The 72,089-nt window shown below is 46.8% G+C and overlaps 1 long non-coding RNA gene across 1 annotated transcript; it reads left to right on the forward strand.

Moving 5' to 3' along the window:
- The first annotated feature begins 31,274 nt into the window (after nt 1-31,274).
- Nucleotides 31,275-57,026, forward strand: LOC144177924 (uncharacterized). The gene is made up of 3 exons (XR_013323882.1): nt 31,275-31,452; nt 37,727-37,913; nt 56,819-57,026. It is a non-coding gene; the product is annotated as an uncharacterized LOC144177924 (long non-coding RNA).
- The last annotated feature ends 15,063 nt before the right edge of the window (nt 57,027-72,089 follow it).

Genomic DNA, 72,089 nt, shown 5'->3' on the forward strand with positions numbered 1-72,089 from the left:
GTCAAAGAACGCAGTTTTGATCCCGCCTCCCTTCTGTGGCTTTGGGTGCCCTGCTCAACACCCGGTCTCTCCCCAAAACTGACCACGAAGGAGCATGGCCCGAACAGGGCCATTGAGCAGACTTCGCACGTTAATTACCTCGTGGAACCAATTGCACGAACTACAGATCATCGCCGCCGAGGGCGTGAAATTGTTCACGTGGATCGGTTGAAGCCCTACTACGACCCTGTAGTTTTATCGTGCCCTTGAGTAGCCAGGATGGCTCTTTTTGCACCAGGGGTAATTGTAACAAGAAGAGTTAACGCGGCACGACAATAGTAGATGCCGAAGTGCCATTCGCCCAATCGGGTATGCCCCGAGAATTATAGTGAAGACGACGAAGGTCCGACTCGAACGTTCATGCCCACGAGCTCGTGCCGGCTGGACCTGCGCTCGGCTCGTTGCCGTACGCTACGCCTTGAATAAACCTCCCCGGTCAACTACCATCTTGACTGCTATTCCCCTTTACAAGATATATATATATATATATATATATATATATATATATATATGTGTGTATATATATATATATATGTGTGTATATATATATATATATATATATATTTATATATATATATACCAACAGCCTATTTGGGTCCACTTCAGGGCGAAGGCCTCCCCATTGACCTCCACCCATTTCCCCATTTCTGTCCTGTGCTACCCGTGTCACATTCCTTGCCTCCGAATTTTCTTATTTCATCACTCCATCGAGTTACTGGCTTCTTCTTCTATTCCTGTCTCGCGGTGTCCAGTCTGTTGTCCTTTTGGTCCACCTGTTGTCTGTTCGTCGTACCACATGGCTAGCCCAAGCCTATTTCTTTTTCTTAGCTGGACTATGACAGCTACCCGAGTTTGTTTCCTAATTAAGGTAGCTTGTTTTCTGTCCCTAAGCGTTACTCTTACCATTATTCTCTGCATGGCACGTTGAGCGAACCTCAGCTTGCTTTCTAAATGTTTAGTAAGTCGCCAAGTTTTCGCTCCGTATGTCATCGCCGGCAGGACGCATCGGTTGAATTGCTTTCTTTTTAGGGGTAGAGGCTTCTTACTTTTCGTTATTTGCGAGTGCTTTACGAATCCTGATTTCTTTCTCGTTGTATTGTGTGTCCGCCCTGACCATTTGGCCAAGGTAGTTATTGTAGGGGCGGCGTGTGCCACCGATGAATGAATGACTAGATCACTTCAGTGCACATCGAACCAAAAGCCCTTTTATTCCAATTTGCGCATGCCTATATACCAAAACAACACTGGCGCCACCAGCGGCTAGGATCGCGGAACCGAAACCAAATGGACAAATATACAAAACATTCCCTTTCTTATAAAGACCACATGTATTAGTAATGTAGTACGTTAGTATGATAGTACACATGCAAAAATTTACACCATCTTCTCGCAAGGGGAACCATGGGTAGATGCGACGCATCGTGGGGTTTCCGTTGCGTTTCCGTTATGTTGTTTCCATCTAGCGTGTCAATTTGTTCTTGTTTCCATTATATTACGTACGGTTGCGCCGACCATCGCGATAGCAGGCCTGTTAGTCTCCATTAAAATTATTAGTGGTCATCGGATGTCATCGGAGCGGCGGAACGACTGAGAGGAGCGGCGCAGTTACCGCGTTTATATGTACCGCGCATTAACGGTGAGAGGAATGAGAGAGAGCAGGCGCATGCGCATGTGTTAGATGTTTAACAGAGCGCTAACGCGCGCTGACGCACAGCTGGCACTGCGACGGGAGCGAATGCTAACACGCAGATGGCGCTGCGTTGAGAGCGGCGTTAGCGCGCAGCTGGCCAGGCGAGGAGAATGGGGGAGGGATGCGGACTACGGACTACGGAACACGCCGGAGGGACAAGGCGAGTTAAAGAGGCCCGTCGCATCTAAAATACTATATAAATATACAAACTGAACAATGAACATAGCTATGTACTAATGCAAGTTCACATCATTTACAAAAGAAATCCATCACACTGAATCTGTCAGTTCCATTTGCTTTAGCACAACTTCCCGCGCTACACATTGTAGCCCTAGCGCTCTCGTGGTCGTGTCTTTCTTGGTGGTTGCACCCTGCGTTGCTGTGTGACTGGTCGGGGTGTCTTGGCCGACTCTGTAGCAGCAGGCGACCTGTGCGCCTGTACAACCGAAGGAGACGTTGTCGCCTGCGCAGCCGAAGGAGCGGCAGCTGAAGTCCTCGTAGTTGTCTCTGGGGTAGGGCCCTCACATGTAAGCAGAGATCCTCTTCCACAAGCTGCGCTGTTTCTTCCCCACCTGTAAAGGGTGGCAGAGGCTCGTGCAACCTTTGAGAACTTCGATGGATTCCACATTTTATCGTCATCTAGACGGAAAGAGGATGGTTCCTTTCTGCTGATCACTTCTCTTGGGGGGCTGAATTCCAGATCGCCTCAAAATCTCGTAGTGGGTTTCTTCACTCTGAAGAAGTCACGAACGTCAACTCTGCTTTCTCTTCCAGCCCTCCGGGCTTTCGCGTATCGTTTGCTGCTCTGTTGCTTTTGCTTCACCCATTGACGTAAATGCCGGAGTTCCAAGTGAGGATAATCAAAGAAGGTGACATCGGATGCCCGACGACAGCCAACCGGGTTCTTGGCAGCCGCCCGTGTAGCAGACAAGCTGGAGCCCTTGCCGTTGTAGCATGCGATGTGCATCGGTAAAAACCCAGGTATTCTGTTACCGCCTGGCGCAAGGGGCGCTGCTCAAGAACCGCCACTTGAATGAAGTTTTTTAATACTCTGGTAAAACGCTACACTTGGCCGTTTGCTTGTAGGTAGTACACTGACGAATGTTTCACCCGGATGCCACGACCATTCAGAAATGCCTCAAACTCCCGAGATGCAAACTGTAGACCGTTGTCGCAAATATCCTCGCCTGGGTAGCCTTCGCGCGGGAACACGGACACTAAGAAGCGTATTACTGTGCTGGTTGTTCTTTTGGTACAGAAGTGCAGTTTGCGACATTTGGAATATTAATCGACAATCGTGATTGCATACCTGCAATCGTAGGACGCCCTCTCAAATGGGCCCGCAATGTCAATGCCTAGTTTGAACCATGGCTGCTCTGGAAAGGGGACCGGTTGCAAGAGTGTAGCTCGAGCCTTGACTCTCTTGTCTGCTTCCCGGCATATGCTACACCTCTGGATAGCTAGCTCGACTTGGTGGTCCATGCCCGGCCACCAATACTTTTCTCGCAGCCACCCTTTTGTTCGCAGCAGTCCGGGAAGCGACTGATGTGCTGCGGCGATTACCTGCTGCGTGAGTGATGTGGGAACACAAGCCATTTGCCACGCAAGATCAGATTGTCTACCAGAGAAAGTTCGTCGCGTACTTTGAAAAACGGCTCAAGATCGGCCGATAAGGATTTTCGCGATGGTCACGACGATTGCACATAGATTTTGCTTTGTTGCAGTGTGCTATCTCGCAACTGGGACTGCTCAAACTGTTCTCTGGTAATGCAGGAAACAATTTCAAGGACTGATACCACCTTGTCATACAGCGTTTATTTTTCCTGAAAACATGACGAGGGCAAGCGTGAGAGGGCATCCACCACTTGATTTTGTGTCCACTTGTGGTACTCGGCGGTATAGTTGTATTGTTTTAGGCATTCTGCCCATGGCATCACCCGCAAGGGGCACCTTCCTGTTCCTTCACTTGAAACAAATGCCACCGATGCTTGGTGATCAGTGAGCAACGTGAAGTGGCGTCCCCACAAGTATACGTGCCACCGCTCGCACGACAAAACACAGGCAAACGCTTCCCGTTCTGCTACCAAACATTTCCTATCAGCTGGAGAAAGAACTCGAGACGCAAAAGCGACAGTCTGCAATTTATGTTCGTCCACCTGCTGTAGGACCACTCCAAGCTCGCACTCTGATGTGTCCGTCGACACTAAGACTGGAAGAGATGAATCGAACACCCTCGTTTTAGTGCTAGATGCCAGCGCGTCTCTGGTCTTCCTGAAATTAACGTCTGTCTCTTCAGACCAAACGAATCCCTGCCCTTTTCTTAGCAGAACACGCATTGTTTCAACAATGTCAGCGAAGTTGGGAGTAAACCTAGCATAATATTCGGCTAATCCCAGAAATGACCGAAGGCTGGCTAGATCAGTGGGCGCTGGAGTGTTTCGGATGGAAGCAGCCTTTTCCTTCAACTGCACAATACCGCTTGCGGTTATCTTGTGGCCCAAGAACGCAAGCTCCGGCTTATCGATGACGCATTTTGGGTTCATTTTGAGTCTTGCCTCTCTTATGGGCCTCAGCAATACCATAAGATTCGCCATGTGCTCCTCTCTTCCCTTCCCAAACACAATGATGTCATCGGTATAGAACAGGACGCTGCTGCAACCCTGCAGAATTTTCGTAATCATACTTTGAAAAGAAGATGGGGCTGAAGCGACCCAAAACAAACGCGTTTAAAACGAAAGAGGTCATGGTGTGTTACACAAGCCGTTAAATCGCGGCTCTCGGGGTGAAGCATGACCTCATGGTAAGCGGATGCGAAGTCCAGCTTGGAAAGTGGATTGCCCCCACTCGACTGTGCAGTAGCTCTTCTGCATGAGGGAGGGGAAAACTATCTGCTACCACGGTTTTGTTCACATGTCGAAGATCTACACATAGACGGATACTTCCATCCTTCTTTTCAACCACGACAATGGTTGATTGATTGATTGATTGTGTGGGTTTAATGCGCCGACGCAGCGCAGGCGATGAGGCGCGCCGTAGTGGAGGGCTCCGGATTAATTTTGACCACCTGGGGATCTTTAACGTGCGCTGAAATCTCGTACACACGGGCGTTTACCACGACAATGAGGGACACCCATTACGATGCTTCTACTCGCTCTATCACGTCCATTTTTTCTAAGCGGCGCAGTTCTTTCGAGACTCGTGACCGCCGTGAGAGCGGAAGGCGCCTGATCCTGGAAGCAACTGGTTGTACTGTCGATCGCGTTTTGACGCGGTGCAGAAAACCCTTCGGATTGCCATGCCAAGTCCTGGATGAAAAATTGTCCCAAACTGTTTAACTAGTTCTGCTGGTAGATGAATGGGCTGCTCCCCTTCTGCCTTGATGATGGAATGCCCCTTTAGAGCGCTACTACGCATCACCCGCCGCGGTGGCTCAGTGGCTAAGGCGTTGCGCTGCTGAGCACGAGGTCGCGGGTTCGATTCCCGGCCGCGGCGGCCGCTTTTCTGATGGAGGCGAAAAGCAAAAACGCCCGTGTGTACGAGATTTCGGCGCACGATAAAGATCCCCAGGTGGTCAAAATTAACCCGGAGCCCTCCACTACGGCGCGCCTCATCGCCTGCGTTGCGTCGGCGCGTTAAACCCCACAATCAATCAATCAAGCTACTACGCATCGCTGTAGTTTCAAAGCACTGTAGTGGTGACGCATCAATCTGCTGACCGAGCGCCTTCATTGCATCAATACCCAAAAGCGAGGCGCCTTTTTCAACGACATAAAGAAGAACTGTGCCGTTATTGTACGTGACATCTGCAAATAAGCAACCACACACTGGAATTCGTTTCTTGGAATAATCCAGTAGTCTAATTGAAAAAGCTGAAAGCGCATGTCCTTCAAAATGCTGCCTAAACAGGTCAGGCGTCAAAATCGAAACTAATGACCCTAAATTCACGAGGAAAGTTAACTTCGCTTGGCCGACTGCTACTGATATGTAAATTGCGGGACGAGTGGATGTCGTCACAGCCAGAATGCTCAGTACTTCTTCAGTTATCGACTTTTCTCCGTGTAGTTCACGAACCGAATACCGCACCCATGACACCGTTTGTTTTTGGCGGGGCAGCGGAACGAAGCAGCGTTGTGGCGAGGTGAACCGCATCGTTAACAATGTGCCTGTTGGCTGAGTGAACCCTTTGAGTAGCCGGCGGAAGAAGGTGCGGGCCGCGGATTTTTTTGTGAGCATTTATGCGCTGAACACCTGCAGTGGCAGATTGTTTGAGATCATTGGTTGCCTGCTCAAACTGCGTCGCTATAAGTACAGCTCGAATGAACAAAAGAGAAGACCCTTCAGGCAGCAACCGCTCGTGCAAGTTCCGAGATAATACGCCCGCAACGAACTGGTCACGCCGGGAATCTTTCTGAAAAGGAAAAGAGCACGGTGCAAAAAGCTCACGTAACGCGGTAACATACTCAGTGATTGCTTCACCGACTTGCTGCACGCGCCTACCGAAACGATGCCGTTCGACCAAAACATTGGCTATTTTCGTGAAGTGCGCATGCAGCGCTGCGACAGCGATATCATAGGCCGACGTTTTATGGTTTTTTGAGTAGTGTCCTGGCTTGCTCCCGATTCTGTATCAGTAGTTGATTTCTCAGCGGCCTTAGCGTTGGCTGAAGATGGAAGCGGCAGAGTGTAGAAAATGCGCTGGCCTTCGACACCGACGCTGTGGAGTAGGAGAGCCTTCCGACGGTCCAGCGCACAGACCGAGGCACCTGACGCGAGCAGAAAATTATCGAAGATACGGATCCACTGCGGCCAGGCAACAGCAGGGCGGCCAGGCATGGGCAGGAGCGGGGAGGTGGTGCCAGTCCGGAAACACTCATGGCGCGGGAAACCGTTGACGAAAATCACAAAAATCACACCCCCCTCTCGAACGATCATCCCCGTCGCCAATGTAGTGGCGGCGTGTTCTACCGATGATGGAATGACTACATCACATGAGTGCACATCGGAACAAAAGCCCCTTTACTCCAAGTTGCGCATGCATATATACCCAAACAACACGGGCGCCACCGTTGGCAGTGGTTGCGGAACCAAAACCAAAAATACAAATATACAACAGTTATATTCCTGTACTTGTTCTAGTGTTTCGTCTTCATGTCCTGAAAAATGCCCGTTGAGCATGTTTATTTATCATCACTTTAGTTTTATTTATGTTTATTCTTAGCCTACAGTGAAGCTTTGTGATTTTAGCTCCTCAATCATGTTTTCGAGTTGCTCTGCAGATTCACTGAGCAAGAATATGTCATCTGCAAACCTTACGTGGCTCAAGTATTCGCCGTTTATCCGTAAGCCTACGTTTTTCCAGTCAAGCCTCCTGAATACTCTCTCCAGACATGCTGTGAACAATTTTGGTTAGATGGTATCTCCTTGTCGCACTCCCCTTCGTATCGGGAATTTATCACTTTGCATGGGAAGTGCAATTCTGCCGGTGCATTCCTCATATATGTCGTCCAGCAGTCCCAGGTAGGTTTTCTCTATTCGTTTGTCCTTTAAAGCGTTCATCACTGCGGCGGTGCTTATGAACTCAACGGTTTTTCATAGCCTATAAATATCATATAAACTCGTTTATTATACTCTGCGGATTTTTGTATTACTTGGTTGATGACATGGATGTGATCCATTGTAGAGTGTCCTTTTCTGAACCCAGCCTGTTCGCTGGGTTGTTGGAAGTCTAGGCTGGCGGTTATGCGGCTAAGTATTATTTTGGTAAATAGTTTGAATACAAAAGAGAGAAAGATGATGGGTATGTAAGTACATACCCATCATCTTTGTTAGGATCTTTGTTATCTTCCTTCTTGTGAATTAAAACTATGTTGGCATCTTTCCAGGCTTTTGGCACTTCTAAAGTTCTTAAACATACTGAGAATAGTTCATCAAGCTTTTCTAGAAATATATTTCCACCCTCTTTTAGGAGGTATATGGTTATGCCGTCGTTGTTGTTCTTGGTAAACTTTATTGACACACACACACAAAAAAAGACCCCGAAGTCCGGGGTTCTGAAGGGGAAAATAATTATCTATACCGACGGGAGGACCTTCTGAATGTGAGCCACCAGAGCTCGCAACAAGGCCGCTCAGTCTGGTCCCTCTGGCGGCGCGAGCCAGTCTTGGAGAGAAGAGGGCAGAGGTGAAAAGGATTCAAGATGAGTTGAGAGTGATGGTTGCGAAGCAGAACAGTCCCAAAGAACATGCGGCGTGTTGGGAAAGCCAGAACACTTAGAGCACCGTGCAGGGCTGCAATGGCCTTCTAATCAATGTAGTATGTGTTGGGTTGGAAGGCTGCCGTTTGCCCTTGCGGATAAGACAATCATCTGCTCGGGGTAAGAGAGGAGATGGAGACGGTGGAGTCTGCCTATTCCTGACTAACTCGTGCACAGTTTAGCGTCGGTGCAGACGGGCTTGTCGCGCCTGCGTGGGTGGGTGGAAAGGGGTTGGCCAGGGCGTCTCCGAATCTCCCGGTTGGGACAGAGCACGAGAGAGCTGATGCGCCAGCTCGTTGCCCGGGACGCCTGCGTGACCAGGAACCCAGTCCAGCACGTAGCTAGTACCAGCGTGTTTGGCCAGATGAGAGTCAAGTGCACGCGCCATATTGATGGGAAGCATCTGTTCCTGAAACCAGCGGAGAGCATCCTGGCTGTCGCTGAGAATCACATGGTTACCGGGAGTGTCTAAGGATAAGCTGGCGTCAGTTATTACTTGAGCCTTAAGAGACAGGACGGAAGGAACGTCCGAGTATCTTTTCTGCAAGGGCGGGTGGGCAAGATGAACGACTACTGTGACCCCGCGTGCGTCTTTGATTGAGAAGGAGGCATCTGTGTACGCAACTGTTGTTAGATCACCGCAGCAGTAGCGAAGAGTGCATATTTGAGCTCGACGACGTCCTGGATGTGAGGTTGCGGATACTTTGATTGGAATGGTAGGAACTGTTATAAGAGGGAGGGTATACCAAGGGGGTATTACAGTGTAATGCCCGGTAAGGACGATACCTCGTAATGAAGTGAGAATAGCAGAAGACGGCCATGCCAAGTAAGCTGGAGACGAGTGTGTTGTGCCCCCAAATGAAGGTCAACCTGATCTGGCCGTGACGCGAATGGCTGAGCAGCCTCTGATTTAGCGAGGGGGGTGTATCTGGTATCCGAGTGTATCCGAGGGGAGCTGGTATCGCTGCAATGACGTTACTTTTACTTTAGGCAGGGCGTAAAAATGCGAGTATATATTAGAGAGTTCACAAGTCTCGTAATACCGTGTTCTCGTAGGCCTTGGCGACGTCGGGTCAGCCGGCCGATTATGTGAGTTGGGTGATTTGAACCTTACATCGATTGAGCCACTGAGAGGCCTTCCCATCATCCTGCAGGTCAAAGGCGAGGACGCGCAGCCAGGCCTTACGTGGGAGAGCGGTGGCATCAATCGTGAGTTCTACTTGAGAACGTTAGTCGCTAGATTTAGCCCGCAAATGCTCGTGAGTCGCCACGAAGTACTCATATTTCTGTGGAGACAGTGTGAGACCTACGCTTGAGCCGAAAGACTGGACAGCATCAATACCGGCATAAAGTGTATCAGACAGTTCAGCTGGGGTGCCTGTAGAACACCATATGGTTATATCGTCTGCCTACAGTCCAAAGGAGACAGTTGGAATGGAATGAAGCAGAGGAGGCAGGGGTCGAAGCGTCAAATTGAAAAGAGTAGGGGAAAAGACAGATCCCTGAGGAAGGCACCTGGTAGGAGTCCAGGGGGTTTGGCGGTAGTCCTCTAACACCAGAGAGTGAAGTCGTGTGGTCAGAAAATTGTGAATGTAGTTGTACAGTCGGCAACTAGGCGTAAGTATCCGGATTTTCTCAAGAATGGCGAATGAGAAACCGGTTCAAACGCCTTTTGGAAGTCTAGACTTATGATTGCTCTGGTTGGGCTGCACTCTGATATGCGTACACCTCTTGCTGGATTCGCCGCATTGTATCCTGTGTGGACCTGTGAGCGACGAACCCAATCATAGTCCAGTCAAGAATTGGCTATGTTCGAGAAGCCAAGTGAGACGATGCAGGACCATACGCTCCATCAGTTTTCCAACACAGGACTTAAGTGAAATTCTCAGCATAGACTGTTCAAAGCAAGTGATTTGCCTGGTTTGGGCATGGCGCTGATGTTAGCAGTCTTCCACTTAGGGGGGACAGAGCCTGTTCACCATGCTTGATTGATGAAATCTAGCAGAATTTCTAGAGCGGAGTCCGGAAGGTTCCTTAAGTGGAAGTATGTAATCATGTCCGGTCCTGGTGTTGTGTGTCGTTTGCAATCGGTAAGTGCGGCGCGCAGTTCAGCAAACGTTAATTCTGTCGCCTTGAGGTTTCCCTTTTTTATTCCCTTAAGTTCGATTTCTGCTTCGTCTTTCGTTACTGGTGAAACATCGAAAGCAACACTTGTAGGCTCGGTACTTTGCCTCGCTCCAGCATCGCTGACATATAGCCTGGTGTAGAAACGTTCTGGGATTTTTATTATCTCTTCCTTATTGTGCGTAACGTTGCCCTGTTCATCTCTAAGTGCGTATAGTCTGTCACTGCCAATAGTCAGCTTCCTCCTTGTTTCCTTCAAGCTTTCTGCAATGTTTTACGAATGTAATTTGTTTTACTTTGTTTTGTTTTTTATTGTCTCTTCCATATTGTGCGTAACTTTGCCCTGTTCATCTCTAAGTGCGTACAGTCTGTCTCTGCCAATAGCCAGCTTCCTCCTTGTTTCTTTCAAGCTTTCTCCTATTTCTAAAGTTTCCTCGACGGCCACCATGTTGTACGCACGAATGTAATTTGGTTTACTTTTTTTAATATATTGACAGCTCCGCCAGTTCAGTTTGATGCGTCGTACGCGATAAAATTATTTTTCTGGCGCTGCAAAATATGTCCCTTTCTTTGCCTAAGTTTTCCAGTTTGCTTCCTTAATGCTGCATCTCCAGTAGCCGCTACTGACTCCGTGATTGTTGTTAGGTTATTATTTAGAATGCCCATACTGTCCTCCTTCTGACCGTCTTGAAGTGCGAACCTGTTCTGAAGGGATATTTTAAACTAACGCGTCCTGTCTCTTGCTGACCTGATGTTGGGCTTCTTAATTCTTAGCCTGACGAAGGCAAGTCTCTCTTCTGAAACTTACGCCACAATGGTAGTCCCTACCTTGTTCGAAATTTTCTTTTTTTGTGTGTTTATACTATCTCGGAAGCTTTATTTCATCTGGATTTTACTATATATTGCCGCGAACCATACATTGGGTTTGTTTATTTGCGTTTTGCTTTTACCACCCGGCTGCGCTGGTCTGTGTTATCTCTGGTCTGTGTTATCTCTGTGTTATCTCTGTTCCATTCTTTCTTTCTGTGCCGCATGTGTTATCTGTTGTGATAGGGAGAGCATTCCGATCTAACGTGAACAGCTCAGAATAATCTTCTTGGATCTACTATGTTCTCTATGCGAATAGACGTTTCGAGAACCACGCGCGCTGAAAGATAAAAAGCCTGCAGTGCGGACGCCGGGGCATTCAATTCTGCGACGCTCGCCGACGCAAGTCACTTTGTTGTCCGCTGCTTCGCCGCCTCTGTATTCTTTTCAGTTGCTAGGGGAGCACAAGTTCGCTCCAATAAACTTGTTTCTCCTGCAAGACAACTGCGTCATCCTTGGCTTCGTGACATCTGGTGGAGGTGCGGGGTAGCACCCTTTATGCTCTCTACGACATCTGGAAGCCGCCAAGCCAGCCCAACCAGAGAAAGCCGCCGACTGCAAGGATTGCTACCCGAGTTCAGTCTCATGCCAGAAGGGCCCAAGAAAAGGAACGCTTCAACCAACACCATGGTGCAAGAAACAACGTCGCCAATCGTCCCACAGCAGCCCCGGGAACCGCCATCGTTCCGGGAAGGCCCCGCTGAAGACCCCGAAGAATGGTTGGAGAAGCTGGAGCGCGTCCGCATCTTCAACAGGTGGGACGACGAACAAACTTTCCGGCATGTCTTCTTTTACTTAGAAGATGCTTCTCGAACTTGGTTCGGGAACCATGAGAGTTCTTTGACCGATTGGACGCAATTCAAAAGGGAGTTCCTTAAGACCTTCACTACCGTTGTGAGAAAAGAGCTAGCTGCGCTTCTGCTTGAAACTCGAATGCACACCCCAACGAAGGTGTCGTGATCTTCGCTGAGGAGATGAAGCGACTTTTTCGCCGTGCGGACCCCGAAATGACCGAAGAAAAGAAGCTCAGGTTTCTAATGCGAGGAGTGAAGCTAGAGCTTTGTGCTTGTCTAGTCCGTTACCCTCCGAAGACGGTGGCTGAATTCGCGTCTGAGGCGGCCGCGATGGAGAAGACGCTGGAAGTTCGAACTAGGCAGTACGATCGCCCGGTCAACGTGCTGGTTTCCGAGACGATCGGTGCCGGGGCTACAAGCTCCGACACACTGCGTGAGACCATCCGAGCAGTGGACAGGGAGGAGCTTCGGAAGCTTTTTCCGACGACGCCGCAACCTCAAGTGGCTTCCCTGACTGACGTCATCCGCGAAGAGGTCCAACACGCTTTGGGCACTTCTATGCTATCCGAGGCACCCCGCGAGCCACAGGCGATGACCTACTCTGCGGCTGTTCGTCGACCCCGCCCTGCTCCAACCAGTCTACAAGAAGCTCCACCGTACCGCCATCCACTCTCGCCGCCGTCCCCACTATCGCCGCCGTCGACCCTACCGCCGTACACAGCCCAAACCCAGACGCCGAGGAAGACTGACGTTTGGCGAACGCCAGATCATCGTCCGCTGTGCTACCATTGCGGAGAGGCCGATCACATCTATCGTCGCTGCCCGTACAGGAGACTCGGGCTGCGTGGTTTCTCCGTCGAATCCCCACGCCCCGAACCCGGCCAGCGCCCTACCGAGATCGACGAATACCTGTCCAACACCAACCGAGGACCAGCCCACTCACACCGATCGCCGTCGCCCTACCCATACCAGTCGCCTAACCGCCGTAGCAATGCTGATTTCGCACGTGGAAGTTCCCCCAGCCCACGCGGGGGAAGCTAAAAGCAGCAACTTCTAGCGGTGAAGTTGCTCTACGGCGAAAAACTGGAAGCCCTCCAACGATACAAGGACGCGCTGAAGACAGTGACTCACGACATGCCCTCATCCCGACGACCCGACCTAACCCTGACGAGACTCCCGAACACGACGACAGCTACACGGCGCGACGCGTACCCGACCTGACCGAGACGTCCGTTGAGAAGACGACGAGAACGACGATGCACAGTGCCCGACCGTCAACACGTACAAGCAGAGATACGATGCCCTACGAACCCGGAACTCGAGGAAGACTGCATCTGACGTCAAGGTGTCCATCGACGGCTTTGACGTAGTCGCCCTCGTAGAAACGGGAGCTGACTATTCGGTAATGAGCGGACCATTTGCATTTAAAATGAAGAAAGTTATGACCAGATGGGACGGTCCGCACATACGCACAGCAGGAGGCCACCTCGTGACGCCAAGTGGAACGTGCACATCGCGCGTCACCATAGACGCCACAACGTACCCTGCGGCGTTCGTCGTTCTGCCTAACTGCTCCCGCGACGTAATTCTTGGAATGGACTTTTTGATGGACGACGGTGCAATAATCGATCTGCAGACTAAGTCACTAACTTTTTCCCCCCATCACTCCATGACGCCGGAACCGAACCCCGAACGACGGGCTGCTGTAAGGATTGCCGATGATCATGTCACCCTGCCACCCCGCACAAGCTTGATGGTCGCAGTCTACTGTGAAGATGCTGCTCCTGACGTCGACGCTATCGTAGACACTGATCAAAGGGTGCTTCTCGACCGTGGTGTGTCTGTCGCAAGAGGCATTGCGCGCTTCAAGAAACACCAATCCCACATTTTGGTTACTAATTTCACCGAGGAGTACCAGCATTTAAACAAGGGTGCGGCAATTGCATTCCTCGAAGAAACGCAAGAAGCAAGTGACGTGATCGCGGTCGCCGACTTTGAACGCACACCCGTAGAAACCTTCAAGCTCCCGCAGCCCTTCGACGTGAATCCGGCGCTACCACAAGAACAACGGAACGAATTATTGGCTTTGCTGCGTCGCTATAGCGAATGTTTTAAGTGTGAATACACTTTATAAGCGACCCCAAACCATCCACCGCCGGCGGCGGCGTCGGCGTCCGCAGTGCTCCTCTATAAAGAAACAGCATCCGGCGCCAGGTTTCGATCCGCGGACTTTGCGGCCGCAGCGCGACGCTCTACCGATCAAGCCACGGACGCGACGGTGATATCAGTGTTGACGCGCCTTATATCTTTAACGCATTCAAACTACGTCGTCAGCGGCGTGCGTTGGCGACTCAGCGGCGTTATAGCGGCTTGATAACTGCGTGGTGTACACGTGATACTACAAACCCGATGGAAGAGATGGAAGAGAAGACGGCGAGGCGGTGGGCTGCGGGGGCCGAGCGCAAGCGCCGCAAGCGGGTCGACAACCGTGCATTCGCACTTTCACATTCTCCCCCTCGGGGAAATACGGGGGAATTTTTTCGTCGAGCGCAAAACTACGTCAGACCCCTCTAGGGAAGCACCGAATAATAACCGAAGATGGTGCCCGACCTACCCGACAGTCACCGTAGCGCGTCTCTTCACACGAACGGGAAGCCATCCGGACTCAAGTCGACGACATGCTCAGCGACGACATTATACAGCCATCGAAAAGCCCCTGGGCTGCGCCCGTCGTACTCGTCAAGAAAAAAGATGGCACATTAAGGTTTTGCGGTGACTACCGGCGACTGAACAAAATCACGAAAAAGGACGTGTACCCCCTCCCCCGAATCGACGACGCCCTCGACCACCTCTGCCACGCGAAGTACTTCTCATCGATGGACCTGAAGACCGGCTACTGGCAAATTGAAGTGGACGAGAGAGACCGAGAGAAGACTGCATTTTTAATCCCAGACGGCCTATACGAGTTCAAGGTGATGTCGTTTGGGCTGTACACAGCACCAGCGACGTTTCAAAAAGTCATGGACACTGTGCTAGCTGGCCTTAAGTGGCACACCTGCCTCGTATACCTCGACGACGTAGTGGTATTTACCCGGACTTTCGACGAACACCTTGCAAGGTTGGAGTCTGTACTCGAGGCCATTCGTACGTCGGGGTTGACGCTGAAGCCTGAAAAGTGCCGTTTCGCATACGGGGAACTCAAGTTCTTGGGCCACGTCGTCAACGCCGCGGGAGTCCTACCTGACCCGGCAAAAACTTCAGCCATTCGGAACTTCCCAAGGCCGAAAGACAAGAAGGGGGTGCGACGATTTCTCGGGCTTTGCGCATACTACCGGCGCTTCGTCGCAAACTTCGCACGCATTGCAGAGCCACTCACGCGCTCGACGAAAGATAGCACCCCTTTCAGCTGGGAAAACGACCAAGAAAAAGCATTCTGCGAGCTGCAAAAACGCCTGCAAAGCCCGCCCGTGCTCGCTCATTTCGACTAAAATGCCGAAACACAAATGCACAAGGACGCCAGTGATATAGGGTTGGGTGCCGTCCTTGTCCAAAAGCAAAGCGGCTGCGAAAGGGTAATCTCCTATGCCAGCCGTGGTCTGTCGAAGGAGGAGAAAAACTATTCTGCCTCTGAGAAAGAGTGCCTAGCTATTATATGGGCGATTTCAAAATTTCGCCCATACGTTTATGGAAGGCCATTCAAGGTTGTAACAGACCACCATGCGCTGTGTTGGCTCGCCAATTTGAAGGACCCCTCTGGCCGTCTTGGGCGGTGGAGCTTGCGCCTGCAGGAGTTCGACGTTACAGTCGTTTATAAATCCGGCAGGGAACACTCCGACGCCGACTGCCTGTCCCGCGCCCCCGTCGACCCACCACCACAAGACTCTGATGAAGACAGCGCGTTCTTCGGGATCGTGACGGAGAGTGACCTAGCCGCCCAGCAGCGTGGCGACCCCGACTTACGCGTCATAATCGAGTACCTCGAGGGATGCAACGTTGCCGTTCCTAGAACCTTCAAACGCAGCTTACCAGCATTCAGCCTGAGAAACTCCGTCCTCGTGAAGAAGAATTTCAGCCCCGGAACAAGAGCGAATTACCTTCTTGTCATCCCCGCGGTCCTTCGTTACAAAATTTTGGAAGCGTGCCACGACGACCCGTCTTCCGGACATCTGGGCACAGCCCGCACTATTGGAAAAATCAAGGCGAGGTACTACTGGCCCGGCCTTACCTCTGACGTCACCCACTACGTCCGGAGCTGCCGTGACTGCCAGCGACGAAAAACGCCGCCGACAAGACCCGCCGGACTTCTGCAACCGATCGCCGTCCCATCGAGAACATTTCAACAGATTGGAATGGACCTTTTAGGCCCGTTCCCTACGTCACGATCACAGAACAAGTGGATTGTTGTAGCGACAGACTACTTGACGTGCTACGCAGAGACCGCCGCTCTTCCGAGGGGGACTGCACAAGAAGTGGCGAAGTTCTTTATAAGCCAAGTTGTGCTGCGACATGGAGCCCCGGAAGTCCTAATCACAGACCGCGGAACGGCATTTACTGCGGAGCTGATGCAAGGAGTATTACGCTACAGCAACACGGATCACTGAAGAACGACGGCGTACCACCCCCAAACGAACGGACTAACAGAACGTCTGAACAAGACAATCGGAGATATGCTGTCAATGTACGTTGACGTTGAACATAAGACTTGGGACGAAGTACTCCCGTATGTCACGTTTGCGTACAACACGGCTATCCAGGAGACGACGCAGCTGACGCCGTTCGAGCTTGTCTACGGTAGAAGGCCGACTACGATGCTCGACGCCATGCTTCCGCACGTAGAAGACGACGACCTCAACGCCGAAGTCCACGGATTTCTTCAACGTGCGGAGGAGGCCCGCCAGATCGCTCGAGTTCGTATAACGGACCAGCAGCTGGTGGATGTGGGCCGTTCCAACCTCCGACGCCGAGACGCCGAGTACCAACCAGGGGATCGTGTGTGGGTTTGGACTCCCATCCGACGACCCGGACTCAGTGAGAAGCTCTTGCGACGGTATTTCGGACCCTACCAGATTCTACGACGTGTTGGCCAACTTACCTACGAAGTGATCCCCGATGGTGACTCCGGCACATCACGACAACGCACGCGGCCTGAAGTCGTCCACGTGGTTCGCATAAAACCTTTCTACGGACGATGACGAACTTTTATTTTCATTTGTTCGGACTGTCGCTTATGTTGGCATCAGGTTGATGCACTCTTGGAGGGGGGGGGGTAATGCCGCGAACCATACATTGGGTTTGTTTATTTGTGTTTTGCTTTTACCGCCCGGCTGCGCCGGTCTCTGTTATCTCTGCGCCAAGGGAAGCGCGTGTTCCATTCTTTCTTTCTGTGCCGCATGTCTTATCTGTTGTGATAGGGAGAGCATTCCGATCTAACGTGAACAGCCCAGAATAATCTTCTTGGATCTACAATGTTCTGGATGCGAATCGACGTTTCGAGAACCACGCACGCCGAAAGATAAAAAGCCTGCAGTGCGGACGCCGGGGCACTCGATTCTGCGACGCTCGCCGACACAAGTCACTTTGTTGACCGCTGCTTCGCCGCCTCTGTATTCTTTTGAGTTGCTCGGGGAGCACAAGTTCGCTCCAATAAACTGGTTTCGCCTTTTTCCTGCAAGACAACTGCGTCGTCCTTGGTTTCGTGACAATATATATATATATATATATATATATATATATATATATATATATATATATCAAAGTTGCAGTCCTCATTGCCAGTGCTGTTTGGCGTTATTCACAGTGTTTTATAGTGCCGAATGAGGTCTGATTGCCTTTTTTTTTAATGGAGGAATAAATAATTGAAAATTCAAGTCGAGAAAAAATGCGCCGTTTTTTCCGGCAGCGGGAATCGAACCCACAACCTCCGCATAACGCGTGCGGTGCTCTACCGTTGAGCTAGTTCCGCGGCGACTCCCCTCTCGACTATACGCCTCGAGCGCGGCCTGTAGGGGCGCCACTGAAATCCCCCTAGCGGCCCGTTTCTAAAGCAGGCGCGGGAGTCCCCGGCCCGCTCTCCCCTGTCGCCGTTGCTTTTGGGGTTCGTTCAAGACAGCGATTTACCGTTTGTCCGCGTTCGAAATACCGAATAACGTGGAGCAGGCACTCTGTTTGCAAGCGTGGTGTGTTCACGAGAGTATAAACGTTTATGACGCGATCTTAGTGAGATCTATATGAGCGCCGGGCGTGTGTCACAGGCCGGCGTCTCGAAGCCAGCATTTGCATGCAGCTGGTTGCAATTCCGCTGCCCTGAAATTTAGTGGCAGTGTCTCTGTAAGCAGTGTTTCCTTCAATGGTCATGTTGCGGTCATACACACTATGATGTAAATCGACTTTGTGCACTTACAAAATCCAGCGGAGCACTCATACCTGACAGCACGCAAGTTGCGCCTGCCAATATCACATATCAGATCGTGATCAGTACCATGAACAAGCCAATGCGGCATAAATTTCACCAACATTGTACCAAAGAAGTACGATGGATAATGCAAAATTACACTCCGGAGTCAGCACACGACGACAAATTTAATGCTGTGTCGTCCTGTCCCGAGGTGAGCACTCGCAAAGATTCATCTGTTACATTTATCCTCCACGGGAAGCGCGAAGATGGGCTTATAGAGTAATCCGCGTCCGTGACCAAACTCTCCTTCGAAACATCGCCATATGACACAGGGAGAATGCAGAATCTAGCATAAACCGAAATCAGTTCTTATCAGACACGACACTCTTCCAACGAGCACGTGTTCGAGATTTCGGCGCACGTTAAGTATCTCCAGGTGGTCAAAATTAATCCGGAGCCCTCCACTACGGCGTGCCTCATCGTCTCCGTTGCGTCGGCGCGTTAAACCCTGCAATCAATCAATCAACTCTTCCAACGACACCTCGTATCGCTTGTGAACTGCCTATTCGTATTCTTCAAAAAATGCGTCCGCCGAGTGCTCAGCCGTTCGTTGAAGGCGAAAAACAAACGAAAAGTGAACACGCAGCTTGTGTGTTAGATTACAAAAGCGTTCATTTGTTGATTTCGCTCCGCATTTGTAAACAATGATAGATGAGCGTCCTCCTTGCTCACCCCCCCCCCCCCCATGCCTAGCGAAATAGTGCATTTCGCGTCTAGATGGTCTGGTGAATGCTACCTTGCTCAAATAAACGTCTTTAGCATTTTAGAGTCTGCACTCGTTTTTTTTTTGTTTTTTTTTCATTCCCGTACGACTATTCTATTTATTCCTAACTTGCAGACCATTCATTTTCCCGTGGTTTCATTAACATGTACACCTTGGTTCTTACAATAAGGCATGAGTGGGCACATATCGGACAATGCACAGCCTTTGAGTGTACTTAACATTTTTGCGTAGCTTATATTCCCATAAAAGGCACAAGTTTTTGTCAGCTATTGGGTTATCACATCCCCGAAACATATTTTTCTACGACGTACATATTCGAAGCAAAGCCGCATTGGTTGTCTGCGCTGCAAAACGAACCAACCTCTTACAGTGCCAATATCAGGTCTAAACGAGGCGACAATAAATAGAATTCACTTGTGGCGCCATGTTCTAAGGTGACCTCGGTGATATGCTGCTGCCGTCGCCGACGCCCGCAAGAGCTCGCCCAAGAAGCGCGCAGAACCGCCTCCCCGGGTAGCTCTTGTTGACGTTAGAGCACTCTACCAAGACGCAGCTGTTTTTTTAAGTGCCCTAAACGTGCAGTTAGCTTACAGACGTCACCATAACAAGTTCTTTAGTGCGCGGAAAGGCAAAGAGAAGCGAAAGAAAACCAAAACACTGTATGACCACCTATCAGCCACGCAGCGCTAATCCCGCAAACGCCGCGGGGAAGCGGCGGCAGGCGGCGCAGCGATCGCGAATCTCGAGGCGTATACCGCGGGGTTTTTGAATAATGACTGCTCAGAGCCCGGTCAACTAGCGCCGCCCCTACTTGAATTCTCAATTATTTATTCCTCCATTAAAAAAAAAGGCGACCAGAAATCATTCGGCAAAATAAAACACTGTTAAAAACGCCAACTAGCACTGGCAATAAGGACTGCAACTTTGATATGTGTCCTTACGGAATCCCTCGTCCCGTACGTCTCTGTTCTACAATATTCATATATATAGATATATATGTGTGTGTATATATATGTATATAAAAAAAATAGGTCCGCCGTCTACAACGCCACAGGAGGCATGGGGGTGTTATTAGGCTCTCTTTTTTGTACGGTTAATAAAGTTGACATTTTGTTTATATATACATGAGAAAGAAAGATGCAGCGATGGCGCAGAGGTAGAACACCCGTCTCGCGTGCAGAAGGACCGTGGTTCGAATCCCGGTGCCGGACAATTCCCACCGGATTAAAAAAAAAATCCGCGTATTGATGGAATTGAACAAAGGGGCTTGGGGTGCGGCCTGACCCCGGCGACCATTGCCGGTAATGCACTCCCTCACCAGAGCAGGATTGGCCACCCTGGTGTAGTAATGGCCACAACCTCCCATGAATACGCCAACTAACCCTCGGCCCTCAGTCCCCAGCGGCTGCGAAGCAACTGACCACGGCGGCGGTCAGACCTGTGACGCAGCAGAGGGTGCTAAGAATCACTGGATCCGGACAGGCCGCCAATGGAATCTGAACCTGGCAACGTTTAACGCGCGAACCTTATCTAGCGAAGCAAGTCTCGAGGTGTTGTTCGAGGAATTAAAGGGCATTAAATGGGATATAATAGGGCTTAGCCAGGTTAGGAGGGCAGGCGAAGCCTTTACGGTGCTGAAAAATGGACACGTCCTGTGTTACCGTGGTCTAGAGGACAGAAGAGAACTGGGAGTGGGATTTCTAGTCAATAAAAGCATAGCTGGCAACATAGACGAATACTATAGCATTAACGAAAGGGCAGCAGGTCTTGTAATTAGGCTAAATAAGAGGTACAAGCTCAAGGTGGTGCAGGGCTACGCGCCCACATCCAGCCACGACGACCAAGTAGTGGAACGCTTCTATGAAGATGTGGAATCGGCAATGGCTAAACTAAAAACACAGTATACCGTAGTTATGGGGGACTTCAATGCTAAAGTAGGCAAGAATCAGGCTGGAGACAAGGCAGTTGGGAACTATGGTCTGGGCTGTAGAAATAGCAGGGGTGACCTACTAGTTGAGTTTGCAGAACGGAATAACCTACGCATAATGAATACCTTCTTCCGTAAACGGGAGAGTCGGAAGTGGACCTGGAGGAGCCCGAATGGGGAGCACAAAAATGAAATAGACTTCATATTATGCGATAACCCTGGCGTCGTGCAGGATGTGGAAGTGCTCGGAAGGGTAAGGTGTAGTGACCACCGTATGGTAAGATCCCGAATTAGGCTAGATTTGAGGAGGGACAGCAACAAGCTTGTACGAAAGAAGCCGATAAATGAACTAACAGTAAGACGTAAAGTAGAAGAATTCAGGATCGCGCTGCAGAACCGATATTCCGCTCTTAACGAGGAAGCCGAGTTTACGACGCAGGAAGCCAGCGACAACCTTACACGCATTATTACGGAGTGTGCAGTAGAAGTCGGGGGCACTATAGCTAGACAGGATACTGGTAAACTTTCACAGGAGACGAAAGATCTAATCAGGAAACAGCAAACCATGAGAATCTCCACCGCAGCTGACAGAATAGAACTAGCGGAGCTCTCCAAGCTAATCAATAAGCGTAAGACAGCTGACATACGGAAGTATAATATGGAGAGGATTGAATACGCTGTAAAGAACGGAGGTAGCCTGAAAGCAGTGAAGAGACGTCTTGGCGTGGGGAAAAATCAGATGTATGCACTTAAGGATAAGCAAGGCAATGTCATCACAAATAGGGATAAAATAGTCACAGTGGCCGAGGAGTTCTATAGGGATCTCTACAGTAGCCAGGACATACAGGGTAATGCCGAACGAGACAGTAGTTCACAGGAGATAGACATCCCACCAGTAACGACCGAAGAAGTAAGGAAGGCTTTGAAAGAAATGAAAGGGGGCAAAGCACCTGGTGAGGATCAGATAACAGCAGACCTCTTGAAGGATGGCGGAGAAATTGTCCTTGAAAAACTGGCAAACCTGTATACGCAATGCCTAATGACCGCAATGGTACCGGAATCTTGGAAGAACGCGAACATCATCCTAATTCATAAGAAAGGCGACATGAAGGACTTGAAAAATTACCGGCCGATCAGCTTACTGTCAGTCGTCTACAAGGTATTTACCAAGGTAATCGCTAACCGAATTTCTGCAACCTTAGATTTCACTCAGCCTAAAGAACAAGCAGGGTTCCGTAAAGGTTATTCAACAATGGACCATATTCACACGATCAATCAGGTGATAGAGAAGTGCGCTGAGTATACTGAACCCCTATATATAGCCTTCATAGATTATGAGAAAGCATTTGACTCGGTCGAAACCCTAGCAGTCATTCAGGCATTACGGAACCAGGGGGTAGATGAGCATTATGTAACAATACTAGAGGATATCTACAATGGGTCTACAGCTACGATCATCGTCCATAGCGAGAGCAGTAAGATACCTATAAGAAAGGGTGTCAGACAAGGAGACACAATCTCTCCAATGCTATTCACAGCATGTTTACAAGAAGTATTCAGAACGTTGGATTGGGAACAGGTGGGTGTAAGGGTTAATGGAGAATACCTCAGTAACCTCAGATTTGCTGATGACGTTGCCTTGCTAAGTAACTCGGGGGACGAATTGCAAAGCATGCTTTCCGCACTGGGCGAACATAGTAGAACCATGGGACTGAAAATTAATATGCAGAAAACGAAAGTAATGATCAATAACATCGGCACAGCACAGCGGTTTGACATAGGTGGCGAGGCAGTGGAAGTGGTCAGCGAATATATCTACTTAGGCCAAGTTGTGACCCCAGATCCAAACCATGAGGCAGAGATAATTAGAAGGATCAGAATAGGGTGAGGTGCATATGGCAGACATTCTCAGATAATGAATAGCAGCCTACCATTGTCGCTGAAGAAGAAAGTGTATGACAGCTGCATCTTACCGGTACTCACCTACGGGGCAGAAACTTGGAGGCTCACTAAGAGGGTTCAACTTAAATTGAGAACAACTCAGCGGGCAATGGAGCGGAAAATGATAGGTGTAACATTAAGGGACAGGAAGAGAGCGGAGTGGGTCAGGGAGCAAACTGGTGTTAAAGACATATTAGTAGAAATTAAGAAGAAGAAATGGACGTGGGCAGGACATGTAATGCGATGGCAAGATAACCGCTGGTCATTAAGGGTAACAGAGTGGATCCCTAGAGAAGGCAAGCGTTGCAGGGGGCGGCAGAAAGTTAGATGGGCAGATGAGATAGAGAAGTTTGCGGGGATAAATTGGTCACAGTTGGCACAGAACCGAGGCAATTGGAGAATAATGGGAGAGGCCTTTGCCCTGCAGTGGGCGTAGATAGGCTGGTGATGATGATGATGATGATGATGAGAAAGAAAGAAAGAAAGACAGAAAGAAGGAAAGAAAAAAAAGAAAAAGAAAAATCGCGCCTAGAGTGGGGACCGAACCCACGCCTTTCGATTTGACCTCGAATGCCTTACCAATTCGGTTATCTGGGCGACTGTGTTCTCCTTCACTTTCTGGTTTATTTATATTTACTGGAACTGTGTCTGGCGCTTGAGGGTGGCAGCCAGCGCCACTCTGACTACACGGGGAGACGGGGACCTTCTTTTCAGCCCCCGGGGCGTTACTGTAATGTCTACAGTCTGTCATTAGCGGGTGACTGGTGGGAAGCCTTCTTATGCTACCTTGGCATCAAGGCTGCCAGAACCAAGACCATCGCTAGGCTTTCGCATAATAATGCAGTTAGAAAATGAGGGGTTCATTAAGAAAATATGGAAAAATAGGTCTCCAGTCTACAACGCCAAAGGAGGCGTAGAGGTATTGTTAGGCTCTTTTTTACTATGGTTAGTAAAGTTAACGTTTTTTTTTATAAACGTGCGGAATAAAGAAAGACAAACACGGGCCCAGAGTAGGGACCGAACCCACGCGTTTCGATTTGATATCGAGTGCCTTACCACTAAATATGTATATATATATATATATATATATATATATATATATATATATATATATATATATATATATATATATATATACACAGAAATAAGGGTTGGCAGTCGAGAAAACCTCGGAAAGCAAAGGGGAGGATGTGGTAGATCATTGAAACAGATTAAGAATTTGGAAAGAAAGAAAGAAAGTGAAGAAAAAATGCCCGCCAGGTGGGATCCGAACCCACGACCTCCAGAATACCGGTCTGGTGCGATAACCACTACGCTACCGGCGGGGCGGTTTTCCCATTCACTTTCTGGGGTATTTATGTTAGGTATGTTTGTTTCCTATGCTTGGGGGTGGTAGCCAGCGCCATTCGGACTAATCGGGCTATATATAAATATATATATATATATATATATATATATATATATATATATAAGGTTAGTAGAGACAGAGACAAACGAGAAAGACGTAGAAATTAAAAATAAGTCTACTGACGTTTCAGGGAGAGGACTCCCTTTCTTCAAAGTACAAACTAAGTTCGTTTCAGAGCTATATATATACAGAAAATGTAGCAAGCGCGAGGGCAAGGTAAGAAAGGGGGAGAGTTTGTACAAATGGATCATGGTTGGTGGGTGAAGAGAGAGCGGGAAAATAAATTACAAAAAGGATAATAAGAACACACAGTTACGCGGTACGAACTTGGAAAAAAAAGAGAGAGAGAAGAACCAAACACAGAGAAAAAATAATAATAATAATAAATAACAAGGTAATTTCCTCCCCCGTGGCAACGGGGTGAAAGAGGGGTCAAAACAAGATATGCCCATGCCCGTGTTTGACATGGGCAAAAAGATTAGTCACGCGGAACGAAGACGTTCCAAAGAAGATATGCACACAAAGGGCGAACATCTGCCCATTCACACCCGTTCTAGGAATGCAAGTAAGGTCATTAAAACAAGAGACACCTGGCTTCTGTTGGTGGGAGGCGGGGGTCGCGCCCAAAAGCAGTAGGACAGGCAGTTTCGACAGGAAACAGTGTACATTGGTATACAAAGAGCGACAAAATAAAAAAATAAAAAATAACCAGGTAATTTTCCCCACCCTCGTGGCAACGGGGGTGAAAGAGAGGTCAAAACAAGATATGCCCATGCACGTGTTTGACATGGGCAAAAAGATTAGTCACGCGGAACAAGGAAACGAAGATATGCAAATGCAAACAAAGGATGAACATCTGCGCATACACACCCGTTCTAAGAATCCTGGTAAGGTCATTGAAACGTGAGACACGTGGCTTCTGTTGGGGGGAGGCAGGGGTCACGCCAAAAAGTAGTAGTTTCGACACGAAATGAGTGTACATTGATAGGAAAAAAAAAACAAGGTCAAACAAGTCATGAAAAAAAAAGAAAACATGCAGGTGCACGCGTATGACGCGGCAGCAAGTGGTATTCATCTGCCCGGCGCATGGTGCCAGTTCAGGGAATGCCGAGGCGGTCAGCAACGACTATTAGAAAACAACAATACAAAAAAGAAAGAGGACACGAAAACAATCACACACGCTCGCGTTCACAAATTAATTACGAGGTGAGAATATCAAAGCTAAAAATGGTACTGCAGCCTTCTACCCAGAACACAATGTCCAGACTTGTTCATCAAATTTGGTTCAGTGAAGCCATTGTGCTAAAAAACGTCGCGCTAGCACGAAACTATACCCAACCACGGGAGCTCGCCAACTAATGGGAGAATAATATTGAGGGAAAGAAATAAACAGGCATAACACTAGCCTGAGAAATGCAGCCGAAATTTTAATCGGAGGAAAGACAGGTTAATTTACCACAACTTTCATTTATGCCAAACGACGCTGATTTAAACTTATAGATTAGGTAAGACTCACGAACCTCGCGATCGTGATGCGTTTTAAAACTAGATTCAACAACAATTCTTGAAGTAGCCATGTCAGTAGCTTGAAGTAGCCGAAGTAGCCATGTCAGACACTGCAAGACAGCAATACCTTACAGCCAAGCCCACCGATTTAGGAGAATTTGCTCAAACCAAGCCGACTTTGACTCAAACTGTCGAGAACTCAAGACCTCCCTCCTGAATAAAAAATACCCGGAAAAAGTTATCGACGACGCTATTGTGCGAGCCAACCAATTAGACCGTAACGAAATCTGTAAGAAAAAAGCCCCGAACGGGAACCCGCAAACTAACTTAGTTTTAACCCACTCATCCTCCGCTCCAAGAGTGTCAACCGTGCTAAAAAAACATCACAATATCCTAATGCAAAGTGACCGCTTAAAAAGCATATTCCCCGAACCACCACGCGTTGTCTACCGGCGTAATAAGAATTTAGGGGACTTTCTTACTAACTCTCGTATCAACCGACCGGCAACTACTGGCTGCATGCCCTGCAATAAACCCCGATGTAAAGTATGCCCACACATGACCACTACACAGCGCGCCACCAGCACGGCTTCAGACTACTACGTAAATATAAAAGGTAACTTTAACTGTGACTCCGCTAATATCGTATATCTTCTAGAGTGCACTGTTTGTAGGCAACAATATATCGGCCAAACTGAAACGCCCTTCCGAATACGGTTCAATAATCACCGCTCTCATGCAAAAAGCTGCCCTTATTTGCCCCTGTCAAGACATGTGAACAGTCCCGGGCATGCATTTGATCATCTTAAAGCAACGATTTTAGAATCCGCCTTCAAAACGCACCACGACCGCGAGGTTCGGGAATCTTATCTCATTTATAAGTTTGGGTCAGCCACACTTGGAATTAATGAAAGTTGCGGAAAATTAACGTGCTTATCCCTCGAATAAACTTAGCGGCTTCATAATTTTTATAACTATGTTCATTATTCCTACCCTCGAGTTTGCCATCAAAATTCGCAGAAACTCTCCTAATACAGCAGCTTTGTTAGCTTAATGCGGCTTAACAATGCCATTTGTCCGGGAGAAGGAGGCCTCGTTCCCACCACCACTTAAGAATGTTTAACTCTTTGTGATCTATTCATGTTTAACCTTTTGTGACCCTACCTATTTCCTGTTCGATTGCTAGCTTCTGTGAAATGCTCTTTTGTGCCCCCTATCTATTCTCTTCATCCGCGGGGGCCACACCCATCTTCGCTTTCCCTAGAACCAGTCTCCCCAGCCACTGAATACCTTGCTGTATACTCTTCCCTTTCTTTACAAACCGCGGTTGACCATTTTCCCCCATTGTCTGAACTTGCAACCCGCGCGGCATACGTTGACCCGTCATGGTGCAACCTTGAACGCTGCATTGTTAACACGACCCCTTTTTCTCTCTCTTGCTCCCCCCCCCCCCTTTTTTTTTTTTTTTTTTTTTTTTTTTTTTTTTTTTTGAACGTAGGCGTAGCCTGACTGTATGCACACTCTCCATTTGCGAAACATTTTCCATTCCTTCTTACAGTTTTATGCAAACCTATATAAGAAATGTGTTCAATGTTTGCGACACCATAATCATGTAACTTTACTCTGATGAAGGCAAGTCCCATTGCCGCTACGTAAGTAAACATTGTTTGTTATTGTTCTTGCTGTGTATCCGACTCTTTACTTATACTATATATATATATATATATATATATATATATATATATATATATATATATATATATATAACACAGAAATAAGGGTTGGCAGTCGAGAAAACCTCAACGAGCCCCTCATTTCCTATTCTGATTCGCTATATATATATATATATATACATACTTATTGGGCACAGCCTTCATCGTTGGTTTGTAACCGCTACTGGAAAGGTCAATTTTCTATAGCAACTCCTCATCAGGGTGTCACATGCGAGCACCACACCATCCTGATCTCGCATCTTCATGCTTTCACCACCATCATTTTTGGAACGACTTCCCGGCGAAGCTGCGTCGCCATTAAACGCGTCCTTCAAGTCTCCTGTGTCCGAGTCTTGAATCCAGTGAGGGTGGACTTCGATCCACGTGCCTTAGCTCCGGCTTCTCCCTTGAGCTTCGCTCAGGTCGGCGTATTCCATCTACTCACTCTCATCATTCCGCAAGGCAATCTTACCAACCGCGCTGATGGCACAGCACTTTCCGCCCTCTGGCTCCTGCCTGGGTGATCACCAGCCGGCAAAGAGACCTCTGGCTGTTTCCAGGACTTCTTGGAGATGATGTAGAGAAAGGGTTCGACGATTATGACTGGGTGAGCTCCTTCAATTGGTGGTATGACAAGCTCAGGCTTCTTAACGTCAATTCCTATCCAACTGGAGTAAGTTCTACATTGAAGACATTTTGGCTCAATATAAGTCAGTCAGCCTAGAAGTCTGAGTCGGATCGAGTGAAGCCCATCCTCAAGGGCATTTATTCGTTTACGTTCAATGCACTCGACGTGAAAAACCCGACCAGCGGGTGATCTCGTGACGACTTATCAGCACCTAAATGATCTCCAGGCTTTGCGCCTGCAGCCACAACCTTTCGACTGACATGTACCTACAAGGCAACCTACGAGCCACGATACGAGCGATCACATGGGAAGGGCCGCATGGGCAGGCTTCATCGAGCTTTCCGGTAGTGCAGTCCCTGACATTCCGCCTTAGTCTACGGGAGATTGTAAAGGAAGAATTGGCTTCAGTCACGTGCTCTTCACGTCTGAAGCCCAATATTGCGCCGGATCTGCGCACTGTGATGTGTTTATGATGACATACATTCCATCCTCGCCCTCCGTTCCTGAGGCTTCCCGTGTTCACCTCACCCCCGTCTCCGCTGCATACCAACTGGCCACTTACCAAGCACCAAACTACCTACCATTGCCGCCGCCTCACCCAGCATGCTACTCGTGCGAAATCTGGAGCCATATTACCATCTTCTGCGGGCGGCGCCAGCTTACGTTAAGTATTTTCTACTCCGCCTCGGGCGATGTCAGGTCCACGTATCGCTACCGATCGCAGCCATTTACCTATATCTCACTGCCACTCACCTTCTCCTCCGGACCCTGTTGATCAGCGTTCCACCACCAGGTCTACCCACCGCTGATCCCCTTTCGCTTTCCGTCTTGTTTCGCCTCCTCTCCGTCAGTCCTCGTTAGAACATCGACTGCCATGTGGAAAACTTGAAGCCAGAGTTTGGGAAGATAGAACTGCGGCCCTAGGAAACACGACAAGTCGTCCTGGACGGCCATGCAATATTCTGGAAGTTGTTTTCGATGGACGTCCCATCGAAGCTTTACTGCACACGGGCGCGAGCATCGTCGTTATTCATGCGCACTTGTGTTACGTTTACGGAAGGTCAGAACTTCTTATGTTGGTCATCCTCTACGCGTTGCCAACAAAACTGTGATTCAGCCTTCCCGGCTGTGTACAGCGCGTGTATTTATCAAAAGCATCCGTCCTCACATTCCCTTTGCGGTGTTAGCCCCATGTCCTCACCAGATGATCCTGGGTTGGCATGTATAGTCATCAGCATCTCCTATCCTTTCCCATCGTGACCCAACCCTTTCTATTACTGACATGGCCTTTAACACGGTAACGGACAAGGAATACATCAAATGGTGTCAACTTCTGATTTTGTTCTGCCTCCTGGAGAATTCGAATTTTCAATCACGTCTGACAGCATTAGTGGTGGCGACGTGCTCATCGTGCCAGATGGACACTTCAATCCGAAAAGACTTATGATACAGGCTTGAATTGTCCGTTTTTCTTCCCGAGCAGCCCTCGTAACCACCATGAACACCTTTACTAAACCCATTTCGCTTCTGCTACCTGCGACAACCCCGTCATCGTTCTTCAGTTCGCTTCGGTTTCTTTGGACGAACTGAACCATGCATCAAAGCCCTCGCCACCTGTTTTTGCCAGTACCATTTCTTCGGACCTGACCTCGCATCAAAAAGAATCGTTACTCACGTTGTTCACAAAGCACCAAGCATCATTTGACTGCTACTCTTCCGTCAGTGGAATGAGATCTGCCGCAATCTATCGAATTGAAACGGCTAAATTCCTTATTCATTCGTCGCCTCCCATATCACGTGTCTTCATAAGAGAGGAAAATTATTCAGGAAAACGTGGACGATATGCTGAAGCGGGACATCATTCGGCCATAATCGAGCTGTTGGTCTTCACCCGCGGTGCCAGTTCGGAAGAAAGGTGAAACCGTGCGATTTTGGGTCGATTCCCGAGCCCTAAACAAGATTGCTCGTAAATATGTATACCTATGCCGCGTATTGACGGCGCTCTCGATACCTTGAAAGGTGCACAACTTTTTCTACAGCATTGGTGTTCGGTCAGTATACTGGCAAATTCCTAAGGGTGAGGCCGATAAAAATGCCTTCGCCACACCAGATGGTGCATTCCTGTTTAATGTTATGCGTTTCGGGTTATGCAACGGGCGTGCAACCTTTGCGCGTGTGATCGACTATGTTCTTCGTGGCTTAAAGTGGAGGACTTGTCTTTGCTGCGTCCATGACATTGTTATTTTTGCTTCTACTATTCACAAAGACCTTCACTGTCTGTACGAAGCTTTATCAAGGCTCGCCTGTGCTGGTTCTAAAGTAGACTTTAAAAACTGTCGCTTTTCGAGCAAGTCAATCGAAGTTTTGTGGCATGTTCTGAGCAGTGATGGAATTCGCTCTGATCCCGGTAAGAATAATGTCGTAGTTACTCTCCTCTACCTCTTCGTCAAAAAGCCCTGCGAAGTTTTCTCGACTTGGCATCCTACTTCCGTCGCAGAACCATTACGGTACGGTACCATGTAGGGACCGCCTCCGGAGAGCCTGCACAGATAGAACTGGTTATGAGTACATGAAGTTCTCATAACCAGTCACCTACCATACTTGGTGGGGTGCTTTACTCTGCTATCCCTCTATAATTAATAATATTGCACGCAGTGTCGACTGATCTACCTATGTTACGCCTCCATTCTTCTTATACAAAATTTAAAAAAGCCTTTGCAATGAAATTGCAATGCCTACCACACAGATTTTGCACTCGAAGAATCAACACCAAATAAACGTATGGCTGTACGTTTGCAGGTGTGGCTGATTATTCACATCTTTCTTCGCACAATTTACACAATACACAAACGGTACCAATGCATCACCAGTATACAAAGCCAACATTGCTCGTTTTGCAGGATTAGTTCGCGGCACAACTCGTGAACAGGCTCTGGCAATTTTGGTATTTTGGGAAGGGCGAACGAACTAAATTTTAGTGCAAAAGCAACAGTCATCTAATCCAAAAACCGTGGAAGCTTTGTATAACCTAAGTCAATTGAGCGAAGATGCCTCAAAACACTGTCCTCGCTTCAGCCTGGCAACAATGGACAATGAGATCTGGGCCAGCAGCTGCATGCGGTCAGCACTGAATGGGTGCTTGCGGGACCAGCATGGGCAATTCAGCGCCGCAAGACAATGCCTTCTGCGGCGTAATTTGCTCTGCAGCCACGTCCGCACACTATTCTTCCCGATCGTTTATAAGGCGTGCAACGGAGACGCTTTCCGAAACGCTGTGGAAGTTCGGCAGAAAGGAAGCGGTCGCATCTGGAACGGTTAGTTAACGCCATGACTTCGGTAACAACACTTACCTGGTCACGATGGTTCCTGCTAATTTCCATCTTTGGTGAGCGAGTGTTTGTCTTCGTTTTCGCAGTATGAGAACGGGAAGAAGCGAATGGCTGCGCCCATGACGTATATCAATCTAGAACAGGGTGTAATGCATTCTATAACGCGGGGTTTAAATATGTGAGATGTGGCAGATACACAATAGTTACAGTGCCCTAGTGGTCGCGATAGTCGGATGACGTCAGCTTACAACTTCCTGAGCGCAGCAATGTGATTTTGGTTATGTACGAGTAATACATGATGGCGGGAATTAGCGAAATTCAGCCACATTGCTCAAGATGAGTTTAGCCTTATACCATAAAGGTAAGTGCTACGTAGATCACACACTAGGAAGCGTGCGGAAGTACTGCCAATTTAGCAAGTAGTTTTTTTTTTTCAAGTAGTTTTCACACTTTCCTTGGAGTCTCGTGCAACTTTACCACATTATTAGGCTCCGTTACTTTTCATAGAAAAATTCCTATATTTTGAGCGTATCTAAATAAAAACTCTCTGAAACTGCCTTATTAAACGACATGTTGCCCTCACGCCGGATGTTACAGATAGAATGAAGCTAATATTGTCATGGAACGACGGGCTCGGGCATGACAGCACGCATTGAAAAATAAAAGCGCTGTAGGTAATATTCTCTCAATCTATTCGCTCACGACTGCACTGCCACGACATCGGCGCAGAAGGGCAGAATGAACAAAGTAATGCGCCCTAATCTTTCTTAAACATTGCTAAGCTTTTGTTTCTGTTACTTTATTTTGGCTTTTATCGCGAGGTACACGATTCAGAAAGTACCAGAGAGGTACAGAACTGAAAAAAAATGCAGGTATAACGAAGCAGAAACTAACAGCAAGGGAAAAGAAGTGACAAAGTGCAGGTTGCATCATGACCTGCTAATACTGTGAACGCCAGTTCTAAACTGAACGTTTAGTAATTTCTTGTAAGAATGATCATACATTTACCGCTGAATATTGATACCAAAACCTAGGAGATTCCTGCAGGCCATGCGAGCTGTTTGTAAGCCTCGACATGACAATTAAGAGGTGGTATACCATTATGAACTCCAGACTTACTTGACAGTAGTCTTTTCATGGACAACGTGAGTGCGGATAAAAGTGTACGAAATCAAGTACCGGGATTAAAAACAAACAATGCTTTTTAAACGCTCCAGTTCACTCCTGCGAAGACAGTGCAGGCGGTGCCAGGTGCTTGGATGCGACGAATGTCACATTAAAGGTGTAGTTAACGCAGCAAACGCGGAAAATTCTATCTGTCGTAAATATTATAGAGAATGACTGCGTTGGCGAAAATACGCACTGAAGGTACTACGTTGATGTACCACGCGGAGAATATGTGCAAAAGGCCAAGTTACTCTCTGACTTCTGACCAAAGTCCGAGTGCTATGTTAAAAAGAATTGGTCCCGATTAGAAGAATAGGGGTTCATTTTAAAGGCAAACTAAAATCGACAGCTATCGTTGGGGCAATAAACGTAGTATTTACTGACAAGATTGATTTTACGTGAATTGCCAAAACCTGAATGTTAGGAGATATTAAAGATGCTTTGGCACATAAACACTAGTTGACTAGGCCGGTCGAACGTCGGACGCCCTGCATCGTAAGCAAATATAGAACCCAATATTACGGTTGTGCAAAACATTATAAAAGTAAGGCAACCGTACATATGAAATGATCATAAGGTTAATGTGGTTGGCAATACGGCAATACCGCCTCAGTAATGCGAGACGAGCGGGTTTCTCAACACACCCATAACTAGATAGCTGTAGCTGTGTACAGGTGATCCTAAAGGAAGGCAGAGAGGCTTCCGCATTACAAACGTCTGTTTGATGCATGCACTGTACCCTAGGTGCCTTCTTTGAGCACGGGAATGAGAGAAGTAGCAACAAGACCAGCCGACATGTCGTTTTTCACAAAACATCCTCAGTACCATGTGATGCGACCACGAGTTCGTGCGGCCTGATATTAGCAGCGCCACCAGACAGAATTCACTGGGACGTATAGTCGTTCGGTGCTTCCCCAACAAATGGCGTCAGCGAAGACGAACGAGCTTATGTGGTGGCGTGACATGAGGCAAAACGTTACGGTTTGAGGTTCAAAATCGTCAATTGGAATCGTCAGCATGACAAAAAATGAATTTAATGTTGCTTGGCACGTCGTAAATTTGAGAGTCACAGCTACACGACATTAAGCCTAATATAAGCTCTACAAAGACAATTCGGCATTGCTTTAATTGAAATTAACACAGATAACAAAAAGATACGAGTTGAAAAGCATGATTATGATAACAGTATATTTTCGCCAATTTGTGCTCCAGTGATGTGTAATTAAAGACATTTTGGGCAGCGCTCTAGTGTACTGGTAAAGTGTAAAGTATTGAGAGGCTGTGGCCAAACAACAAAGTAGCTGGCTGTTACGGTATTCGGAGGAACTTGCCGAACATGTGGCATTTGCATTTCATACCGCACAAAACCAACATAAATGAAGAAGCGAGCAGGAAGTTCTGATAAGGAAAAGCATTATCCACGGCGGCATTGATAAGCTCAGCACCACAAATCTACTAGTAAGGCTTGGACGAGAAGCATACTTTAGGACAAGTGCAAAGACAATTCGTTATTCACTAGTAACGGGAACCGGGGCTGAAAATAGACCCAGAGAGGACAACGCTATGAAGAGCACCGATCAGATATCATGTAGAAGCGACTCCTCCTCCTCAGGATCCTTCTGCCGTCTTGATCACAGCTGCCGTCTCGACGATAGGGAGCTGGCCCAGGACTGAACAACTAGACATCAATGTCTACCACAGCTCCTAGGGGGGGGGGGGGGGGGTGGACAGGCGGAGGGAATAACAGAGAAAGGAGGGCAGGCTCACTGACGAGTGCCCTCGCCCTGCCTACCCCCCCCCCCCTCACCGCTCAAAAGGGTTCGATGAGTCAACCGCGCCGTTGTTTTGGACTGGTGGGTGCGAGTGCGAGTGAGGGCAAGGCCCATTCGAAGTGAGCACCGCTCACTACTCGCGAGTGCGGGCGCCTCTCGCGGCAAGCCCCGTTCGCCACTAGCGGGTAGCCTCACTCACCACTCGTGAGTGCTGAGACCCGCTCACCACTCACGAGTGCATTGGCGCTACTGGCGTTATTTTTGGTGCTTACGTGATCAGCACCATTATAGAGTTCTAGCATAGTGGGTAGTGTTCGCTAACCCTACGGTAGCGGGTGGTGGGGGCCGACTGGGATGGTTGCACATTCATTCCGCTGGGACGGTCGCCCGCCTCGCGGAGCTCCCATATTAGTTCCACTAGGGGCGACCTTTTCGCCCTCCACGCGCGTCCATGCGCAGTCGTGTCCCGGCAACCCGCCGCCGTAGTGTTAGTGGACGCAAGACGCTGTGCTGGAATTATGTATTAACTCTCTGGCGGCGTGTTGATTTAGGAATATGATTTCGATGTATTTATGAAGCTGTTGCACTGATATTGTTCCGTTTCATGACTCATGGAGGTCTGCTGCGCACACTCCGTGCAAGGGGTGACGACGAGTGGTATGGCGAAGCGCCAGTGAGCGCGAGTGGCGATGGCGAGGGGTGAGCGAGGGCGAGTGAGTTCGAGTTATGAGGGTGAATGTTAAGTGCGAGCTCAAGTGGGTGCGAGTAGGGACGGAAAGCGGTAGCGTGCACGTGAGTGAATGCGAGAGGTGATCGTGAGCGCGAGTAGGTGCGACTGGTGAGGGCGAGGTTTGAGCGTGAGAGCGAGCGAGTGGAAGTAGCCAGGGCAAGTGGGGAGTGTAAGTGAAAGTGAGTAGCGTCCAGTTTCGCGGAGGCATGACCGGAAATGGCTATTTAGACTGAATTCACATCCTTTGATAATGTCCCTTAATATCACTGTGTTCTGGTAGAACTTTATCCGGCTGAGTATTGGCTTGGGAAGAATGGATTGAGTCGATTGTGATGAGGGTAAGTATTTGATTAAAGAAGCCAGCTAGCCTTTTTGTCGTGCTTTATTTACTTGGGAGGTGGGAGCGTTCTCCTATTAAGCTTATAGTGCTCAGTAACTATTTGATATATGGTAAGTGTGGTCAGCTCTCCCGTAATTTCCAGCGCCAGGTAGATGGTGGGAGCGTGTGTGGACAACACGTTTCCTACTCGTTGCCTATTTACTCGTGGGCAGGTATTCCCACGATTTTGACCTTTTTGTCCAGATCGACTTGATGTGCTTCCGGAGCCACCCATCCGGATTGGTAAATTTGCCACGCTTCTTGAGAGTCCATGAGATCGTACGGGTTGTGGTCAACGTCAGCGCTCACGCAATAGCCCCTCCCTGTGCTTCTTTTGTTGAGCTTGTCTTTATGCGTAGCATTCTTTCCCGAGTACCCGCACAGCCAGGACCATGTAGCGTCCTACTATTCCAGAAAAACGCAGATATCGCGGAAGTTCAACCTGTAATCGCTATAATGGCGTAAATGGTTTGAATTGGTCTAGGAAATTTTGAAAAAAACTAAAAAGTAATAAAAAAAATGCCCTCGCACTTCCCCGAGGGGGAGAGTGTGTAAGTGCGAATGCATGGTTGTTGATTGCGCGATTACGGTGGATATCGTGATCTTGGAGTGGAGAGGAGGCGCCCAACACCAGCAGTCACTCAGCGGAGATAGGAGGAGGAGAGTAGCGCCCGCCGTTACGGCGAGGGCTACACGAGCGCCCTCACGCGTCGGAATGCGGAGCGCCCGCTACGCGAGCGAGAGCTCTCCCGCCCGAAGTGGAGAGGAGGCGCCCAAGACCCGCAGTCACTGAGCGGAGAGAGGAGGAGGAGAGTAGCGCGCGCCCATCTCCCCCCATTGCTAGGGAAGACGAGGAGGAAGACGAGGAGCGCGCGCACCCGTAGCTGTTGCTATGCGGACGACGGCGGCGGACGATTCAGGCTGGCTTAAGAAGTGCATTCGCACTTAAAACTAATATTACGGAAAATGGCGAAACGTGTAACGCCCTACGTTTCCACAATAATGCAGATTTTGCGAAAGTTCCACCTGTTCGTTATAATAGCGTAACCGGAGATAATTCGTCGAACGAAATATTGAAAAACTGAAAAAATACGAAGAATATCAAATGATTACGGAAAATGGTGAACAGTGTAACGTGTAACTGATATTGTTACCAAGCACCCGAAGAAGCTACACCGCGAGATGGTTGAAGGCTATCACATTAGCAAGATGGGCGAAAAGGGTGTTAGCCACCCTTCAGTGGTGCTTACTGATAAAGAGGTCGAGTTCATGGATAACGACCAATAAGTCATGTTCCCCCTTTTGTCCTTTTATCTGGTTTTTTTATTTTTGTATGCTACTTTGACACGTGCGGCGTTGTTTGCCTTCAGCATAAATGTTTGAGGCGGGTTTTCAATTAATTTAGTTCAGAGTCAGCGCCTTTCGAGTGGTTATTCTTCTGTCTGTGCCGTCCTTCGCACTGTGATTAAGTATTGTTTCTATGTTTTAGGGCACCTTTGGACCTCATTGCATGTTTCATGTAAAGAAAAAAATATTGTGGCTTTGATTTCGCAATAGCATCTTCAATCTGTTGTTTTTACAGCGCACACTAATGGTTAATAGTATTTAGAATAGTCAAGAAAACATTTATTACATTAATTTCACAACGTAGAATCAACATTGCGAGCCCACCGGATGTAATGAAGGGGTTGGAGCACTACACTAAACGCACAAAAAACAACTTCCGCAGCCAATATGTTGAGTTCGGATGACTTAGCGCAATTCAGTATAGTGTGCTCGTGATAAAAAACACTTGCGTTCAACTATACGGCCGTTATAGGATGCTGGCGTGCTGCCCACGGTACGCCTATAGTGGATCCTGTACAAGTTCAGTCAATATAATACATTTCTTTACAACTGACACAGTCCAAATTCTCCCGTGAGCGTAAGAAAAGGTTGTTGGAGAGTGTAACAGATTTAAGGAATACATTGCTACGAAGCGTTCACGAATCCGCCATGTCAGGCAAAGACAAAGTAGATGCCCTCCCACATACACTACAGTGCGGTCACATCGGTACAGCCCGCAGCTGGCGTTTTCTCACCAAAGGCGGCTGCAGGTCACATATGAAACGGCTCGTAGAGTTCTTTGTATGTGCTTTGTGGCATGCGCTTTGTATAAGCCTTTGTAGCAGTTTCTTAGGGTACATGAAAACCTATCTATGTTGATATGCACTTTCACAATTTGGCAAGACCGAAAAATTGGCAACCCTGTCGTTTAACGCCCATTTTATTCTGTAATGCAGGGTTTGCGGCCGCGTCCCTATGCGCGAACTGCAAGGACAGATACTGGAATTGCAGTGCCAGAGGCAGTACAAAATATGTAGATCGGTACTTCTACTTCGGTCCACCAGACAATTGGTGCCAAAAAGTTAAAACACCATGCCCGTATCTTGGCTTCGACAGCGGCTTATTATGCACTGCTTGCTGCAAGTAAGTACCCCTGTTACGAGCGTTGCACATTCTTTATTTTTAACCGTGCAGTGCGGTTTATTTTCCGCCAAACTATAACTCAATATTTAAATTTAATTTTTTTTTTGTTTGAGCGAGCAATTTATCACACAATAAAAACTTTCGCCATTTTCATCTGGTTGACAATTGCAAAATATTTAAGGCACTATTCCTGGCAGTCTAAGCTTACGTCACCGTGAAATAGCGTTTGATTTTGTTCCTATATATTTCCGTTTATCATTAGGCATGCATGTTGTGTGGCCGAAATCTACAGAAGAGTTGCAACGCTCTCATTTCTTTTTGTATAATCAACGGCGAAAATTGCGCCGTAACTCATGCTTGGTGTAAAATATCTTATTGGTGCGAGACGGTTAAGAACAAAGTGGGGGCCCCAGCGGCATTTGTAACTCAGGTTAGTGAATAATAGGTTTAAGTTTTAGACTGGCAATGGTACCCGCCAATCGCCTGCTGGGTCCCAATGCTGATTACAGAAATTGGTATAAGACGTGGTAAGTTATTTTACCTCTCCTAATTCGTTTTCCGCACTGAAGTCACACATAATTACGAACTCCCGCCTTCTATAAATGCATCATATCTTACCGCACGCGTGTAATTATAAGAAAAGGCTTGAAGTGGTGTTCAGCTAGAAGTACCAAACAAAAAATTCTAAGATAGTGCACCTCAACTATTGGACACAGTTTCATTCCTCCAGCATACAGACAGTTTAGGTACCATGGGCGCAACACAAGAATAACTTCAACGAGCCATCAGCATCTCCTGTTCAAATATCTCTAAATGTTGTGTCACCTGCACCCTTGAAAAAGCCACACTGGTAACACTTCAGCAGATAACTCGGGTTCGCCGCATGACACTGCAATTTTATAAGGGCGAACGATGCGTATTTTTTGCATTTTGCAGTTCTAGAAACTGAATGCGTATTTTGACATGAGAACTTTGTTTCATGGAGGTGTGCCCATGGCCTTAAAACGCATGCCTTCTTCGAAGATCAAAGTGGACGGAAGCAACTTAGGGGGAAGTGAACCATCGTTAACCATTCGTGCATTATTGGGGCTCTTCTAAATCTCGAAGAAGAGTTTCTGTAGAGGCATATACTTCAGTTTTTTTTTTCTTTTTCTAGTTGACTGTGAACCACACAGGATTTTCCGCGTGTTTGGCCCCCGTGCATGTGTGTGTAGTTATTCTTAGCCACTTATCGTTTTTTTTCGAGTAATTGTTTTTCGATGTTTAGGATATGTGTCGGTCACCGGGGGGACGTCGCTCGCATCTTCGCTCGCCTGCATTGATAGCCCATGCCTCTTTGAAAGCTTTTGTGGGCCCTCTGTGCTAACTTCGGCTCTTTCCTTTGCGCTATACTTTTGACCTCGATCACAATCGCTTACGCCTAACGCATTTCCACTGTGTATGTTATTTATTCCAGCTTCCGGGATGCTCCTTGCCCCACTAAAAAAGATACCACCCACGCAGCTAGTTGCCTTCTCACCTGATCCGTTAGACGCTCAGTGAAATGTACTCCGCCTCTTCCAACGCCTGCCCCGGCCCAAGCGGTGCACTTCCCAATTGAGGTCAACCACCTCAAACTTCATTGCTTTAGCGAGCGTCCAAATAACAGGGTTCGCTTCTACCCCTCCCCTTGCTACGTAACCCCTTCTTACCCTCAACCTCTGGCACCGTGCAGACCGCGATCCGGACGTCGTCCGAAATTGCTGTAAGTTCAGTGCCCCCTTCGCCACCTGCTTCGCTGTGCCTCGCCCTCTTTTCGAAGACACTCCTCCCAGTATCACCACTAAGTCCTTGTCTTTCATTATCTCTCACACCTGCTCTTTCGCCTTTGTCACAACTACTTAATCCGTCTTCCCGGGGAGCCTGGTAGCATTAACTTTCTGGTCCTGCCCAACCCTCTTTGTTATCACCTGCTCGACCCTGCGCAGGTTCGAGTCTCCCACAATGGTGAATCAGCACAGGACTGTTCGGCCTAACTCAAGCCGGTGTACTTTGGTCAGTGATTTTCTATTCGGCCTTTTTCCGGCATACGTGTTTGGCCCGTGTCAAAATATGGGCCGTTTGGCCGTATACGGCCGTACTTCCATGGCTATCCAACGGCAACTTTCCGTCGGCTAGTCGACCGGCTTACGTTCATACGGCCTTTTTCCAGCCCTAGGGCTCCGGCCATAGGGAAGCTACCCATGTTCGGCTGAAGTACGGCCACCGGAGGACAGCCGAGATGCGGTTGTCGTACTCCAGCCAAACTAAAGCGGCCGGAAGTTCGGCCATGCTACAGGCATTGGAGTTGAGCCACAGTACGTTAGCTGTACTGGAGCCAGTGGACGACCCCTTCCTGCAGCGAAGTGGATGACTCAGTCGCACTGTACAGAAGCACAAACCCACCATTTTGGGTGCATTGCACCCACATCAAAGTGAGCCCCCACGACACCGCCAGCCATCCAGCTTTCAGCGCAGCCTTGCTCATTGATCAGCGTTCGTTGACAGCAAAAATTATTTATTTAACTGTGCGCAAAATTTGGCGTTGCAATAAGGCCTGTGCGTCTTTTACTGTCGGATTTAGAAAATATTTATTTCTTTGCTGCAGCTTGAATATTTGTATTGTCCAGGTCCTCATATCTTCTATGGGCCGGCCAAGGTGTAATAAACGCGGACAGGGGGTCAGGAAGGGTGGAAGGTGGAGGGCGCATGCTTTAGTGGGTTGTATTTAACAAAGGTGAAGGTGCCATTTTTAGCCAATTTCTTTTAAGACAATCTGCCTAAACACTTCCATTGTCTGACAAAATCTACTATTTTTACAAAAGTTAGTTGACCAGTTTGGTTGTATATGAAACCGACACGAATGCCTTTACAAAGCGTTTTGGTACACCACAAAACACTCAGCAACATTCCGCATAAATTCCTTCACACAAAAGGTATATCCAGTTTTTTGCCATTTTTTGGGAACCACATGTTCTCCTCGATCAACTTTTGGGATGAGATTTCACAGTGCTGATTCTACAAGAGGTCGAACAACTACCTTCATTTTAAATATATTTTTGGTGTTGTTTTCTTGAGTTACATGCACACAAGTTAATAGCCCAAAAGAACTTAATTTTATTGTAAAGTCGTACTTGTAATGCCGCCCTGCTTCTAGCGGCTGCACTTCCACCTAACTTCGTGTTCACGCAAGGAAAGTCGTAAGACTGGAGTTTCATCATTTGTTTCAAACCAATAACATAGAAATGGTAGTCTATAATACAAAACTTGCATACTGAAACGAATGAAACCTTATGAATATTTCATTTGTCGAGTTTGAATCCGTAAGGCTCTCGACCCCTCGGAGGCGCACTTGCGGCTCGGCCCTATGTATACACACCTCCCTCCACCTTTAGCGTCAAACATGGCCTTTCGCGCACGCCCCTCGAAAACAGCGCCAGCCTTGATTTGAACTCTAAACCTTCTAGTGGACATGTTTTCGCACTTTCAGCAGCGTCAATTGCTGCATGTTATCACCAGCGTCAATAGCTGTGTGTTAGTCCTTTTTTTTACCGCAATTGACGTTCAGGGAAAACAACTTTTCCACCCTGGTATTCCCATTTGCTAGGGATTCCCACAAAAGGGCACTGTTCAACGGGTCCCCATTTGTTTATTTATTTGTAGAATGAATGAATGACTGTAGAGAAGAGGCTATAAAGCCCTGTGGGTAGGGAATGGAAAAGAGAATAAAGAGAATTTATTTGATGCCTGCTTCGCCTTTGCAAGCATTACAGCACGGGGATACATAAAAGTGAGCATCAAGTTTCAGATCAAATAAAATATAATTCTACAAAGCGCGGTGAAAATCGCCATTTGAAACAATGGATACAATTATAGGTGGAAGATGATTTCACTCTCGAATTCATCTCAGAAAAAAAAGCAATTGCACAGGGCGTTGCGTTTAAAGGAAAGTTAATAATTTACTTTAAGTTTGCAGTCCCACATTAAGATATGTAGAATGGCGCTTGGATATATTTCTCAACTTCGATTCCAGTTTTAAAATGATAGGTAATACGAAAAAATTTCCCCTGAGGTTTCGTCTGTGATCTTTCGCCTCTTAGCATTAACGTTCACTTTTACTTTCCCTAAAGCCAAGTTGACGATCCAAAGTAAATAAAAAGAATCGCAGTGTCCTATTCTGTATGCTTTTGAGAGTATCAACCAGCTCTACTCCAACATTGAGCGCACATGGGTGAAATAGCGTTGCTCGTTTGAGTTAGAGAGAGTTTCGCTAAACGTTTGTTTCAGAAAACCCAAAACAACGTGCAGCCTTAACGTTTATGTTGTGAACGTGCCTAGTTAACCTAAAACCAATCGTTAAATAAACTCCTTGTTATTAATATTCGCTGCCGTTCTTCAAGCAGCGTCATTTACGCTATACGTATTCAATTGGTATGAATATTTTCTTGTAAAGGTACCGTTAACACACTTTTTAACATTCCACGACATTGCTGAATTTGTGAATCGCCACACCACCATGATATTATATTCCAATAACGCTCAGATAATCGGAATAGCGTTCATTCTCTATAGTCCTGAAAGCTACCCAGTTATTCGCGAACATATTGAACGAGATGTGAGCCCATTAGCAATATCATTTACATATAACGGAAACAAAAGAGGCCCGCAACTGAGGCCTTGGGAATTCCTGAGGTCAGGGGAACATATTCGGAAGAACAACCGTTGAGAACGACCGACTGCTGTCTTAGAGAGAGATACTTGGCTATCCATGCACTAACCGAATTATTGAACTTATAACCCGCAATGCACTAACAAGAAGGTCCTATAGAGCAACTTCAAAGGCTCTTTTCAAGCCCACGAATTTTCAGTCAAATACTATAAGCATTTTTTTTACTAGAGCCAAATCATGCGTGAACTCAACAAGCTGTGTTGAGCAAGAAAAACCTGACGAAATCCGTGTTTGCTAGAATACTGGAGAATGTGTTTAAACAAATGTGTCATAGCCCAAGTGCAGCTGAGCTCACCTTCAAACACCGCAACTAAATTTAAATGCAGGCTTCGTCATTGATAAGGCTCTGTTCGTATTGCAAATTTAAAAAAACACTTGTTTTTAAAAAGGCAGTCATAAAATCAGATAAAGACACATAGCGCAGGTCCCAAAGTTGAGCCTAAACATGCACGAGCTTAGCCTCTTATATGTTTAATACGAACATAATAATGCAACATTGATGATGGCAGTATTCTTATCTGAAGAATTGCCGAAAACTTACCCTTTTGCGCGCCCTGGCATTTGTTTGGTGTGGAGTCCTTGACATGGCACCGGTTGAGCTCCTGCGTAGTGGACACTTGCTCGACGCCTGTGTTATCCAGTTATTTTCGGTGAACCACCGCCATCTCGTGCGGGACATCTATGCGGGGTCGATGTCTCCAATGCTCTCCATTTGTTGAGGGGGCGAATAGCCTCGAGTTCATGCGTCGACGAGGCCGGCGGGCGGGGCATGGCAGCGCTATGACGGGCGAGGCTTAGCTCACCCATCGGTGTGGCACAGTCTTCTTGCTGCACTAAATCGCATTCCTATGGCCTAGAAGGTTAACTGGTAATGCCCAGTGACTCCTTGTACCTTGCCTGTTCAACTAGTACCATTCATTACTGCTTCACAAATGAAGTTAGTTTATTTAAACCGTAGAAGCACCGAGCGGAGGAAAAACGCGTCTGCACCGCTCGGCTCCCTAACAGCTTCTTCTTCAAACAAAGAAAAACCGGTCACGCACCGGCCGGTCGCCTTCGAACAAGTTGGGCATGGGTTCTTGGCGCCCAGACGCATGCCGATGTTCGGCTGTACACCGTTTCCTGAAAAAATGACGGATAACCTGAGACATTACGTGGACTGGTCTCCTCTGAACACCGGTCGCCAAATATTCTGCGGCCGTTAGCTTGCCGTACTTTGGCCGAAGACTGCTAACCGAATTAAAGACGTATATTCTGGGGCCGTGCGTCGCCCGGTCTCCTTTAGAACGCCAGTTGCCCGAAGAAAACAAATTTTCTGCCGCCGGATGCCCGGTTCGCCCTAAAAAGAACGAATTCACGGCAGCCGCACTCCGGCCGGTATCCTTCCGAACACCATGTGCCATAAGAATACGAATATTCTGGGTCCGGCCGCTTGCCGTGGTTCGGCTGGACAGCGCTTCCCGAAGGAAAATCGGATGCCCCAATGCCGTAACTATATAATTTGTTGTCTAAGCCACTGGAAAGCTAATAAAAATGCCAATAAGACGTACAGCATTAAAAGTTGGAAATATATGGACGGAGGACGAAATCTTCTTCTTCAATAACGAAACGGGGGGGGGGGGGGGGGGGTGTTAGCCGAGGAGACATTTTATCTATCCGTTCCGTTATGATTCCGGTCCCCTCGGTCCAGTGAGGGGTGACCTCACTCAACTAAATTCTGCTGCAAAGGTGGTAACGGTAATAAAAGCGCTACTATTCATTCCTAAAAGAGGTCTGTCCTGCCGGACCCGTTAGCGCAGGTTGAAAAAAAATTACAGAATATGAACATTTCTTGATTTCTTCCGGTTCCCCTCCCCTATTAAATGATCCGCGTAACGCTCCCTCCTCGTACGTATCCCCCTCCTCGCCCAATAGAAGTTCTTGTGATATTATGATAGCAAGCTTCTCGTGAAAGTTTACTTTTGGGAGGCTGATTGATTTATTGGTTGGGTTTAACCCGCCGACGCAACGCGGGCAATGAGGCGCGCCGTAGTGGAGGGCTACTGATTAATTTCGGCCACCCGGGGATCTTTACCGTTCGCCAAAATCTCGCAAGTACGGGCGTTGTCGCTTTACACTTCCTTCAGAAAAGCAGCCGCCGCGGCATGGAATCGAACCCGCATCCTCGTTCTCAGCTAGACAACGCCTTACTGAAAGCGGGCACAGCAGGCGACAGTGTTAATTTTTTCTGAAGTCGATTTATTGTATTTCATTTTCCGCTCTCCATGAGACTAGAAAGGGGGATATATTATGTGTCTGACGATGCTCCTGTAAACCCGAACAACAATACATGAAACGGAGATAACACATCTAGCATGATACACCCTTGTAGTGTTTTGCTGACGTTATAATCGAAGTCATGGACTCAAAAACGGCATTGGACCAAATCCGACGTCTCGAAGACTGGAAAGTCTCGAGACTTCGTAATCGATCGTACGTTCCACTTATTGCGTCAGTGCTTCCGCTATAAAGAAACAATTGTGAATTTTATACTGTTACATGCATGAAGCATCACATTTGGTTCAAAGACCGATATGTAATACCCATGTGGTCCAGTTAGTAGTTACGCAGACGCAAGTGCTGATGCACTCACATGGATAAAATACCGCGCCTGGAAACATCGCGCAACATTTGGTATGTTTCTACACTAAACGTCCTCGCCTGTGGAGTTGAAAAATATAAATTAAGTTTTCTTTTGAAGTAAAACATTTAGGTTTTGAGACATTTGTTCCCGCAGGAAGTCTGTACACGTCTCTCTCTTCTTTGCATAACGCTCATTCGGCCTTCATTTACCTTCCCATACCCCAGTTCAACCGAATAAATCATTTTTCATTAACCTGCACGGTGTGGCGGAATTGCTGTACACAAACATTGGCCGTGTATCTGCTCATTTCGTGGCAACTGTCGAGAAAAAACGATAGTCTTTGTCGAGATTTGCCAAGTAAGTGCCTACCATCACTTTCCCAATCACCTCTGATGTTGTTCCTCTTGCGTCGCGCTCCTCCCAAGGTAAACACCCAAAAGGTTCGCTCAAGTAAGTTTAAATTTTCCGCGTTCCACTGTTCCAGGCCGCGTGACTCGATGCTGGCGCTGCCTTGCGGCAGAGACGCGCTTGAATCGAGGCGCCCTACATCAACAATAATAGAACCGCATTGCCCTAGTCTACGTGCGTTCCAAGCAGAACGTGGAATCTATCTTGTAGACCCTCTCGTAGCTGTTGCCGCTTTAGTTCTTAAGACGCCGCCAGAACCTATAGTGGTGCGGGAGACAGCAGGCGACAGTGCTAATTTTTTCTGCCGTCAATTTATAGTATTTCATTTTGCAAAAATCAAGCATGCATGAAATTTTATAAACGCTGTAAATCTCACTTGTGTAATAATTGTCTGCCTTATATTTGCGTAGTGTCTTCTTCTTGTTCAACAATGTTGACAAGCATGAACATATTAACCGGACATGTACGTCTAGATTTGGCTGTGAGTATATAAGACAATTGCGCAGACTTCGTTTCACTTCGGTCGGGTGGCTGAATCGAGTCACAGACAGACAGACATACAGACAGACCAAATTTTCTGAGCTTAAGAAGCCCAAGATAGACCATCGTCTTTAAAATGGTCTGTTTTAAACCTAAAAGAGGCGATCAATATGCTTCATTCGCGCTGCAAAAAAGAGGAGCGTGCTGCAGCCATGAACGTACTGGCTTGCGGGGAACGACAGAGTTTTACGCGTATCGGCCAAAAGTGGCGCTGGGTGCTGCGGGCTCCGTGTCGCCCTCCGGGCGCTCTCCGCTGCCAATAGGGGCTAGGGTAAAATACGGCTGGAGAGGTGTAGCAGGCACCATAATTTTATGGCTTTTGTAACAGTCTTTCCAGCGTTGATACCGAGATCTCTCGCGGGCTGTCCTTTTCGTCAGTTCACGTGCGTTTGAGTCTGAATTAGGGAGCACAGACACCAAGTTCGCGATACAGACACTGAGTTCACGAGCACGTTGCCACGTTGTAGCTTGTGCTAACGCCGTCCACATTCGCAGAGATGTGAAAGCCTGCGGACAAAACCAGCCGGGTGTTGCAATCATGAAGAACGTTCAGCGGCAAGTTCGGAAATCCACGCGATGAGCACCAGCCGGGTCTTCGACAAATGAAGGGGAGCCGCGAGCTCTCCCGTTTCTTCAGATTGGCACCACCAGTGCAAGCTGCACCAATTTTCCAATCCGCTCATCCCAAGCCGGAACTGAACCGAAAAAAGAAAACACGTGTTCCCGTTCACGACCCTGTCGTCAGACCAGGCGATGGTAATAATGTGTGGTTAACGTCATTCGGAGCTTCTCACTTCCACGCACCCTACACTTCAGAATCTCTCGCGTATTTTTCCCTTCAGATCATTCGAAACATCATGAACGCTATCTTTGTGGTCACAACTGTGGAAACGTTGCCCTCAAATATCTGTTTTCGGAAACGAAAATTTGGCATTATCATTAATTCAGCCGTGCGGCTACACAGGAAAGCTGTACAGCTTTTTCAGAAGCTTCGCAGTTGCAGAAAAATTCGTCTTGGTGCAGCATTCGAACTTGGGATCACCGCTTAACCGGAGCAGTCGCTCTACCGACTGAGCTAACCAGGGGGCGTATTTCAAAACGTTTCGCTGCGCAGAGCACCCACGTGACGTGTGATGTCAGCGCGCGCGCTATTCTTTTGAGCGCCTGCTAAAAGGAGCCCACAATTCGGGCTCCCTGGCCTCGATGTAGAGCACTGAATACTGGCGGTGATGACCTGCGTTCGAACCCCAGCTTATCTATCTCAGTTGTTTTTTATTGCTTTCATTTTATTCTAAAAATAATGTTTTAAAACCAAACTTACGTGTTCTTTTCATTGCAATAGTGATTTGGTATGTTTTAGGCCGCCTTAGGCTTTGGGCGCACCCAATAACGACATTTAATTACCGTTTTGCATCACGCGAACAGACATATTACGTGGGTCCTCTGTGCAGCGAATCGTTTGGAAATACGCAACCAGGAGGCTAGTCGTTTGTAGTGCGACCGCACATTGATCAACAACTCGAGGTGATGGACAGGTGTTAATCTACCAGATTTAGGGGAAATCCCGAAGGTGGAGTACTGTGAGGGAAAGTTTGAGATCCACCCCAATTCAGCCGTACGTCTACACAGGAAAGCTGTACAGCTTTCTCAGAAGCTTCGCAGTTGTAGAAAAAGTTTCGTTATTATATTGGTAGTGGTCGCAAACACAGGGTTGATGTTTGGGCAAGAAGCTGTCACACTCACTGGACCCCGCAGAAGATGTGCAATACCAATTTTTTCCTGCCTTCGCCGGTACTGTGGAGGCTTAATCGGGCAAGGAAGGTATTTGCATGAACTGCGCCCAAGACTACGATCAAACACTCAAGGTCCCCTTTCTGGCATTTCGATTGATTGATTGTAGGGTTTAACGCGCCGGCGCAACGCAGGCGATGAGGCGCGCCGTAGTGGAGGGCTCCGGATTAATTTTGACCACCTGGGGATCTTTAACGTGCGCCGAAATCTCGAACACACGGGCGTTTTTGCTTTTCGCCTCCATCAGAAAAGCGGCCGCCGCGGCCGGGAATCGAACCCGCCCTTTCTGGCATTTCAAACGTGTTATACTTTGGCTGATTCGTATGGAATCGTAAAAATGACAGCAACAGCACGACGGAACGGTCACAAGAAAGAAACGACGGATACTTGTGCTGACTACAAGCCGTATGACTATATTATTTGCGGTCATGTGCCCTTCACAGGCGACGCAAACGATGTCGAATCAGAGTAGAGAAAAAAGGCCAAAGGGTGCAGCAGAAGTAAAGTTCTAAAACAGACAGCAGCGGGATAGCGAAAGAAATGCGTCAGTGCGGAATTCAAGATTTCGTATATTTTAGAAATGAAAGGAGTGCTCAGCGTTCCGCGCTAGACCTAAGTGATCACTGAATGCCTCAAGAGTGTTTTCTTCTGTAGTAACTTGTATCGAGAAGACTGCTCCTTACAGGCGGTTCAAATGACGGGGGGCGCTTTCTGGCGTGCCCGTGCGCACTGTAGGACAAGAACCTTTACCTTAGGCGCTAAATAGACTATGGACACAAGCACAACCTTGAATTAATAACAGAGCTTATTCAGCTTTTAGTTCCGCCGTCGAGCGTTACCAAAAAAGTCACCCACGCCGAGCGCACGTGTGCGTGCTCCTCATGTGAAGCGCCGGCGTCGTCCAGGCTTCCGCTGGGGCTTGGGCCACGCGAAAAGCTCACAAAAAATACCAAGGCAAATACCAAGCGTGAGCGCACGCCTCGGGAGGAGCGCCCGGCGACGGCCAGCTCGACCTTCTAGAACACACTCCCCAGCATTCGTGATGTGATCTCTCGAGGGCTGTTCGCGACAGTTCACGTACGTTAGCGCCTGAAGTGGGGAGCACAGACGCCAAGTTCGCAAAGCCGGTTGCCGCGGATAATAGCACGTGCTAACGCGCTTCACTTTGGCAGAGATGCGAAAGCGTGCGGACAAAACTTCCGGGGCATGCCAGTCGTGAACGTTCAGGCCAATATAGGAAATTCATGTGAGATGCAACAGCCGGGTGTACGACAAAGGGAGATGGTCCGCCAGCTCTTCTGCTTCTCTATCCTTGCACAACTTCTGCACGCTGCACACTTTTTTGAGACAAGGAGCCTTGGGTAACGTGTAAACAAAATCGTGACCTATAACACGTCGCTTTAATCAACAAACATAAGAAACATCAAACCACACCTAAGTCCTTTGCTATGCCTCTTCAGCACTACTGTAAAAAAGAGGATATGTATAACGGTAGAGTAAGAAGCGGACCATATTTTTGTTACCATTCAAGTTGTACAATAAATCAGAAAAAGAGGCCCCAAAAAGTCCAGCGGACACGCCTCTGGTTCCTTTACAGAGTACCGAGGATAACTAAGGTCTTTGCAAAAAATGAAGGGAATGTTTTCTGTAATAGATGACCTGATATTTATTGTTCAGTATTAAACTACTTTAATATAAAAAAACAGTATGCTGAAGTAACGAAATTGCTTTCTGGGTATTAGGGTGTATTTAAGCAACTAACAATTCCTCGCCTTTCGCTATAACGACAAAAAATTGGAAAATAAGAAAAAACGCCTTTTTCGCTCCGCCAAGCAGCAGAATATTGAAAACGCATGGTTAAAGTATTATGCTGCTGAAAAAGCTTATCTCACGGCAATACGAAACGCTAAGCATTCCTTTTGTCACACTGACTTACGGAAATGGCTTCCTAGTAACCCTAGGAAATTTTCGCAGGTCATAAATCCTAACCACTCGTGCACTATTACTCTTACTAATGAAGCAGGTGACGTGGCCACTAACTCGGAATGTGCCGATCTGTTTAATAGAGCCTTTACATCTGTTTTTAGCAAAGAAACTGGCGTTTCAACGCAGCCACAGCCTACTGTAGTCAGTACTTCCATGCCGCCAATCGTTTTTGTTGAACCCGGAGTTTTGGCAATCATTGATCAACCTAAATTATCTTCATCATCAGGTATCGACAACATAAATTCGAAATTTCGAAAGAACACCTAATACATCTGTGCAATATTTTTGTCCCTACTTTACTCGCAGTCTCTTTCCACGGGTCAGCGTCCTGCAGATTGGAGCACGGAAATATCACCCCAGTATTCAAATGAGGTATTAGAGAGTCACCCCTCAATTATCGACCCATTTTATTCGCCAGCATACCATGCAAAATCATCGAACATGTCATCTACACCCGGATCATGGTCTTCTTAGATTCAAATAACTTTTTCAATTCCGCGCAGCAAGGCTTTCGCAAAGGTTTCTCGTGCGAGACTCAACTGGCCTTGTTTTCGCACGACTTGCATATTCACTTAGATTCTAACGTGCAGACTGATGCCATCTTTCTGGGCTTCGCGAAAGCGTTTGATAAAGTACCCCATGAGCGCCTTCTGTTGAAACTTTCCTGGTTAAACCTACACCCCGACGTCCTAAATTGGATCCGTGAATTTTAGGTAACCGCACTCAAGCTGTCTTTGTTACACAATGCTACCTCTACTTCCCTTCCGGTAACATCCGGTGTCCCGCAGGGGTCAGTTTTGGGTCCGCTTTTATTCCTTATATTTATTAACGATCTCCCAACTAGCGTATCCTGTAAAATCCGAATGTTTGCCGATGGTTGTGCTGTTTACCACACTGTTTGTAACGCTTCTGATCAATTAGCTCTACACAGTTATCTAAACAATGTAAAACAATGGTGCGAAGATTGGCTAATGGAACTTAACCCTAACAAATTCAAAGCCTTATCGTTCACCCGCCGCCGCTCTCCACTTGTTTTTTCTTATGCTATCAGTAATGTTCTAGTTGAAACAGTTAATTCATTAATATATCTGGGGGTCACATTCTGCAACGATCTTTCACGGGGTTTGCATATCACGAAAGTCATATCATAGGCAAATAAAACATTGGAATTCTTGCGACGTCATCTACGTAATGCACCTAGAAATGTAAAATTATTAGCGTACAAAAGCCTTGTGAGATCTAAACTTAAATATGCTTCCCCAATCTAGAGCCCGCAACAAGCCTATTTAGAAGACACCCTTGAATCTCTTCAAAACCGTGCCGCTAGGTTTATCCATAGTTCTTACTCCTATGACGTCAGTGTATCTTCACTAAAGGCAGAAATTCAACTACCCCTCCTTTCCCTTCGCCGCCGTATCGCCAGTATTTAGTTATTTCACAAGTTTTTTCACAGCTCGATGCGCATGCCAGCTTATTTTGTTCCCCCAGCGCACACCTCTCAACGAACTGGTCATCCCCTTCAAGTCGCACGCCAACGTGCACGCACCGTTACTTTTTCGACATCATTTTTCCCTCGCACAGCAGTTTCCTGGAATGGCCTCTCAGGCGAAATTCCTGTCATTACTTGTACTTCTACCTTCACAAGCAGTATCACTAATCATCTTTCACCTTAGGACAAACGATTGTTTTCTGCTCAGTTTTTATGTACCCACCCCATATATAATACCCTGCTAGGGGTCTTTAAGGAAATAAAATGAAATGAAAAAAAAAACTCCTCGAAGCCGCCCATCTGATGCGTTTTCTTATTATTACAAATCAGAATGTATAACCCAAAACACGTACTGTTTCGGTCACGTCTTGGTTGGGGCACATATTTTGTTCCGATTCTGTTCCGGTTGGACTGAAGCTCGTACCGAATCGGTGAATAAACAGGTTCAATCTTCTAAATTAGGTTGCAAACTGGTCCGGTTCGTGATTTAGTGGACTTGGAACAGAATCGGAACGAAATTATTTGACCCACGCAAACCGTAACTGAAACAGTTTTTTTTTGTTTTACATTCTGATTTCTAGTAATTAGGAAACGGTGTTAGGAAGAACCTGCCGATCTGCTTTTACTTGAATTGTTTATTGCAGGTTCTATTACTATACTGATTAGAGAAAATATACTGGTTACGCAACGTACAGCTAACGTGCAATTCCGTTGAGGATCGGCACACAACATATTTCACTTGTACCGCGGTAAATTCGTGCGCACATAGGAAGATCTTTCGTGTTAAGCCAAGGATGTAGCCTTTCTTGGTACACCGCGTGACACTTTACGCAGTACGCGGGATCAATGCTCTGTGATAGTAAGTTCTTAATGAAAAGAAGTTGTGAAATTCAAAACATTATGAATATTCGTTTTTCTTGTCAGATTTCTGCACCACGTTTAATAAGACAATGACTGGGTTCCTGGCTGCAAGGAATCAGGGAGTTGTAAAGTTGGAGGCCGCCGTAGTTCGGGTAAAAGTGATCGCTGCAGCAGTAGCGTACTAAAGAGGAAGAGGTCGCCATTAGCAAATTCTTCACCTCCGTCAATCAGGGGTTATTGGGCTATTAGGGTTGCGTGCTCGGCCTCAGGCTAAAACAATGCGGCGGGACCTCGAGCCGAAGCATTTTTGTTTTCCGTAAGCTTTAGATGGCTCATGTCACATAATTTTCGCTACGATGTCGTTTTTTTTAACAGAGAAAGAAAAACCTCGACTTGTAAATTGTAGAGGCGACGTCTACATAGCTTCCCTCGGTTGTAGAGCGGGCAACATTGCAAAAGAACGCCGTCGAAGTACGACCTCAAACTGGCCCACACTGATGCGTCGGTTTGCTCCTGCCGTGCCTCAAATGTCCTCGTGCCTCTCGTCAACAGCTGTGTGTGTTGTATTTTCTATGTTGGAGCCACTGAAGAGTGGAATAAGCAGAAAAAAGGAAATTACGATCGTAAAATATCTTGATAATATTCCGCTGTGTTTCAAAAGGCGGCACAGGCTGTCAATGTCAATGCCGCTGCTAAAATAATCGCAGTCACTGAGACCTTCCAAGCGCCAACACTGGTTGGCATGGCGTGTTATTTACATGAAAGGAACCATGACTTGAAAATGGATTGCTAAAGTCTGTGCAATCTGTGGCCATAGGGCTGGGACTCAATAAGAAATACTCTATGTTTTTCTTACACAGCTCTTGGAAGCCCTCGTGAGCGGAGAATTATAGAGTAAGGATTGCATACAATACTTGTTCTCGTATCTTGACACTATCCGCCTAAAACGGTAAACGTGCAAATGTAGGCAGTATTTTTTTGCAGTCGTTAATATCTTAAACGAATGGAGAATATTAAAACGGAACTGCATAATTTATACCACCCTTGTACATTGCACCCAACGGTTTGTGACCAGTACTAGAACTAGGAAAAGTCTCACCCATCTTTTATACCTATTCACCAATAATATAGCAGCCCACGTGGCCTGACGGCTTACATTGTATTTCACTTTCGGTTAAAATGGGGATGGAGGGCGCAGAAAATAAAACGACCTGTTGGATAGGAATTTTGAAAATGAAAAATTCCTGGAAAACGATATTTTTAGCAAAATAAACATACAGTAATTCCTCGTTATAGCGAAGTCAGCGGGACTGCCAAAAAATAAGTGACAAGGAGTGTTTTGATATAAGCGACAACTGAAGAAATGCTTAAGCATTTCAGCTTTAGTTGCACCACAGCTGTGACGAATCAAAGCACAATGTATTCAGTGAAGCAAAACTTTATTCAGGTGCAAAAAAGGCAAGCGGCTTTCGCTCTTTCAGGTTCTTGCTGGGTGCGGGCCGCACCGGCTCCAATTTGGCGAAGCATTGCATGGCGCTGCGGTCGCCGCACATAAAAGTGACAGCGGCACTGGCCACTTTTATAGTTGGCGCGCGGGCGGCAAGCAACACTACGAGAGTCATGCGCTGGAAAACGTCGCAAACGCAGCGGCTTGAGTTTCAGGTTGTGTTTGCTGCGGTAAAAAAACGATTAACCGCTCATTGTGGGTACACAGTGCTATCATGAAATCTGACTGGTTTTCCACTAAAGGCTTTGCATGATCTCTTGGCAATTTTTTCCCGAGCTGTGCAGCCTTTAGGTTTGGACACATAACTTTTTTTGTGCCCTGATGTCGATGACACTACTGATTCTATGGAACAAGTGTCGGTGTTCGCGCACCATCTCGTCCACGCAATTGACCAATGTCTAGGAACAAAATTTAATGGCCCTACCACGCATTTGGATCGTTTGTCTGAAATCGAATTGGCCGAATCGAGATGACCGGCTCGAGAAAATCGCTGGGGAAACACCAGCTTGCGTGGACCCGCCATGTTGACAGCCTGGCTCGCCGCTGAGTCGCCGCTGCTCGGCGACGCTTCCGCTCACCACTTCGCTCTAAGCGGGTCAAACTCTTCGCGCGCTTCGAGTAACGCGGCCTAAAATGCATGTGTTTGGGCTGCGACCAGAAGAAATTTCAAATAAACGACATTTCGAGTAAAGGGATTCCGTTATAACGAGGGATTACTAAATTTTAGCTTTCGTTGTCTTCTCAACCGCTGTGAGGCGTACAAGTGCAAAAATACGCCGTTCCCCACGTTGTGCCGCTTTGTCGGGCTATGCAGAATTACTTCAGTTTTCTTCAGCATAGTTTTTAAAGCACAGAAGAAAAACTTTGCGCCATATCTGGTAAGTTCGGGAGTAGTTCTGCGATCTCAACGGAAGCGAAAAAGGCCGGTGGGGCAGAATAGAATTTTGTCGCAAGTTGCATCAAATAACTTTTTAGCCTGTGAAACCAAGCTTTGCTCAATGTGTGAAGGGCGCCACGGATGGCGGTAAGTTCTGTAGCCATTTAACTGGTGCAACAGGATACCATCACTTCCGCGCACATCGACATTCATGGTAGAACGACGGCGCCGCACCGGCCGCTTCAGATTTTGTTACAGGGCCACCGCTTTAAATATAGGCGCGGTCAGTATATATCTCCCGTCTATAAAAGATAGAAGCTGCTGTTGTGCTCTCATTGCAAACGGGTGCACATTGATTACGGCTGCGATGTTAAGTCATGCTCGAGGCTGCGTCATGCACCAAAGCGGGAGTACCGGCCTCATCGTAGGTGTACATTTCGGTGACATGCTGGTGATGTGCGCCGCTGCAACCTTTCCTAAGTACGCTCAGGCTACTTCAGATAGCATACTCGCAAGGAAATTATTACAGTCTCATCAGATACCTAATAAGTGCCCTGTTGTACCACTTGTTATGTAAGCTGCAATGGGTGCACCAGTTACTTGCACCGTGGGAGGCTACGGCCAGTTCGGAGCCCTTGCGCTGGTATACAATGTCGTTCCCGAATATTTGTGCGGCATGTGCGAGAGACTGCAGGCGGGCCGTACCCGGTGAGCCCAAGAACAGCGCGTTGTCAAGCTGCAAGATAATTTCATTGGTGTTCGCACCGTATTCCCGCAAATGAACTGGATAATATCGACTAGTGCAGAGAGTTTGTACTTTAAACAACTTTCGTGGGGCTCCAGAAAAGGTATCTGTCGGTAACTATGCCGCGAAACTTCTGATGTTTCACAAAGAAAACCCTTTTGCGATTACTTGAGCAAGGGTACGCATACATAGGATTCCGTGGAAAATTCCAACTCCAGTCCCCGTAACGGGAATTGGTCAAGTCTGCGGCCAATTGCAGCGGCGCGTGCACGTGCCAACGAGTCAGCCTACCTGCCGTGGTTGAAATATCATCCGTGCAATTTGACAGAATAGCTGTTATGTGAAAGGAGGTCGCAAGGTCGATGAGCGGGAGGTTGATCAACGTGGGAACCAAGATGCCTCTCTGTGAGACACTACTGTGGGTATTGTGTATGGGTGTTTGGCCTTCTTAAGTCTGCACAAAGAATGACCTCCCAGAGAGGTAACTCCGCACCCACTGCTAGACAGCAGCCGCCAAGCCTCACTGCGTGTAAATGTTTCAAAAATAGAAAAAAAACTTGATTAGGCCCGCTTGGTATCTCTGTTCATTGTCAGGCCCAGATGGGCTGGTGGAGGATACCCTGAGGAAAGAGCCTTTTTCATTCATAACAGAAACTGTATTTAAAATATCGCCAGGGTGCAACAACTGATCAGGGTAGTAGAAAAGTGGAAAAGAGGATGTATTTCCACGAGGTTGTGCTTTATGTCATGTAGCAGTTGCACACCAAGAACACGCGCTCACGAAGGGGCCCGTCCTCGTCTTCATGAATTAGGGGGTGATTATTATGCTTGTCATCTCTATGACGATGATGAAGACCCACGCCAAAACAGCGCACGCACACTCCGGACTACTGGCGTTGCCAAAAGAGAATGTATTTCCACGAGGTTGTGCTTTATGTCATGTAGCAGTTGCACACCAAGAACACGCGCTCACGAAGGGGCCCGTCCTCGTCTTCATGAATTAGGGGGTGATTATTATGCTTGTCATCTCTATGACGATGATGAAGACCCACGCCAAAACAGCGCACGCACACTCCGGACTACTGGCGTTGCCAAAAGAGAGTGCTGCGTCGCGGATTACACACAGAACAATATTTGTAGCTCAAACACAAGACGATAATGAAAGGATGCACAAAATTGTGGGCTGCTTTCAGAACTAGTAAAGTAATGTATTCGTGGGCGCCAAGTCTCTTGTTATGCTTCTGTAATGCGGAATTTTGTCTTTGAATAGAGTGTCCATCATTAGCCAGCTTCACCAATGTACTGTACTTTTGTTATGTGTTTCTTTCCAGAACCATGGGGATAAGAAGGGGACGCTAGCTGATATGCATTGGAATTACCAGGTCTCTTGATGGGCCTACTAAAACACACGGTAATCACCGAAAGACGATGAGGAGCTGGACATGTTACGTGATAGCTGCACAAAAAAAAATCGCATCTGATTGCTCAACCATCAACAGCAAAATGTTTGGCTTAATGGAACAATAAACATGCATATTTTTTGAAGTGTTCTGTGGGGATAAAGCAACGGGCAACGTTAACTACTTTCAAGTTTTTTTTTCAGAATGATGCAAACGGGCATATCCATTAGCAAGGCCTGCCCAAACTACATGCAAGGATACAGTATTGCCTGAAATACAGCCAATCTACCTCTTTATACCCGCTAATACACCTGCTGCGTAAGCAAATACCTACTATTGCATTGCAGCGTCAAATACTGGTGTAAACCGCAGACGCGTTTTTACACATTTTACACATTTACGCGTTTTTAGACGCATGTTTTTACAATTATATATCAGAAAATGGCGTTACATATTGCGTTACTGAGGAGCAAATCTGGCAATGTTAATCGAAATACATTCAAATATCTTTACAACTAACACAACATTAACGAACTTTTCAGATTAACGAGCATTTAAAAAATTCCACGCCGACTGCCTGTAGTTTTATTGTAAAATTATTTCACTACTATGTGCTTCAGAATAGCGAACTTTTCAAAATAACGATCGTTTTATTTAGTTCCGTGCCATGTTAACAAAGCCTCAGTACTACTAACTCATATTTTAAAGGCCGGCGGTTCCCAGATTTCCTTTTAACAATCAGCAACGGGAGCCATATGCTAGCAGATGACACGGCAAAGCGCAGCGCAGAAAAGAACGTCTCGCAACTTGCTTCACGGAATGCGCGAGGCGATGTGAGAGAGAGAAAAAAGAAGTTCAGGAGAAAAAGAAAAAAAAATGAAGCACGGGTGGGCTTCTCCGTCCAGAAAACCACGGCCGCGCTATTCGCGCCTCACCCCAAGTTTTTGTATACGTTCCGCCGCTGCTCGTGTGGCTTGCTGGATCTTAACGGACATCAGAGGAGCTGTCAACAGAGGAAATTCTCCAGAGCGTGATCGTTCAGGATGAAGAAGGCATCGAAGACGGCATAACGATGATGCCTTTGAGTGTGTCGCGGCAGCACTCGAAGATTGCGACGAGCACGTGACGACTGGGGATGTGCTGGATAGCATACGAAAACTCCGCACATTTTCGTGGTAAAACCGCAAGGCCACTGAGTCGGTCTACAGGAATGTGGAAGAGTTGGAGTCATTCGTACTAGAAATCTTGTGCTGCACGCACCGGTGCATTGTTTTATGAGCACTGGTTCATTTTTTGCGACAAATGACTTCAAAGATGCACTGCTGTACAGGTAGGTCGTTTTAGGCATTGAAATAATATTTTTGTCTTCAATATTTCATTTTTGCTACAACGAGATTTCATAATAACGAGCAATTTCCCGCGGTCCCCTGAGGATCGTTATATCTATAGTTCACTGTAGAGGTTCTCGATTATGTTTCCGTGCTGTGCCCCCATTTCGTGCAAAGCCTTTTATGCTTTAGTTTTAGGGACACCGTGAATCGAGACTTCATCGGCATGGCATGTGTAATAATACTGCGCATGGCGTAGTTTACTGATATAACGACAAAACCAACAAAGTTGCTTTGACATCTACGGCGCTACTCTCCTTGCAACATCCATCGTAAGCGAACTTGATGCATTATTATGCGAGACGGCAACTTTAAACATTGATTGACTTTACGCTCTTGTCCCTATAGAGCCACATTTAGGTTCGAAAAGGGTAAAGAAGTTGAATAAAAATGAAGAAATAATAAAAATTTGTTTTGGTAAAGCGCCGCAGAAAGCGGCACTGTTTAGGTAAATTGGCACAGAGGTGCATTCCTGGCATTTCACACTAACCTAAGACCCTTTATAGGGCCTCCCCAAGTTACATCTTGGTTTTCTAAAACACCCGTCGGTACAAGGTTTCATTATATGACTCGCAATAATTCATGTACAAAAAGTAATACCAGCTTGATGCATGGTCTCAGGCCAATGGCACGCCATACTACCTCGAATGTTTGACTGAAGCAGAACCTAGAAGCGCCCATTTGTAACACTCACAGAAATCTTTATCTCGCATGGTCGCAGTCGGCTCGGACATGCGTATTGGTCAAGGTGTAATAAATGTCAGACATGTGGTTGCAGTGTAACTTGTGGTATTAAATAGGTCAATAAGATACGATCCGTGCCCCTATGCGTATCACTGAAATTAATTGATCGGATGACCTTCTGGAATAGCTGGATCTCCTTTGTCCTTAAGCTAAGTCTTAAGCCCAAGATTGGCAAGACGTAACAGTGCAAGAGCTGGACCGGAATAAAGTAATACACAGAAAAGGCCGACGTTCTGATGTTCGGTTCCCACATCAAAGCTGCTAAAGCCGGGGAGGGGCAGGTCCTAAATTCCCGACTTCTGTCCTCCCTAAACCAACAGATTGAGATAAGCGGCAAACATAGGCACAGTAAACGGATCATGTCATTAGGAGCTCCCTACCTTTTAGGGTAATCTAAAAAAAACTCTAGCTTAGCCTTCTGAACAGCAGAAGATTAACGCTTCACTAAGCGTAGTGTAGATTGCGGGCATTGCTTCAGGCATACATAAGCATACTGAAACCTGCCAGCTTGCCTGGGCACAGACTTTAATACAATTTGAGTTTTTCCGTAGCTGCGCAATGAAATCGAATGCACTCGTTTGGACACGAACAAAGTTGGTGGCAGCAATATTGGCAGTATTGGGGAGCGCAGAAAACAGTGGAAAGTGCTTGCACCTTTTAAATCACGTCCGTCTCTTAAATACACACGGGGTGCCTTTTAAATTAATACACGGGAATCGAACATCCAGGATCCTATAGTATAAAGGAAGGCTTCAAGGTCCCTTGCGAAAATATTTTTTTAATGCCACTGAAGCCTTCGTTATCAGGCGTCCACACGAAAAAGCAGCAGGTGGGCCAAGGGTAACAGAGCTGGTAACCACAGGCGGGGCTAGTAGAAGGAAAAGGCCAAAGACCAATACTGGAGGGACCAATTAAGGAAGTTTGGAGGTGAAAAATGCAATCGAAAAGCGCAACACAGGAGCTTTTCCAGGGCGCCTAAAGAGGCCTTTGTCCTGCAGTAAACCTAAATAGGCTGATGTTGGTAATGATGATAATGATAATTTAATGGCTTTCATTCCTATCCTTTGAAGAAGCGCCCACAGAGCCTTTTTCTCAAAGAGAACTCCCTTAACCCTATTGGTTACTCTCTTAACCCTATTACAATGATTGATAGGAACGCCTTGCCATCCCACAGGGCCGCCGTGATTGATGCTGTTAAATTTATTCAAGTAATACAGAAGTTGTGAATTGAAAACAAAATTATCGGTTGTTTATTGTATAACTTCTGTCAGATTGTTATTTTTTACAGAGGCTTGTTTGTTGTTGCTTCTTCTGAGTTTATTTTCACGCGGTATTTCGGGCTAATATTACATTTATCATAATTGTGGTTACGCATGCGCTGTTGTTTTAATATTCTATTTTTTCCTGTGTAAATATTTTCTCGCATGTTTGTTTTTGCTGTATTGCCTCCCCCTATCTATTACCCTCCCTGAAGGGCTTTTATGGTTAATTTGAACAAATAAATAAATAAAATAAATAAATAAATAAATAAATAAATAAATAAATAAAAAATAAATAAATAAATAAAACTCCTGAAAGATGTGTGCTAGAGGGTCACCTCTAAAACAATTTTTCGTGAAACTATCAAATTGCCTAGGAAGAACTCCCTGATTGTGCCTAATAGCTCGTTTCACAAAAACAAAACAATCGTACGACATGCCCATGGAAGCACTCATAGCTATTCCTGCAGAAAAATTATGTTATAATAAGAGAATTCTCTCAATGACCGTCGCAAATTTTTAATCTCCTTGGGGGCCGTTTTTGTCTCAGACAAGGAAGCATCCCACTGACATCAAAGGCTTAATTCGGAGGAGACATGACGTAAAACGACTGCTTCTGCATTGAATAACGAAAGATCGAACGACGTATAAAAATAAAACAAATATTTCTTTATTTTTTATCCTTTCAGGTAATAGTAGCCAAGGGAAAAAATGCCTCCATGCAACGCTCTGAAGCTGGTGGGAAAGCAAATCTCGAAATGACACCTACAAGTATTGCCCACGCGACGTCACTTGAATTCATACACGTCTCTACAAAGAACGAAATCAGAGATTCTGCCAGCCGTTGCCTGGATTTCGCAAGGGTGGCGTAGCGAACGCCGGAGCGTCGGCCACGGTCGGGCTATAGCGGTGGACTAGCCCGGCCGTGCGTAAACAGGAAAGGGAGCGGAGCGTCTTCGAAGGGTGATACGGCGGAACCTAGCCATCCTCACGTGCAAGCTAGGGGCTACACCACCACGCGACACAAGGGCAGACAACAAAACAATCTGGCATGTGAGCTTAGTGATTTCAAGTTACGCCAATTTAAACTAGTTACTTTAGCAAGTTTGAGATTTCCGAGAAAGCTGAGGGAACTTTTATAATCGATATTTATCAGATTCAGCTGCGCCTTTCGCCTTTTGTAATACTTGTTAAAACACAACTGAATTGGTATTCATAAATTTTGAAAACGGAGACCCATTCTGGGCAAGCAGTGCGCGAAAAGGGGGGTGGGGTTTTCTGGCAGCCAGATGTCTGTATGTGGTCTCTACATTTTGTTTTCCCGCCCTGCAAAGCAATTCCTAAAGTTATCTTGGCCGTACGACCCCTTAAGTCCGTCGGGGCTGTGTTAACCAGGAGGTGCTTTCGAACAAGTTAATCAAACCGTGCTAAGGAAGCGCGCCATGGACGCGAATCACGCCCGAACAGGCCAAACACATCCATAGCTAAAGCAGCCGACAAAGCCGTCCCTCCAACGCGCCAACCGGTGCGAGCAGGCAACTGTGCGCGGGAAACGCTGGCTAATAGCAACCTATCGCCGCGCCATCTATACTGTGCTCCAGGGCTGAAAACCGCCCTCCCCCTCCACATCCGCGTTCGGAGTTTCTTGTCCCGCACGCAACGAAGGAATGTTTGGCTGGTAGAGGTCGAAAGCTTGGCTTTAACATCCGACCTCAATTGAAAAGCTAAAAACACCCTTAATAGAAAACATTGGATCACCTGCGGAGAAATAAACTGCGTGCAGTGCGATGTCTCGTATAAAAGTTTTCAAGAATGTTTTCGTCCTGTTATTTTGAATGACTCATTTGTAATTAGGAAATTAGCTGCGGAAAAGCACTCGCCCCATAAGCTTTTTTTATGAGGATCTATTGAAGAGGTGTGAGGGTGTCCGATGTGTGTGGAATATAGATAAAGTAGCTCACGTAACTTTCCTGTCTTCACTTACATCCGGTTTTAGACTGAGCAGTATTCGGCCTCTTTGTACGTTACATGATTTCTCCCAGCAGTCATACAGTTGTCTCCCTAGCTGTCTCTGGCTATATAGAGAGGACGGGGACGCGCGGTTCGTCCCCGAAGCTCCAGTGGACGGCCAAAGCGGCATTCTAACAGTGATATTGTTCTACGAAATGTCGCTGTGTCCAAGAACCCCGGAAACATTCTTTTTTATTTCAGGTAGATGCATGCACGGAGCCTTTACTACCTGTTTTAGGACAATGTTGTTTATTTTTTAAGGGGATGTACGGCAGTCAATTAGGTTTAGTGAGCATGAAACAATGATACTACCCTTTTTCTGCGTAATGTGCTGTGCTGTTATTTGCGACCCTGTGCCTCTGTCCTGAACTTGCCACTAGTTCTTCGTAATGCCTTTGTGTTAAAATTACGGCAGTCTGTATAACACGCCATGACTGAACAAGAGCTGGAAACATTTGCGTAAAATTTTACCATCTCTTTGTAAAGAAAGTTGTGAGAAGCGCGAAAGCTACACATGCGACCGGCCTTCGATGTAAGTGCGTCGGTCGAATTTATCGCCATACCTTGAAACACCAAAATTGGAAACGCGGAACGAAGGCGTGCGGCGATCTTTTGCATACTATGTAAAGGCATCTGGAATGTACATGTATACCGACACGGGGTTTATGAGATAAAGGTATACTACTGTTCCCTGTCCATCATAGATACGTTTATTGTCTTATTAGAAACCTTCCTTTTGCTTGATTTTACAGCAACTATTTTGACGAAAAGGACGCCCGAATTCACGCATGGCTTACGTGTCCAGAGATGTCAGTAGAGCTTTCGGTCGACAAACATGTCTATGGGGAAATGCACTAGTTCTTTCGAAAGGACGCCATTGGTGTCACTAAGAAAGCTTTTGCTTTACACGGTGTGTATGAGCACTACTGTTGCAATTATAGGATGTGCAGCAGGGCATTTTGTCGCGGGGGGATTTCTTTGGTCAATTTGTTTAAAAATATATATTACAGGCAATAGGGAATATTCCCCAAGGTGAGACAATGTCACAAATTTGTGAGTTAGGCGCTAATGGAATGCACCCCTACTTTCCGCCCATAGGCTCTCACCCGCAAGGAGAAAATACGTGGAACCGAACGCAGTGCTGAATATAAGGGATGATATATCTACTAATGATACGGATTTATAGATCAAATAAACAGATGATAAGGGATTCAGGGAAAATACATGAGTGATTAGATGCTAACGTGTTTAAATTATAAAAATGTGCTGTGCATTTGCGCCAGCATTTCAGGCTCCACTGTTGACAACCAACTTGAATGGTTCTGGTCTTGAAAACCGCAGCTTCTAAACGGACCCCCCGGGGATATAATAGGTTTAAAGGTTTTATTGCGGGTTTTAACGCGGAGATACTGTCACGTAGCCGAGAACGACGCAGTTGTCTTCAGGAAACAAAAGTTTATTGATGTGAACTTGAGGTCCCCTATGAATTCAAACAATCACATGCGCGTAGGAGAAGTCAACAAAATGGCATTGGCACAGGGCTGTCGGTGACTATAATGCCGCGGTATTTGACGCGCGAGCATTTATCTTTCCGTGTGACTGTTTGTGCGATTGTCAGAATGAGATGAAGAACACTGAAAATCGAAGTCTAATGTTCTAGTTTTGTGCCGCCAGAACGAAACACTCTCATTACAACTTAGGATAGCCAGCTCTGCGGCACACACACAAAAAAAGCAGAACAAGCGCTTCCCTTCAAAAACAAATTAAATAGTTCTCCACAACCAGTCGATGGCGGCAAAACACACAAATGAATGAAAAGATGGGATGGTTTCGCCATTGCCTCCTTCCCTTTAATTTCCCGGTTTTTTCTTCTTACTTTATTTTATATTACTTTTTAATGTGTTCTTACGTTAGAAAACGGGTACCTATGTTCAGTTATATATCTTTCTAGTATGTATTAGCTTCTTGTTACGCTCCAACCTCGTATGCATATTTGTATTTATTTTGTATGTATTGAGGCGTGTAAAGTTTATTCTTTTCCTATCGCTTCTGCTTTCGGCTGCTAGGGGCCTAGTCCGACGAATAATGCAGGTGTTTTGCTTAGGCACCTTTACAATTTCCGATACCGAAAATTTAAATACAAAGAAAGAAAAAAAAACAGGGGCAAAAAGATGAAGCCTGTAGCTGCGCCTGCACTCCTTCCCCTTATTACACTCCCCTCCCGTGGCCGCACCAAGCGTAGCCGGTGATGTGCGCAAGCTTAGTGTAAAAGACACCATCTCAAATGTCTTTATTAAAGCCCTGCATCGAATATTAGCTCGCTTTGGCGTTGAAAGAGGGTTAGTTTCCATGCACAAGAGAGGGATTGGCAGTTACTCGAGCAGCTGGAATTTGTGGCCGCAACGATGGCTGGCATCAATATTGTTCGCGTCAACGCAAACATTTCGTTCTCCTTTTTCTTACGAATCCTTTGTAGATCTAAACATAATATAGGCCTTATAAAGATGTACTGAAATTGGTCTCAAACACCAACCTACGAATACAACGAGTTTAATTTACTTATCTTAAATCCTTTGGTTATTCTGAAGTTGTAAACGTTACACTGTTACTGTCGGCTGTCAACACAAGGCTGCGTATGGAGGGAGTGTGGCGGAAGAAAGCAAATGCAACTTTTGTTTCATCGAAACTAACTTGAAAAAAACTAAATGGCAATTAGCAGGTAACACGACTAAAAACTACGGCGGGAATTATCTACTTGTTTGGTTACCTAGTTCTCACTCATGTTGTAAAAACTGTGTAAATTATGTCTGTTTTCAATAAATTGGCTCGAACAGTACCAAAACTTGCAGGCACATGTTGGTCGCCTAGAATAAGCGTAATGTTTCCAAGTCTATTTCAGCGAAGTTACTGAAAAGTATGCTCTTTAGAAAAGTCAAACCCAACGTGTTTTGTTTCCTGCTTAGCTTGAGGTATAATTCACCCGAGATTCGCTGCTAATCCTTATGGACGGAGTGGAAGGGCGAATAATTGTAAAATAGAAAACTGCTGCTAAAAATCTGGCTCTTGCTTGCAGTCATACGTAATTGAGAGATGTTCCGCATTACAACTGTAATAAAGCATTGCTATATCCTGCCGCGGAAGTATAAAAACGCTGGCTCCAATCGACGCAGTGAAGTTGGTTGGAAAGCAAAGCTTTAAACGACACCCACAACAATAGCCCATGAGACGTCACTTAAATTCACATACGTTGCTCCATAAGGAGCGAAACGAGAGATTCTGCCAGCCGTTACCTGGAATTCGGAATTCGCGGGGGCGGCTTCCCGAATGCAGGAGCGTCGGCATGGCCGGGCGAGAGCTGCGGACGACGCCGCCGGTGCAGCCCGGCCGTGCGTCGGCAGTAAACGGAGCGGGGAGTCTATCGAAGGCTGACACAGGGGAGCCTAGCCATTTTGATGTGCTAGCTAGGGGCTACACCACCGCGCGACAGAAGCGCAGACAACGAAACAATTCGGCAGGTGAGCTTAGTGATTCCCTGTTAGACCGATTTAAACTAGTTTGTTTAATAAGTTTTACATTTGCGAGAAAGCTGAAGGAACTTTTGTAGCTGCTATTTATCAGATCCAGTTGCTCATTTCGCCTCTTGTAATATTTATTAATACACGACCGAATAGGTATTCACCAGTTTAGAAAACGGGGTACTATTTGGGGCAAGCAGTGCGCGAAAGTAGTATTTCTCTAGCGGCCAGATGTCTGTATATGGTCTCTCCATTTTGTTTCCCCGCCCTGCAAACCAATCCCTCATGTATCTTTGTCATACGATGACTTAGTTTCAACTGGTCCGGGTTACCCGGGAGGTGCAGCAAAACAAAATAATTAAGCCATGCGAAGGAAGCTCGCAATGGACGCGAATCACGCCAGAACAGGTGAAAAACAACCTTCGCTAAACTAGGCAATAAAGCCATCCTTCCAACCCTCCCGCCGGTGCGAGCAGCAGCTGCGCCCAGGGAACGCTGGGTAAAGGCGCCCTATCGCCGCGATATCTATGCAGTGCTCCCACAGTGAAAATCGGCTTCCCCCTCCCTCAGCCGCTTTCGTTGTTTCTTGTCCCGCACGCCACGAAGGAATCGTTGGATGGTAAAGGTAGAAAGCTTTGCTCTAAAACAGAAATAATTTACAGGTTGCAATACGCTCAATTGATTTGCACAGACACATACCAAACTTTCTGCTTTCGGGCGGTCAAACAACGCCATCGAAGTTAAACTAAAATATAAAATCTGGTTGCAATGAGTTCTTTGTCAGAGCAAGGCAGATAGAATAAAGCACGCTTCACACTTGCCGTCCACCGCTGAGCTTATGCCAGTGAGATGTGTTGAGCATAAACGGCTCCTCCCAGGATTGATGACGAGAATGATGATTGCTATCGGTTCCATTTTGTAGCCGGGTGACGATATGTCATCGTACCATAAAGGACTAATATACCTATATTTTATACTCTTGGTTTAATAATAGCGCTGGTGAGGGCAGGCACATGAAGGTTATTAGCACAAAATACTTTTTTTCTGTTACAGGTGGTAACTGTCCTAGTCAATACTCCCCTCTCTGCTTTTCGTCCACCTGTATTGTAAATTTCTTTTCGTCACCTCGAAAGCCTTGAAGTTGACGTCCTCTGTGCTACCCTTAAATCCTAGGGCTTCGGGAAGCCGAATATTTCCCTCATGTAGATTTGTATGGATACCCTCGCATTCTAACACTATGTGCCGCATAGTTTCTGTTTCTTTTCCGCACACCACGCATACCTCATCATTTTGTGAATACTTCCCCACAAAGCTCCTAGTTCGCAAGCAACCTGCTCTTGACTCAAAAAGCAAGCACTGCCCTGGGAATTATCCAAGAATTATCGTAGACTTTTGGCGAGATACAGCGCCACCTGTGTCCGACGCCTCTAAATAGTACAAAAGTAGAGAACCCTCGCCGCTCTCCACATGTTTTCAATTACAAGCAAGATCGAAATTTTTTTTGTGCCTAACTTACGCGCGTTCTGGTGCGTTAGAATGACTGCATAATAAATAAAATAGCCCGAAAGTAGTTGCAGAGGCTAAACAAAATTACACCAGCTACAACAAGCCCATTTATCGACTTTTTCTGAGCGAGCTTTCACGGTCGTCGCGACGCGGGACAGTATAGACATTTTGGGTGGTCTAAATTATTGATGAGAGTTACCGTTATTTCTTCTGGCGTACGGTTGCCATAGAAACAGTTCGCAAGTAGCATAAACACAAAGCGCTGCTCGCCCTATAGCCTCCGTCTTTCGAGGAAATTTGCAGCGAAGCAAGCAGATACAGGGCCGATTTTTTAGGCTTAGGTACATTGCGCCTCCCTAATACAAGTACTCGATGTGTTTGTCGACAACTTTGTGCAAGCATTTATGATTGGGAAAAAAGATAACTGTAGCAGAGTCCGTTTAAATGTCTATAATGAACCAAGACCAGAGAAAAAACCATTTGACATTTCAATTTTTGCATTTCGTGAAGCTTGCGTCTTTCATGGGACTGAACACTGCACGCAGTAGTAATGCTAATTCATATGCTTCCACGTTTACATGGGCACCATATTTATTGGGCTGGTTTCTTAAACCACAGAATTTTATAATATACACATATTGAAATGAAGCATCGGAGGCGAATTTGTATGCATGGATAATCGGACTACATCGCCATGCGTGCTCCCGAACCGACCACTAAAAATTGCGATTTCTCTCTTGGTAGCAGATGGAGGGAGTTGTTACGCTGGGTTACAATTCACTGGTGGGAGACCAACTTGGGCTGCACAAGGTACCACACAATCACAGTACGCGGTTACCTCTTTGCTTCCTCCGCATCTGGAGTGGAGATAACATCCCACTCCCTGCCGTTTTCACGGGGACTGGACGCACAGCCATTATAGGGACCTTTGAGCCCCTTAAATGCTCCACCGAATTCTGAGTGTGAAAACAGCAATGGGCGGTTGCGTCGGAGATTCGAAATATAGTTTTCTTTATGATCCTAAATCCTGAACCGATACCTGCCGCATAAAGTCTATTATAAATACAATTGCTTGAAATTTCACTAATGTAAATGTATTCGCTATCAATCCTACAAAGGAGAGGAAGACAACCGCAGCGTCTGCCGGTATGGCCCAGACGTTTGACATAAAGTTTGGCTTAGGGGTTTTGCTTCGCCAATTACTACCTTTAGCTTTACGTAGAATCGCCTCCAGAATACTTTTATTGTTAGTAACATAAATTGCTAACTTGAAAAGGTAAGCCAAGCATAGGCCTAGCAAAAACAAATGGATGAGTCTTCTGCCATGGTGGCGGAGCAAACGAAAATACGAAACGGAAATAGCATCTACTGCCGTGTAATTCCCAAAAGTAAACCTAAAATTACTCTGAGAGGTTTACCGTCATTAGTAGGTTCCCGCAGCTTGAGGTACACGAATTTAGGTTTTTTTTCCATTGGTAGGCTCTAAATTTAGCCGACGAAACGTTAAGGCTTATAGTCCTAGCGCCGGCGCAAAAAAACGAACAAGCCATGAATGGCGTAGATGACGCTTTGGCGCCCACATTTTAATCCACAGAAGCGCGTTCGATGTTCGAATTTTTGTAGTTGACACATGCATCTGAAAGATATGTGTATTACTTTCAAGGCTCTCGAAATGTGCAAACCAGGGTACTCACAGGCGACAAACAGAACATGTCCAATGTGAGGAGTAGAGTTTCTTGTGGCAGTTTTCAGCATTCCGAGTTCGAGTCAAAGTGCATTCATTGTGGTTCTTGTCGTAAAAATACTTCGCGACAACTTGAGACCTTTTGGGCTGACAGTCGTTAACCATTGGTGGGCAATCGCCACCCACACAATGACAAAAATGCTGCATAAACGGTAATGCGAAATTGCGGAAACGATCGATTAAATTTATTCCCCCGTGTTACTGAATATACAAACTTTTACAGGCAAGTACGCCTCTACATTGCATAACTTCAAAAAATGCCACTTTTTCATTCGTTTAGTGTAATGGCATTTTATAAGTAAACTGGACCCGAAATTAAAGGAGCCATGAAGAGAAAACAAAAGTTTGTTTTATTCGAAAGATTAGGTGTTTCATAGTACCCCAAGCGCTTTCCCGGAAGCAAATGATGCTTTATTCACTGAGAAATAAGGCAATTTAAGCCAAAATTTTAAATCTCCCGCTAAAATTGAACATTCCGTGACGTGTACAATGGCGTCATAGAGCCGGTCCATGAAACAGATACTTAGTATGTCGACTCCATATAGCACCCACACGCGGGAGTCGATCGAGACGGCGGCCATTTTAAAAATACTAGTAAAACCTAGTGCACCCGCATCCCTAGTCATGGAATCGCCTGATCCGGAGAACAAAACTCTCGCCGAGGAGCTCGGGCTTGCATTTAACAACCTCACACCACAAAAACGCTCAATGCTTCTAAGTGCACGAGCGGCAAGAGTTGTGGGATACGCGGTGGACGGGAAAGCGACCATTCCGCGATAGCCACAACAGACGAACGCCCAGCCGTCGGCACCGCTGCCTCGTCAGCCCCGTCGCGACGGACGAATATAGACTGGTACGTATGTGCCGTATTTTGATTACGGTTAATAATAGTTCAATTTCAGTAGCAGTATCACTTATGCCAGTTGGCCGGTGTCGTGTATGGAAAGCCGTTCGCGCGAGCTCTCTGCTTCGACCAGAAAGATACGAGCGTCAATGCGCGGTGTTTACAGCATTTTTTTCCCCAAGGTCAGAGCGATTTGACGAAGTCGGCGACGAGCGCCAGCATGTCCCAGGAGTGAGCTAACGTAAGGGTCCCTGCCGTAACTGAACAAACTGAAGTTTTCAGTGGTTGTAAACTGGAAACGAGCTCGTAACGACAGCAGCAAGCCAACACCATTCGAAACTTACGCGACGACTGGCACTATCTCGTCGCTTCTTGCTGTTCCTTACTCCCCTCGTTTCTATTTTTACCTTTGCTGGTTGGCGATATGACGGCCAACCTCCTGTGAAGGGATTACGATACGAAGCAAGGTCGCGGCTGTGCGTGCTGGAACGGTTCGTTGGCCCCGAAGAGCCTCGAACCCGAAAATTCGTCTGCGCGACGGCGAGATGTCGAGCTCGGCCGGCGCGCTAGTTTCGTACGCATTGGCGCACACGCTTGCGAGTTCGTTCGGACCTTCAACCGTTTACTCCACTGTTCTTTGAAATAAAAAGAATGTGCAGTATGTTTCACGGGCATTTAGCTCGCTATGCAAGCTGTAAGCCCTGCCTAACATGCGTTTGCTTTTGCCGGCCTCCGCCAATCGCAGAGCATTCCCAAGTGACATCACAGGTTCTGTTGCGGAAAATGAGCTGGTGGGTCGCATGGTCATTTCCTTTTTTCCTAATTATGTAGCTTATTTGAGCGAAGTTTGCGTTATAAGTGGTGTCGTTATGGTTCTAACGAGGCAATCTTTCGAATGAACCAAACTTGTGTTTTCTCTTCATGGCTCCTTTAAGTATTTCTGCGCAACGCCAAACGTCGCGGCAGTAAGACGTGACGTCGCGGACAATTCATGAACGTTCACGGAACACAGCTTTGTGCTGCAATATTCTTCTGCCTTCTTGGCCAAAATTTTTGAGGAACATTTTTACGTACGTCTAAGGCGAACGTGTAATGGCTTCACTTGGTAATGCTTACAACGGGCTCATTTTGGACTCCATCTCTTTTGCTGCTGTTTGTTGGCTTTTGTTACGTCTTTGGTGGGAATCGCTCAGACAGGCATACCGGCGATAGTACGCGTCACATCTTCCACAAAATCAGAGCTCCCCTTAATTCCCGGGCACTGTTCGATTCGCGTACACTCGTTTCCTCCTGTCTCGCGATAGAACTTTAGCATCTCACAGAGCACCGTTCCAAACACGGTAGCATAGCGACATAATGACAAACTTCACTCTTACTCTGCAGACCGGGTTGAGGCTGCTTCAATTTCCTTACGACCGACAATCTTTCTGGTCGTAAGGCAATTGAACAAGGCTCTACTGTAGTCCAGCCGAGCACATTACAGGCGCGGCATGTCTTCGCGAAATCAGCGGCAAAACAATGATTAGCCTACTGCATGCTGCGTGAAAACCAAACTTCAAGGAACACCACACAAATAAAAGGGCACAAGCCACGGGGAAGGTCGGTTCTAAGGAAGCTGTTACCCAAAGTGTCACCAGCCTGTCTAATCATGTGTGTTTCGCACCAGACGATCAAAAAATGAAAGTAATGAAAAGGCGGTGCAAGAATGCCCTTTGAGAAAAGCAATCTTTCAAATTAAATCTTGGTGTTTTCTGCTTCTAATGATGTAGGCAGTGACCAGAGCACCTGAGGAAACTTTTATGTACCCTGAAAAAGCAGGCAGTTTCGCTCCAATGAAACAATAACCACGATGCCGGGTTTTTTTTCCAAATTGAGTCCCAAGTGCTTTCGCACTAAAACCTCGGAAAAGGTGGATCGCTTGCCCGAGTCAGTTCAACTTGTTTTTAACCATAATCTCAGTGTCATCTCCAAGAGGAAGACGTAGCATGCTTATGATGCTTTATTCGGTTCCAGCCTACACACGGTATTTTACTGCTAAGTACTAAAATTCGCGAAATATGCATGTTTTAAAGAAAGCTAATCCTTAACATCATGGCAGTACGAATAATGGTGGAAGTCCTAATGTAGCTAAAATTAGTTATTTCCAAAATAAAACCACATGCTCCTAATGTCACATTTGCCTATACAAGAAG

This window comes from Haemaphysalis longicornis, unplaced genomic scaffold, assembly GCF_048455015.1.
Source record: "Haemaphysalis longicornis isolate Haplotype H1 unplaced genomic scaffold, Haemaphysalis longicornis Haplotype H1 scaffold_34, whole genome shotgun sequence".
Taxonomy (NCBI): Eukaryota; Metazoa; Arthropoda; class Arachnida; order Ixodida; family Ixodidae; genus Haemaphysalis; species Haemaphysalis longicornis.